Source organism: Schistocerca americana, chromosome 1 (genome assembly GCF_021461395.2).
Source record: "Schistocerca americana isolate TAMUIC-IGC-003095 chromosome 1, iqSchAmer2.1, whole genome shotgun sequence".
Classification (NCBI taxonomy): domain Eukaryota; kingdom Metazoa; phylum Arthropoda; class Insecta; order Orthoptera; family Acrididae; genus Schistocerca; species Schistocerca americana.
The window spans coordinates 240,135,570-240,207,658 of record NC_060119.1 but is presented as its reverse complement, the minus strand read 5'-3'; positions in this window follow the sequence as shown (position 1 = coordinate 240,207,658).

Sequence of the window (72,089 nt, the reverse complement as noted above, 5' to 3'; positions counted from 1 at the left end):
GAAGTGTTTTCTGAAAGTATTCCTACGGGGTGTAGCCATGTATTGAAGTCAAACATGGACGATAAATAGTTTAGACAGAAAGCGAATAGAAGCTTTTGAAATGGAGTCCTACAGATGACTGCTGAAGATTAGATGGGTATGTCACATAACTAATGAGGCGATAGTGAATAAAACTAGAGAGAAAAGAAATTTGTGGCACAACCTGACTAGAAGAAAGGATTGATTGACAGGACACATTCTGAGACATTCAACAGATCACCGATTTAATATTGGTGGGAAGTTTGTGGGGGGTGGGGGTAGGTAGTAAAATCGTAGAGGGAGACCGAGAGATGAATACAGAAAGCAGATTCAGAACGATGTAAGCTGCAGTGGTTATTCGGAGATGAAGCGGCTTGCACAGTACAGAGTAACATTGATAGCTGCATCAAACCAGTCTTCGAACTGAAGACCACAACAACAATTGTCTTTGGTCATGATGGAGAGCGTTCTTTTGAGTACAAAATAACAACAATGTCTGTGAATGTAAACTGTACTTGCAGTAATTGCTTTGGTTCCATGAAAGTGCAGAAGTTACGCGACGAAGTGATTTGATTACTTATAATAGGTAGTTTATACTCTGTAAGGGCAGAGAACACACGATGGAATGCACTGAATGAAGTAGGTTTCTGATTATGTCTAAAACGGACAACCAAGAAACAAATAACAAAGGGAAGTCATCGGTTCACAGTTTCTCTCTCACACATCCATTTATGTTTCTTTCCCTATTTCCCTACCAATTGCAAATTGAATGATAGCGAGCAAGGCCGATTGAATCAACATTTGATTCGTCGGAAAACTTAATAGGCAAATTTATATAAAATTATCAATTTTCTCGGCCTTCTGAACACACTGCTGTCTCACCTAGGGGCAGGACCATCAGATGGTGGGAGAAATTAATTTTAATATTAGCTGAACAACTAATTTTAGAAAGCCACAAGATGGCATAAACTGGCAAAGAACCAACCGCTGTATTGAAATTGGCGACACAGGAACACCACAGCGGAAGGAGACCTTTTTCTGGATGGAGCACCGCTAGGAGCTTGGGACAGAGGCTGGTCAATGAAATGTAATAATACTGTACCAACACTCTTTATTTTGATATCGTTTTATTAGGCAGCCAGCTTCGACGTTCCAATCACGTCAAGTTGAGGCTTGTCGCATGAATGATACCAAGTAGCACTCTTGTATGAATAAGACAGGGCACCAGTTGCGGTCACATGCGTGAGAGCACACATGCTCATGAAATTCAGATATCTGCGGAACCAAATACGATTACTGGTGCCTTGTCTTATACATGCACGAGTGCTACTTGGTGTCATTCATGCGATAGGCCTGTAGGTGACGTGAGTGGCCTAATGAAACATTATCAGAGTAGCGACTACTGGTACAATACTGTTACATTTTACAGTCACGAGATGTCCAGCGTAAGTGACGCTGTGGCCGAAAAGCCGCAGGAACAATCGGTGCCCCGCCCTCGCCACCCCCCCCTCCCCCGCCCTTCCCCCGTGGCCAGACTGGCTACAGAAACTACTTTTTCTCGGAGTACGCACTCCATTGTGCGTCCTCTCAGACAATAAAATTACAGAGAGTTTCTCTCTGAGCATCACCCAGGCGCAGCTTTTTGACTGAGCAGTTCCTACGCAGAATCGTGTGGGGCGTTAGTGTGGTAGTCCTAGCCATCCTTAAGTTACATGAACTGGTTTTGCATTACAGCCGTTTGTAAAATCACATCGGCGGAAATTCGGTCGCACTGCAACATCATGCACGCACCGACCTCGCCTGTCGTAATTATGCGGGCACGCAACTTGGCAGGTTGCGTTGCGAGCTGTCTGCGCAACACACACACACATCGGTGGTGATGGACTGAGAAATGCTGTACTCACTATCCTTTGTATATTCATATCTCGCTTCTCTCACGGCCAACCACCACATCTCGTGCACGTTACTTCTGGGGGTTTCTCACGTTCCAGTACGTAGAACACTCTAGGGGATAAACGATCTTTTATTTCTTCTTCAACTCTTTCTCCTACAGCTATCTGATGAGTAATACAGAATTGTGGATCGATGTCGTTCCATGTTGTATCAACGCTACCCAGCATTCTATTGTTTCCAAAATTTCAATATACAATTATTCCATTAATATACTGATTGTCTGTTACTCATCTGTGCTCTTCCATCTTCCCCTTTATATCACTCATTCTGGCGGAAACGCCCCCCTCGTGATCCGATGCTATCTTGGTCAGGAGAAAGAAGATTTGCAGGTAAGACTTCTTTTATCGTAAAGAACGCTTCATATATGAAGTTCTTATTGCCTCGATCGCATGTAGATACACCGGATACCAATTTCGGCAGTGCTAAGCTGCCATCTTCATATCCTTTGTGTACGGGTTATAAAATCGTGTTGTGCGATAATCCGCTTGTTTGTTTTTCTACCATGGTAAAGGACTCATGATGCAAAAAGAGTAATACAACTGTGTCCTCATGGCAGCAAGGAGTCATAAAGGTGTGGCATATCAAGAAGTGCTGCATGTGTCTCAGTTGATTGGCGGCTACGTACTCAAGATACGTGTGCCACACCTGTATGACTCTGTTGCCATGAAGACATAGTTTTTAATGTATTACTCTTTCTTCATCATGAGTCCGTTACGATGGTAGAGAAACAAACGTGCGGTTTATCGCACAGCAGGATTTCATAGCCTGTACACTGATGATCAGAAGATGGCAGCTTAGCCCTGCCAAAACTATTAATCATGTGTACCTACATGCGATATGGCAGCAAAAAATTCATATCTGAAGCTATCTTTACACTGAATTCATGATCGCTCTCCAGCTGATAATAGGTAGCTATACTTTCTTTTATAGGGGTGTGGTTTCAGACAGCTAATTAAATGTAATTAATCTCCCATTCTTCACCAGTTCTATTTTTCACATGCCATATTCTCTCACGCTGACTTACACACCAGCGACTAATCGTGAAGCTTTTAGTTAAAACCTACCCATATAAAATGAAGCGCCTAGGAAACTGGTATAGGCGTGTGTATTCAAATACAGAGACATGTAAACAGGCAGAAAACGGCGCTGCAGTCGGCAACGCCTATATAAGACAACAAGTATCTGGCGCAGTTGTTAAATCGGTTACTACTGCTACATTGGCAGGTTATCACGATTTAAGTGAGTCTGAACGTGGTGTTATAGCCGGCGCACGAGCGATGGGACGCAGCATCTCCGAGGAAGCGATGAAGTGGGAATTTTCCCGTACGACCATTTCACGAGTGTACCGTGAATATCAGGAATCCGGTAAAACATCAAATATCCGACATCGCTGCCGCCGGAAAAAGATCCTGCAAGAACGGGACCAACGACGACTGAACAGAATCGTTCAACGTGACGCGAGTGCAACCCTTCCACAAATTGCTCATGATATCAGTGCTCGACCATCAACAAGTGTCAACGTACGAACGATTCAACGAAACATCATAGATACGGGCTTTCGGAGCGGAAGGCCCACTCGTGTGCCTTGATGACTGCACGACACAAAGCTTTATGCCTCACCTGGGCCTGTCAACACCGACATAGGACTGTTGATGACTGGAAACATGTTGCCTGGTAGAATCTCGTTTCAAATTGTATCGAGCGGATGGACGAGTACGGGTATGGAGACAACCTCATAAATCCGTGGACCCTGCATGGCAGCAGGGGACTGTCGAAGCTGGTGGAGGCTCTGTAATGGCATGGGGCGTGTGCAGTTGGAGTGATATGGGTCCCCTGATACGTCTAGATACGACTCTGACAGGTGACACGTACGTAAGCATCCTGTCTGATCACCTGCATCCATTCATGTACACTGTGAATTCCGACGGACTTTGGCAATTCCAGTGCGGCAACCCACACGTCCACAATTGCTACAGAGTGGCTCCAGGAACAAGTCTTCTGAGTTTAAACATTTCCGCTGGCCACCAAACTCCCCAGACATGAACATTATTGAGCATATCTGGGATGCCCTGCAACGTGCTGTTCAGAAGAGATCTGTACCGGCTCGTACTCTCACGGATTTATGTACATCCCTGCAGGATTCGTGGTGTCAGCTCTCTCCGACACTACTTCAGACATTAGTCGCGTCCATGCCACGTCGTGTTGCGGCACTTCTGCGTGCTCTCGGGTCCCCTACGCGATATTAGGCAGGTGTACCCGTTTCTTTGGCTCTTCGGTGATTTCCTTCAACCTAGCTTGTTAAACAAGGAAGGAAGATCGAAGGAAGATTAGCGTCTAACGTCTCGTCGAAGACAACAATCGTTAAAGACGGAGCAGAAGCTAGGATCTGTGAAGGAAATCGGCTGTTCCCTCTTAAAGAAGCCATCCGTAAGTCCGTTAGGATCCCACACCAAAGAATTGTTCGGACTAAGGTTTTGTACGCCACCTGTTTCGTGCGTGAATTATAGTTTCGTTTAGTAAGTTTGAGTATTACTTAAAGGGGGGAGGGGGGGGGGGGAGGAGCAGGAGAGGCACCACAGGACATTTTAATTTCCACTATCTATACTTTTACAAATAAATTCATAAAACTTTAACAGCATGACCAGGAAGGATTCAGGATTCATACTCATAGCAGTGGAAGCTCAAAAACGTACCAAAACACTTTTTTTTACGTGTGAAATTTCATCATTTTTTTACTTACTACTGGCTGCATTTGTTGCTATAGGTACGCTTTTCTTCCTAAGTAAGAGAGATTCTTCGATGACTTTTGCACAGCATACAAACCATAGTTACAGGTGTATGAAAGTCTACAAGTTATTTAGTTTATGAAAAAATGAATGAACTGTACATTTTAAACTTCATGTTTAGAAAAAAAACTCAAGTTTTATAGTTAATTATCTCAATTTTTCCCCAGTTTTTTAATAGATTTGGAAAATTCTAGAGTTTCACACACCTGTAACTAGTGTTTGTATGCTGTGAGAAATTCATCGAAGAATCTCTCTTCCTTTGGAAGAAAAGTGTACCTATAGCAACAAATGCAGCCAGTAAGAAGTGAAAAAATGATGTGAAATTTCATCTAAAAAAAGTATTTTGCTACGTTTTTGAACTTCCACTGCGACGAGTGTGCGTCCTCAATCCTTCCTGGTCATGGTGACAAAGTTTTATGAATTTATTTGTAAATGTATAGACAGAGACATTAGAATGTCCTGCGGTGACTCTCCTGCTCCAAGTCGGCCCGTTTGACGCCCTACTCCCCGTAAGTATATGACGTCCTGGCGTACCAGCAAGCCTGTGCGCTACGGGCTGCAGCGGTGTTTTGCATTCCACAGTGCGACATCGCGGCGGACGACGGAGCAGCGGCCTGGCCCGGGACGGCAGCGCAACGTGCGACCGGTTGGCGCCGGCGTCACGGCCGGACTGCCGGCGGGAGCCCCGAGTTCGCGCCTGGGCGGGCGCTCCGCGCATGCGCCGATCCGCCGCCGCCGCCGCCGCCGCCGCCGCTGCCGCTGCCGTTGCCTGGCGACGGCGAGGAGCGCGCCGTCCGTAACGTGACACGGACACGGCGCCCATGCAAATGTTATCTCGCCACGTCTTCACTTATTAGCGCGTAATTAGAAAATAATTAGGCGCGTAAGCGGAGCGCTTCCTAATGAGTCGGTGTGGCGGCGAGGTGAGGGCGCGAGGTGCCGGCCGGCCGCGGACTCCGGGGCTGGCTCTTCGACGAACGTCGGTGCAGGGTTTCCCGGCGACAGGGGACTCCGAGCAAGTCAAAGGTGGGAGCGCGAGGCCGCAAATGTGCTAACTTTGGGACTCGCGTCCTGCCTCGTTTCGCAGCTTAACGGTCGAGAACGTGACAGAACCACGTACCGATGAGACAATACGTTAGAGAGTAAATCGATCGTGAGAAAATTAGAAGCATAAAACATTGCATGATTTAGCAACACATTCTCTTTTACAGTTAACAGACAGTACGTAATCGAGTACAGTAGGCAGCCGAAACAGGCCTCCCCTGGGTTATGATCTCAGAGTTTCTTTCATTTCTTGTTTGTATCTGTTGTGGACTGGCAAAACAGCCAATCCACTAGGAGGAAGCCGAAAGGCACGCGTTTAAGCTCACGCAGGCTGGCGTGAGGTCTGGAACAGTTAAAGGAGTTGAGTCTAGTAAAAAAAGTACGTAGCTTCTGGAATACTTATCTTTAATCCATAATTGGTGAACATCGGTCTGACGGTACATGCATCACAAGATAAATAGCAAATGATAATGGCGCCTTGCTAGGTCGTAGCAAATGACGTAGCTGAAGGCTATGCTAACTCGCGTCTCGGCAAATGAGAGCGTAATTTGTCAGTGAACCATCGCTAGCAAAGTCGGCTGTACAACTGGGGCGAGTGCTAGGACGTCTCTCTAGACCTGCCGTGTGGCGGCGCTCGGTCTGCGATCACTGATAGTGGCGACACGCGGGTCCGACGTATACTAACGGACCGCGGCCGATTTAAAGGCTACCACCTAGCAAGTGTGGTGTCTGGCGGTGACACCACAGTATCACACACAATCTTACTGGCGCCGGGTTTCATCCTCTTACTTTTCTCATCATAAAACAACAAAAACCCGACATTACTTGGTTCAAATGGTTCAAATGTCTCTGAGCACTACGGGACTTAACATCTGAGGTCATCAGTCCCCTAGAACTTAGAACTACTTAAACCTAACTAACCTAAGGACATCACACACATCCACGCCCGAGGCAGGATTCGAACCTGCGACCGCAGCAGTCGCGCGGTTCCAGACTGTGCGCCTAGAACCTCTCGGCCACCGAGACCAGCCTGACATTACTCTACACGTAATTATGAAAGGCTTTGACGAATACAGCTAACATAATTTCTACCGCAAAAATGTGCAATTTGGCTTGAAGGTAAGAAATATTCAGGTGACTCAGGTGATTAAGAAACATCACAGTGATTTGACAACTATACATGGGTAACGAGGAGGAGACTAATGTTTTACGTCCCGTCGACAACGAGGTCATTAGAGACGGAGCACAAGCTCGCATTAGGGAAGAGTGGAGAAGAAACCACCGTGGCATTTGCCTTAAACGATTTAGGGAAATCGCGGAAAACCTAAGTTAGGGAGGCCGGACACGAGTCTGAACCGTCGTCCTCACTAATGCAAGTCTAGTGTGCTAGCTACTGCGCTACCCTGCTCGGTAATACTAGAGGTAGATAGATTTGCGAGAAGCATCGTCCTTACTCTACTGTCACGTTCACTTTTACAGTGAACTTTGGATCCGTTTGACCGTTCAACAGAAGAAGCAGAATTGGTTACACAAACGGAGTCACCACTTAGTTGGAAAAACGTACCAGATATTTCAGTTTTGCACACGTCACAAAAGGTTGTGCATTACAGAGAGATTTGTTGTTGAAATTTCGAGAGAGCACTTTCTAGGACGACTCGGACAACATATTACTGCCCCCCACATACCTCTCGCGCAATGACCACGAGAAATTAGAACCAATACAGGAGTTTACCGACAATCATTCTTCCTACGGGCTATTCGCTAGTGGAACAGGGTTGGAGGCCTCAGTTAGTGGTACAAAAGTACCCTCCACCACACACCATTAGGTGGCTTGCGGAGTATAGTGTAGATGCAGATGTACATTTCAGAGAAATGTATATTGTTCCACTATGAAAGTGGCTGCAGAGCAGAAGAGCAGTTACTGAAGGTTGCACATATATTCCGGGCTCATTGTTCAATAGTAGTTAGCTAGTATTACACTTAATTATTAACGAAGCATTTCGATCCACTGTTGCTCGTAATAATTAGGCATCAGCGGTGTACAGAATTGTAAGCTACTAAGTGCTGTTAAATGAATACATATCGACACAGGCCATCTGTTTCGAAATCGTCTTTGAAGTCACTCCCAATACGCCTCGATACAAAGAAATAGACCTCAAATAGAGGCAGCTTTTCTGCCAATACTGTGTCTTGATGTGTACGTATGCGGTGGCAGTATTTAGGCGTTGACTTTCCGCATGTTTGTTCTCAGACTGCTGTGTTGGTAAACCTTCTAGTAGTAAGGCAGATATGCACTAACCCAGCTGCAAAATACCACCGGAGCGCATTTGCCAATACGATAAATCATTGTTCCCGGGGTATTAACTTGCGATCTCCGTCGACAATCGTCACTCGCCGCCTCTGAAGAGCTAGACACACCTGTTCCGGATGAAGAAGAAAAGAAAACCCGCTGGCGACTTTGGGCAGCCTCTCGTGACGGAAGCGCACACCCGCGACGTTAATTAGGGCCGGCGCTGCTCGTTTCACATTTGTCTCGCCGCGCCGAATTTGCGCCGAGGTACAAAATAAAATTAGACAGGGGCCAGGGGAAGGCTGGCCGCAGCGAAAGCGATACGTCGGCCATCGCGGCGAATCACGGCGCCGCGCCGGTAAGAAACTTGCCCGCTCCCGCGGTAAGACCCGGGCCGGGTTGGGTCGGCCGGGCCGCGAAATGGAGACGAGACGAGATGCCGGTCCATGCAAATGCGGCCGCGCTGTCGCCGTGGTCGTGGTCGTGGTCGTCCCCCGGGCGGCTAGCCTTTCGCTGACCGAGGAGGCCGTATGCTAATCGGCTGCGCCGGACCCAGCTGCCAGCACGCGCCGCAGCCCCATCTCGACACGACGGCTCATCCGGACCTCCAGAGGGCCCGGCACTGCCGAATATCAGATGCGGCACACCTCCATAAATTTTATATCGCTGCGCTATAGTTTCCATAAGAATTCCTTGCACATGTCAGCAAAATCGACAACGGCCGGAAGAGGACTAAACTGACAGTAGCACAAAAGATTTTCTCAAAAAAAAAAAAGATCAGTTTTAGATTATGTTCCTAGACAATCGAGGAAATACGATATTTTCATTGATTCGCTACTTACGTAAACAATCTCAAATCTAAGCACATTACCAGAAGCGCCTCCGCCACCACCACCGCCTCCACCGCCATGCTGGCCGGCCGTTGTGGCCGAGCGGTTCTATGTGCTACAGTCTGGAGCCGCGCGACCGCTACGGTAGCAGGTTTGAATCCTGCCTCGGGCATGGATGTGCGTGATGTCCTTAGTTTAATTAGGTTTAAGTAGTTCTAAGTTCTAGGGGACTGGTGACCTCAGAAGTTAACCCATAGTGCTAAGAGCCATTTGAACCATATAAACATTCCAGAATGAGATTTCCACTCTGCAGCGGAGTGTGCACTGGTATGAAACTTCCTGGCAGATTAAAACTGTATGCCGGACCGAGACTCGAACTCGGGACCTTTGCCTTTTGCGGGCAAGTGCTCTACCAACTCACCTACCCAAGCAGGACTCACGCCCCGTCCTCACAGACAGAAGTAAAGTTGTGAGGATTGGGCGTGAGTCGTGCTTGGGTAGCTCAGTTGGCAGAGCACTTGCCCGCCAAAGGTAAAGGTCCCGAGTTCGAGTCTCGGTCCGGTACACAGTTTTACTTTGCCAGGAAGTTTCATATAAACATTGTTAAAAAAAATGGCTCTGAGCACTACGGGACTTAACGTCTGAGGTCATCAGTCCCCTAGAACTTAGAACTACTTAAACCTAACTAACCTAAGGACATCACACACATCCATGCCCGAGGCAAGACTCGAACCTGCGACCGTAGCGGTCGCGCGGTTCCCGACTGAAGCGCCTAGAACCGCTCGGCCACACCGGTCGGCAAACATTGTTTATTTGTATATATTTCCTACAACATTTCTTTATAAATATAATTTGTAAATACATGTATTATACATATTCTTCTATTGAGTATATTGTATTCTATAACGATGGTAAACGTATGACATGACTTAGAAGACCTAAATATACAACATAAAACAGGTAAAATGATTCTCGCGTCTGTGAGGCCCGCTCCCGTTACCACGAGGAGCGTGACCTCCGCCGGGTTAGTCGCTGCGTCAGATTTTTAAATCCTGGACTAAGTAATCGCCTGGGAACGCCCTGTCGAGGTTAGCGCCGCAGCTGTTGCAGACACGAGACGGCAGGGAGGGGGCGTGCCTGCAGCGACAGCGGAAGGTCCGCTTCAGTGGAGCTGTACAGGCCGCAGACAGACAACAGTGGCGCGTTGAGCAGCCGCCCGCGCCAATTAGGAGCAGGAGGATGCTGCGGCGGTGGCGGCACAGATAGCTGGCGGCCGGAGCGGCCAAGGTAAAATTAGCGGCCGGGCGTCGCGGCGCGTCGCGTCGGGACGCCGGGCGTCTGATTGATCGGGCGCGCGTGCGGGCGCTGGCAGCGCGGCTCGGAATGCGGCGCTTTCATCAGACGCGGGGGCGAGCCCGCCAATTGCCCGCGAGCACCGCCTAACCGCCTAAAAGCGACGCCAGCTCTGCGCCCGTCTGACCGATCCGTCCGGTGAGCCGCGGCGCGTAATTAAACACCGGCTACGGCTAACGTTCAGTCCTCGTCGCTACTAAATACACAGACCGCACAAAATAACGCCGACATGCCGTCGCGAAACGCATTACTTGCCAAACCAACTGGCGACAAATCTGAATCTGGCTACAGCGGTGTATACGCAGCCGTGCCGCAGGGTCCTGTTATTGGTCGTCTGATAGAAATAGATACGGACAATATTTGACAGGATGAGATTTTCACTCTGCAGTGGAGTGTGCGCCAATATGAAACTTCCTGGCAGATTAAAACTGTGTGCCGGACCGAGACTCGAACTCGGGACGAATGCCTTTCGCGGGCAAGTGCTCTACCAACTGAGTTACCCAAGCACGACTCACGCCCCGTCCTGACAGCTTTACTTCTGCCAGTACGTCGTCTCCTACCTTCCAAACTGTGCAGAAGCTCTCCTGCGAACCTTGCACAACTAGCACTCCTGAAAGAAAGGATATTGCGAAGACATGGTCCCGAGTTCGAGTCTCGGTCCGGCACACAGTTTTAATCTGCCAGGAAGTTTCAATATTTGATAGGTTTGTGTTGGTCAGAGCGAAAGCATTTCAAAGATTTTCGACAAATGTCAATAAGATAAGAAAAAGATACTGTTATGTACACCATGAAGGGCCAATTTTAGGTTTTTGAGAAATACTGAGAGGACAATATTATGCTCCAATGGATACAAAAATCTCCATACGTTTGTAAATCAAAGTGTTAAAATGTATGAATCATGTTTTTTTACTCAGACAGTAATTACGATTCGAGAACGAAAAATCTGGCAGGGCTGGTGTGAATTCAGTAGACCACAGCTTTCTCTTCTTGGTCCTCTTGTTTTCTTACGTACGAGGGTTGGAACTTAAATAGTGGCAACCATTTATTCACAACCGATACAAAAGAGTTACATGTTTGCACCTGTTATTGTCCCTCAAAATAATCACCACCGTTGTGTAGAACCCGTTGCCAGCGATGTGGAAAGCGTAATACACCGTTAGCAGAGCCTGTTCTGCTGATGGTGCGAATGCAGCGGTCTACTGCCTGTCGAATCTCTGAAACAGTTCTGAAGCGAGTGCCACGAAGCCAAAATAGAAACGCCAATCCAACGAATGGTGTCATTATGGGTTACCGCGAAAGTCGAAAGTGCGTCAGAGCCCCAATATGGCGAAAGTTATGGTGATTCTCGTGTACGATTGTGATTGTGTTATCCTAACGCATTAAGTTCGTCCACGACAGACCGTCAGTGCACAGTATTAACGTCCGTTTTTGGAGCATCACCTGCGACCAGCTTTGCCAAAGAAGCGACGACACTTCCTGCGCAACCCACCCATCATTTTGCTCGACACTGCGCGGGCGCATAGAGCGCAAGCTGTGGCTGCTCTGTTCGGTCAGTGGGACTGGGAAGTACTGTACCATCCACCATAGTCCCCGGATTTAAGCCCTGGTAACTTTGATTTGATTCCGAAGATGAAGGAACCACTTCGTGGCATTCGCTTCAGGACTGTTCCAGGGATTCGACAGGCAGTAGACCGCTCCATTCGCACCATCAACAGAACAGGCTTTGCCAACGGTATACTACTCGTTCCACATTGCTGGCAACGAGTTCTACACAACGCTGGTGACTACTTTGAAGGACAGTAACAGGTGTAAACATGTAACTCTTCTGTATCGGTTGTGAACAAATAGTTGCCACTATTTAAGTTCCAACCCTTGTATACACACGGTGAGTCAGCTGCCCCTACCTACGGGTTGTATGCAACCTGCAATTCCTTCAAAAACCGTGTGTGATATTTCCATATTCTCTGGCTCATTACGTCTAATCTATTAGTCCTACAGAAAAAATTAACATTATATTTTTGTAGAAAATTTAATGTACTTAAATTTTTGTACCGGGATACGTTTTCGCTGGAGGCCACGGTTTTCCAGTTATTCAAGAAAAACACGTTTGCACGTGACCTGTGTAAGTTTTTCTTGAATCTTTCAGAAACTATAACCTGTAGCGAAAACGTATCCCAGTACTACATTCAATTTCCTTCGAAAGCAGTAACAAGTAGGCAAGGTGTTAGTCTAGCATTTGTGTCTTTCCGATGTGCTGCAGTAAATGCGAGAAACGTGAGTTAGGGTGGCGTTATTAACAAATGCATCCAAAGATGACCAACGTGGAGCTATTCTTTTCTTAGCTATTGAAGGACCAGTAAAAATCCACCAAGGAATGAAGAATATGTGTGGGGTTGCACGACTGTCGAAAACAACTGTTGAGGAATGGTGTGCCTAGTTCTGTGCTGGTCATGGTTCGACAAAAGTCACCGGTCCACATTTGAGGCCATCGTCGTCCATTGCAACTCAAGTGGGAGACACTCTAACACGCTACAGTTCCGATCTCTCACTATGCGATTACCACCCTTTGGACCCTTAAAAAAGGGCCTTGAAGGGTCGATGATTCCTGTAGGACGAGGATGTGTAGCAGGCAGTTACGGACTTCTTCACGCAGCACGACAAGGTGTTTTACCAAATGGGTCTCTTCAATCTGCTTCGTCGGTGGGTGATTGCCTCAATGCTCACGACAATTCTGCCTGATTGGCATACCGAATATGATAAGGCCTTCGAACGGCAGATCTGCAGATGATAGTAGTGCCATAGAGGAAGAATTCAGTGTAAGGTGTAGCAAATAAGGCGGCGAGTAGCATTAGCACATAAGTTATTGAAGACACATAGTCACGAGCACTGCAAAATAACACTTAGGATAAAGTTTCTGCAAAGAGCATTTACAGTAATTACATCCCACAATCACAGTACAGAAAGCTTTCTGTCAAATTTTACGTTCACAGTCTCACAATCTTGTGCGTAAGTAAACTATGTTCCGTTATCTTCATGATCACAATAAGCTCATAACATGAGAAGTAGTTTATTTTTTCAATAACACAACTCTTGCGCCTCCACTGCTTTTTAAGTACAGAGCATGTTTTTTGACTTTGCGACTACTTTCAATATTGGTCTATAACAGTAGTCAAAAATGTGAAATAATATGATTCGCATTTTTACTTCTACAATTCAGACAACCGAGAAAGGACTCAGTACATAAGGAATATACGTTTCTTTGAAATAAAAACTGCATCGAAGGATATTAGCGACAAATCTGGTAGAGCTCTTCAAGATTACATGTGATAGCTTCGCTGTAGAAGCAGCAACTGAATGTAGTTTTTCGTTGTTGGTTAGTGATGCCAATGTAGATAAAATGTCACTGCGAACTCTTACCAAATGCGTACTCTTAACCGATCTTATCCTGCTGGGTTGTACTACACTAATAGCTATAATCATGAACCTGAAAATGATGTAAATACTTATTTAATGTTGTTCAGTACATCGTCTACAATTGAAATATCTGCATTTGTACCCGTTACACCCTATGGATAAAATGCTTACCATCGTGAAGGGGCATGTACTAACTTGTACCCGACACCTTCCGCATTTAAAAGAGGAATTTTTGATGAAAAAGTTGGGGAGGTGGCAGATGGGAGGTGCGGGTCTGGTATTCCCTAATTACACCAGCGTTTGTTGCAGCCTCGGCAGTTGTTTTTTAATTCACCAGGCCGGGTCTCACTTGCGATCAAAGCAGATGTCGCGTCGGAAGTGACTTATTGATAGCGACAGTTACACGGAAAATGGATTGATGCAAAGAGGGCGCTGATGTTGCGCTGACAATCGGCGAGCGCCCCCGCGAGGCACACTGACAGCAGGTGTCGCGGAGAACGCGACAGGTGCGCGCCAACCGCCGGACCGCCGGCCGCCTCCTGCACGCCCACGCACCTCCGCAGCTCTCATCCGTGTAAGTGGCGGGCAGCTGGTCACTCCGCTAATCAACTCTTTGCGACAACTACTCCTGTAACTGTTAGCCGCCAATTACCGATTCCCTCAACAACTTTATTTACTTCCTTCTCCTTTAATTATTTATCAACACAGATTCTGCATTACTCCTAAACACAACACCAAGTTGTCGATAAGGCGGATACGCTATATACCGGGTGATCAAAAAGTCAGTATAAATTTGAAAACTTAATAAACCACGGAATAATGTAGATAGAGAGGTAAAAATTGACACACATGCTTGGAATGACTTGGGGTATTACTACAACAACAAAAAAAAACCAAAGTTCACAAAATGTCCGACAGATGGCGCTGGACAGCAAAACGTCAGTGACTGCGCATGACAATCGTGTATAAAAGGAGCTGTAATGAGAGAGAGAATCAGATGCGCCAGCAGTCGCGGCATGTTGACGTTACCTGAAAAGGCGCCTTTAGTGAAGCTGTATTATCAGAATGGGGAATGTGCTAGTTCAGCGTAACGAGCCTATCGCCATAGGAAGGAGATTCGAATGGGTACAGGTCCGTTGACAAATGCAGCTGTGGCGAGAATGATTTCGAAGTTCGAAGCCACGGGTTGTTCAGACGATAGACCCCGTTACCTGGCGATTTAGTGAAGCGCAGGGCATTTGCGGTGTGGGTGTTTCAAAAGATGGCGGAAGATGACCATTGGTTGAGTAACGTGTTGTGGACCGACGAAGCTCATTTTACGCTCCGAGGGCCGGTCAACGCCCACAGCTGCAGAATCTGGGCTACCGAAAATCCTAGAACTGTCGTGGGAACTCCATTGCACGACAATAAATTAACGGTATGGGTTGGATTTACCACATCAACCGTTATCGGGGCTTTTTTCTTCGAGGAAATGCGTGCTTCTGGTCTTGTAACTGCTACCGTGACGGGTGAGAGGTACGCCGATATGTTACAGAATCGCATCATCCCCAGCCTGGCTGATAAACACTTGCTGGAACGTACGATGTTTATGCAGGATGGCGCTCCACCCCGTATTGCTAGACGAGTGAAAGATCTCTTGCGCGCGTCGTTTGGTGATGATCGTGTGCTCAGCCGCCACTTTCGTCATGCTTGGCCTCCCAGCTCCCCAGACTTCAGTCCGTGCGATTATTAGCTTTGCGGTTACATTTAAGTCGCAAGTGTATCGTGATCAGCCGACATCTCTAGGGATGCTGAAAGACAACATCCGACGCCAATGCCTCACCATAACTCCGGACATGCTTTACAGTGCTGTGCGCAACATTATTCCTGGACTACAGCTACTGTTGAGGAATGATGGTGGACATATTGAGCATTTCCTGTAAAGAACATCATCTTTGCTTTGTCTTACTTTGTTATGCTAATTATTGCTATTCTGATCAGATGAAGCGCCATTGTCGGACATTTTTTGAACTTTTGTATTTTTTTTCTAATAGAACTCCATATCATTCCAAGCACGTGTCTCAATTTGTACCTCTCTATCTACATTATTCCGTGATTTATTCAGTTTTCAATTTATACTGACTTTTTGATCACCCGGTATAAATAAAAGAGAATGTAATTACTTTTACGAAGTGGTGTGTACTATCGGATCAATAGTATCTGGACACCCGTATGCACACCGAGGATACGGGAGTCATGGTATACCTCCTAATATCTTGTCGGACCTCCTTTAGCTCGGCGTAAAACAGCAACTCAACGTGGCAGGGATTCAATAAGTCGTTGGAAGACCCCTGCAGAAATGTCGAATCATGCTTCCTCTGTAGCCATCCATAATTGCGGAAATGCTAGTCCCATAAATGTTCGATGAGATTCATGTCGGGCAATTTAGGTGGCCAAATCATTTGCTCGCACTTCCCAGAAGTTGTTCAAACCAATTCCGAACAACTGTAGCCCAGTGACATGGTGCATTGCCATTTATAAGAATTCCATCGTTGTGCGGGAACACGAAGTCCATGAAGGGATGCAAATAGCCTCCAAGAGGTTCAGTTCGACCAGAGGACCCATTCCATTCCATGTAAACACAGACCATACCATTCTGGAGCCAGCACCAGCGTGCACAGCATCTTGTTGGCAAGTTGGGTCCATGCGTTCGTGGTCTCTGTGACACACTCTGACCTTTAACAACTGAAACTAGAGCTCATCTGACCAGGCCACGGTCTTCCAGTCCTGTACGCGTCAATCAATATGGTCACGAGCCCAGGAGATACGCAACAGGCGATGTCGTGCTGTTATCAAAGGCACTCGCGTCGGTCGTCTGCTCCCATAGTCCAATAACACAAAAATTTCGCCTCGCTGTGCTAACGGGTACGTTGGTCGTACGTTCCATGCTGATTTCTCCGGTTATTTCATACAGAGCTACTTGTCTGTTAGCATTGACAACTCTTTGCAAACGTCGCTGCTGTCGATCGTTAAATGAAGGCTGTCGGCCACTGCTTTGTCCTGTTAAGAGGTAATGCCTGAGGTTTGATATTCTCGGCACACTCTCAACGCTGTGGCTCTCGAAATATGATATTCCCTAATGGTTTCCGAAATTGAATGTCTCGTGCCTCTAGCGCCAATACCATTCTGCGTTCAAAGTCTGTTAATTCTGTCGTGCTCCCATAACCAGGGCGGGAACCTTTTCACATGACTCAGCCGAGTAAAAGCGAAAGCTCCGCCAATGCGCTGCCCTTTTATACCACGTGTACGCGATATTATCATCATCCGTATCGTATGATTTTTGTCACCTCAGTGTAATGTGGAACTGACAACTAGATATAATGGGATGGGTATTCGCCATTATACAAGGATGTGGGAAATACTGTGTTGTCAGTAGAGATGCAGTAACACCAGAATGGGCGCTCAGCAGAGCTCTGTGACTTGGCAAGTGGACTAGTCAGTGAATGTCACCTGAGAAACAATCCGACAGAGACATCTGTACCCTTGTAAAGCTTCCCAAGGCGACTGCTGGGGATGCGACTGTGAGGTGGAAGAGCGAAGGAACAACCACAGGGAGACCAGGCAGGCTTCATGTATTAGCTAATAGGAAATGTCTCACGTTGCGCAGGATGATTACACAAAACTGCTTGAAATCTGTGGAAGGAATCATTCGTGAGTTCCAAAGTACAACCAGTACTCCAGCTACTACGATGACGGTGCGTAGGAAGTTAAAAAGCATGAGATACAGTGGTTGAGCAGCTCCTCATAAGCCACAAATTACTTGATCAAAGCAAAGCGACGCTGGAGGTGGTGTAAGGAGCAACGTCACTGGATGGTGGATGACTGGAAACTAGAGATTTTGAATGAAGAATCATGCACTAGCTTGGGCAGTCCGACTGAAGGGTTTGGCTTTGGGGAATGGTTCGAGAACGTTACCTGCCTTCATGTATACTGCCAGCGGTGAAGTACGGAAGAGGTTATTTTACTGTGTGGGGAATGTTTTTCTTGGTTAGCGTGTCGTTCCCTTGTTGCGCTTAAGAAAACGGTAACTGAGGAAGGATATGAACACATTTCCAACAAATGTGCACTACCTACATGTGAGGAAAAGTTCGAAGTCTATGATAATTTGTATCAATATGATAATCCACCCTGTCATAAGGCACCACCTGTGACGTAACGGTTTGTGGACAACATTCCTTAAGTACACTGGCTTGCCCAGAGTCGCGATATGAAACCAACGGAGAACCTTTGAGACGAGGTAGTTCGTCGACTTTGCTCCAGACTCCAGTGTCCAACATCACAAGCGACCAAAACCTGTATACTACAGTCAGTTGACAGCACATCAAATATCTAAAATACAAGTGATTAACTCTCACTTTATAAGATTCAGTGGACACGCTGAGTATCAAAACAACAGATCACAATAAGTGTTTCCTCTATTGCAGATAATGACAGCTACACACAAATTTAATTAAGAGAAGCTTTGTTTGCATTTTTGTAGCGACGAACACGCTGAAGTCGTTTCTTCTATTTCCTGAGGGTAACAAAATATACTTCAGAATTGTTCGTTGCACCACGAGGGAGGACATCAAACAGAACAGACCCTTAGGAGTCCCAGAAGACCGTCGCCAAGACTTTGGCAGCACTCCATGGATTGCCATTTCGTTTCCGGTTCGAAGTGATGAACCAGTGTTTCACAGCCTGTTATTAATGTGATCAAGAGCAACAGGAATTTAGTGTCCCTTCGTCTAATACAGATAGTTGTAATGGTTAGGACCGGAAACTGGGATCGTGATTAAATGTGTGTCTGTGAAGCCTCGTAACGCACCAGCAATTCCGCATAAATGATCCTTCCTAGCTCTTTATGGTCTTCCGTCAGGCGGCGAGGAACCCGTCTTTGAGTACACCTTTGAGTACTCCAACTGATGGACGAGTGTGTCAGCACTACCCAAAGAGACGTCCAGTTGTGCAGCGTGGTGTTTGACTGTGATCCGTCGATCATCTCGAATGAGAGTGTACGCACGTTCCAGTATTGGAGGAGTCACAGCTCCTTTCGGCCAGCTGGTATGCATGAGTCGGAACAGGTTTGCGCGAACTTGTTGTGATGACAGATGTTGTATATACGCACGAATGACTGATGTGCTTTCAAAGAGCATGAATGTGTGAAAGCTAAATTCTTGTCATCAACAATGGGAACCAGTTGAATTTATTTTTTGTGGGTGTTAACTGTCCACTGAGCCCAGCTTCCTTTGTCAGTTAATAAACTCCGTACGGAAGTTCTTAGCAATCTCTGACTGTTATCTTACGGACCACCCACCCCCGCCCCCTTTCACAGAAACACACTTAATCACCATTCCAGTTTCCGGTCCTAACCATTACAACTATCTGTATTAGGCGAAGGAACACTAAAATCCGTTTGGTCTTGGTCACATTAATAACAACATTACTTCTAAGTAATCTGTTTCCAGTCAACAAATTTAATCATTTATCTGCTTACCGTAATTGGGGGTGTCCTTTTTACGCCCCCCACCCCCGTCCACCCCCTTTCTGGGTTACTTGTCAACTTATACGAAGCCCAAGTAGAAACCTGATCAACTGTCACGCAATAGCTCACGTGTTCCAACAAAAGAAGCAATAGGTTTAATTAACTAAATTATCATTACGTCTACCCCACACGCGATGCTTTATACATAGCTTACCCTGCCAAGATACAATTGTTAATACCGGGGAGTGCGTTTCGTAACCAGTTGACACTCCCAGCAGCCAACAGCAATAGCCACACGACCCGATACTTTATGCCATGTGAGAGGTCGCTACACACGCACTGAAAGTGCCGCCGACCTCCTTGCCTCGGTGCTGGGGAGGTAGCGGGAGGCGAATGCAGTTCGCCGTGAAGGCGGCGGGCAGGCACCTGGCGGCGGAGGCGCTGCTGCTGCTGGCAGTAATGGCGGCGCGTCTTCTCTTCCAATATATTCTCACATCAGCATCCGAATGGCGCAATTACGGCCAAACGGCCGGTCCGGGCGGGCGGCCTTTACTGCCGGCCTGGCGGACAAGGTGAGGAGAGCACACCAGCGCCAGCGGGCAGGGGTGCCCAGCGCGGGGTATCAGCGCCGCCGCTGGCACATCACCACCACACCTGCCCTACATTATCAGCGTATTTCGTCTGAGCAGAAGGAAAACGAACGGAAAGGTTTTTCCATGTACGGCTATAGCAAAGCAACAGCTCTGCACCACAGCATTTCAACGTTACACATCTCTTCGTCACTACTGACTGCTACTTTGCTACAGCGAAACTCAGGCCAGGTGATGTTCCTCAAGGCTCAGTTTCTTCCCCAATATTATTCAATAAGGAACACGAGCAACGCTTTTTTTTTTCTTTTTTTTTTTTTTTGAGTCATCAGTCATGTGATTGATTTGACGTGGCCCGCCACGAATTCCTCCCCTCGACCATTCTCTTCATTTCAGGGTAGCAAGACTTAAGAAAAACTACTATTCGCCGCGAAACGCTCTCTAGCATTAACCTTATTCCGGGAAAATATATAGCGGTCTACTACTGTAAAAGACTCGTCATTTATTCTTCCCCATAAACTGATCTTCCATATTCCTCAGTCCTCCCACTGCTAATAACAAGAAAAAAGCTCTCAAAAGTATACAAACCACATAATTTTCTCTTATACCGCCAAATCACACTTTAAATTGTGCTAAATACCATATTTAATGGAAAACATAACACTATTACTGAACGGCTACACCGCTGAGATCATGACTTGCAGATTACGCCTAAGTTCAAAGTCTGAAATTTGATACTGTATGCTGGCTGGTGTACGTGTATAGACAATCTGTGTGCAGAACTATACAATACAAAACTTATAAAAGAATGGAAATGAGAACACACTTTTTATGCCGCGATCGGAATACAGAAACTTTTATTTTTCCAAGGCGACCGGTTTCAACAGTCTTAAACTGTGATCATCGGATCTTATGGAAATTGTTATAAATCAGCCATCCTTATAACAAGTTCTATAAGATCAGACGATAGCAGCGTAAGAGTGTTGAAACTGCTCATCTTCGAGCAAGGAACGTTTCTATACTGCGAACGCAGTATACGAAGTGTGTTCTTTATTTCCAACCATTCATATTGCCCCACGGCACAACATTTGTGCTTTACACAATAAAAGACTAATCGTCACGAGAGAATCTGCAGCGGCTTTGAACTATGCCACCCGAAGTCCGACTCGTTGCTATCATCGATGATGCCACCTACAATAGCTGAGAAAATAATCATCTACAGGCAGATAAAATAATATATTCAGTAGATACCAATAAACACAAATATTTGAGAAGCTAGTGAAATGTTAAAAGGAGGCGCACGTCTAAAAGTGTGTTCTGTAACTGTGAGCAGTGGCGAAAGTTTTAATTCAAAACAATACACGCATGTTGCGATGAGTACGGAGGGGAAATAGCGTCCCGACAGGATGTAGGATACACGCTATTCGTTGGGAAATAAGTTCGAATCAAAAACAGCCTGGTTATAAGTCATCATAAACTCTGCGGCGCAAGCCCGTGACAATTATATTGGTTTGACAGCAAGTACAGTACAGCCTTCTTTCTCCATGGCAACAGTAGGGAGAGGGTCGAGGACCCACCGAACCAGCTGCATCCCACAGGAAAAATACCCGGTACTTAGTGAACCTGGCACCATCCTGGAGGGACTGAAACGAGGAGGGAAAATCTCCGTCCCGATCCGAGACTGAATCTGGAACCTCCAGGACCAGAGTCTAGTGCTCTACCCGCCAGACCACCACGACCAAACCAACTGTAATACTCACTATGTAATTAATTTTATAGGATTTCAGAGATGCTATGACGTTCTCATTGGTGATTTAGTTATAGCGATAAGGTAAAGGAACAAAGATAAGCATCCCGTACTAGTAAGTTGCACTGATTACGCTATGAGCGCCCAACTTCGACTGACGCATGCCTTTCCTTGACAGCAATCGCTTTACGGAAATCGGATACGTTTCGACCTTTTTTTGGGACAGTTGAAACTAGCTGGGAGGTGTAAGAGAAAGTACAGTGTTCGTGGAACAGAAGGGACGCCAACTTTTACTGTACCTTCTGACCTGTGGCGTCCGGAGTAGAAGTGCATCTGGACACAGAGCCGACAATGTGTTTCTTCTCTTAACGCCGCCACAATATTCTCTGTGGCAGAACCTGCAGGTCACAGGAGCGACGCCGCGAGGGAAACCACAACATCCGGTCGGAGCGGTCGTCTACCGGACAGACACCTGCCCGGCCAGACCTCTCTCTCTCCACCTCACCCCAGCCCGGCCAACTGTGCCACGTGCGAGCTCTTTGGCGTTTCCACATTCCCGTTCATATGGCTACTCGTTTGTGTAATTTTAGTTGATCAGCACTTCAACAACGCTGTTCCGTCATTAAAAACTTCTGATCAGCATATCGAACCACTTCACGACATGTGCGCAGGTTTGAGAGCGCCACGAGTTTATCGGAGTCGACCTTCACGGTTGTCAACGTGTTTGACTTCTCTGTGGAGGGTCGGGGCTCGATTCCTGGTACTGCCAGGGAAGGAGGACTGGAACGCGGCAGCTTGGTGATGCCAGTTGAGGAAAGGCGTGAGAAGTACCGGCTTCAAGGGCTCGGAAGCTGACAATGGTGGGAGGAGTGGTGCGGTGACCCCACGGCCCTCCATACCTGATCCAAATGACCGCGTTGGTAGAGGATGGCACGGCGGGCTATCGGTACAGATGAACCTGTCTGGGCCAGCCGACGGAGCTCTAGCTTCTTACATCTTTATAAGAGGCGAATATTCATATGTGTTTCAATTATGACCCAGAAGGCGATATATCTTTTTAGGAGAGACTGTGGACAACTGTTCACCTGTCACAGTGATGATGATGATGTTGATAATGAGGATGATGGATTTTGGGCGCTCAACAACGTGGTGTTTAGCGCCCTTATTGCATATTAACACACACAGCTCGTGATGTGAATGGCACTGCAGCACTTAAGCTACTGACAAAATACGGCTCTCCAGGAACAGCTATTAGCATTTTTCTCAGACTATGCGGTTCATCATTGACATAATCAGTCTGTTACCTAGTCGTGTTAAATCCCCCAATCGTTTGGAAAAAAGGCCTTATAAAGGTAAAACTGCCTGTTATATGTGGATGGCTAAGTACTACATAAAAAGAAAAAAAGAAATAGGGGCCCGAAAGTTGTATGTGCAGGCATATGAAAGCTTGTAAAATCAGATGGTTCATTTGGAAATCATGTCTTTGTAGTCTTATGCGTAAGTTACAGTTCTCCCCAAGTTCTGTTTTCATGCATATAGAGGATAGGTAAAAATAAAAATGGCCCAGAAAATACAAGATGGTTACAGTTAAACTTTCGCTACTTGAGAGGGCCCTGCATCGAACGAGTGATCATACAACAATGAAACTTTCTGGAAATATTTGTAAGGACAAGTGGAAAAGAAATAATGAATAAACCATTCGAAGAAACACATTTTAATTTCCATATGAGAGGGTTCAAATCTGGTGATCTTGGTGGTTACGCAGTTCGCAGAGATCGGGCAGTGATTCGGTTTGCTCCAAATGATTACGCAGAAACCGAGTGACCTCACGAGGAATGTGAGGTGGAGCTCCACCGTGGATCAAAGCGGTTGAGCCCCCGTAGAAAAGGGATGACTTGTGGGCGAAGCAGATCGTGTCCATCAAGGTCACATGTCGTAAACTCCAACCCTTGCAAGAAACGTTCGTGAGCAATGTGAAGTTTGTACACAATGTGAAGTTTGTATGGATACCATTTCACAGTTGTTCGCAGCACTTTTCGAACGGTGGACCATGAAATCTTCAGCTGTCGTGACACAACTCGTGCGCTGCTTGTAGATGGCGCCTTGCGTCCAGCATTCTCAGTCATGGCATCGTTCCAAACTGCGTAACCGCCAAGATTACCAGATTTGAATCCTCTCTTGTGGAAATTAAAAGATGTTTCTTTCAACGATATTTATTCATTATTTCTCTTCCGCAAGTCCTTACAAATGTTTCCTTAAAGCTTCATGGTCCTACAATCATCTTTTTTCATGTGGGCTCTCTCACGTAGCGAAATTTTAATTATAACAACACTGTATTGCACGCAGATTCAGATAAGCAACCTACTTACATAACTCGCACCTAGAGCAGATGATGTACACTCCTGGAAATTGAAATAAGAACACCGTGAATTCATTGTCCCAGGAAGGGGAAACTTTATTGACACATTCCTGGGGTCAGATACATCACATGATCACACTGACAGAACCACAGGCACATAGACACAGGCAACAGAGCATGTACAATGTCGGCACTAGTACAGTGTATATCCACCTTTCGCAGCAATGCAGGCTGCTATTCTCCCATGCAGACGATCGTAGAGATGCTGGATGTAGTCCTGTGGAACGGCTTGCCATGCCATTTCCACCTGGCGCCTCAGTTGGACCAGCGTTCGTGCTGGACGTGCAGACCGCGTGAGACGACGCTTCATCCAGTCCCAAACATGCTCAATGGGGGACAGATCCGGAGATCTTGCTGGCCAGGGTAGTTGACTTACACCTTCTAGAGCACGTTGGGTGGCACGGGATACATGCGGACGTGCATTGTCCTGTTGGAACAGCAAGTTCCCTTGCCGGTCTAGGAATGGTAGAACGATGGGTTCGATGACGGTTTGGCTGTACCGTGCACTATTCAGTGTCCCCTCGACGATCACCAGTGGTGTACGGCCAGTGTAGGAGATCGCTCCCCACACCATGATGCCGGGTGTTGGCCCTGTGTGCCTCGGTCGTATGCAGTCCTGATTGTGGCGCTCACCTGCACGGCGCCAAACACGCATACGACCATCATTGGCACCAAGGCAGAAGCGAATCTCATCCCTGAAGACGACACGTCTCCATTCGTCCCTCCATTCACGCCGGTCGCGACACCACTGGAGGCGGGCTGCACGATGTTGGGGCGTGAGCGAAAGACGGCCTAACGGTGTGCGGGACCGTAGCCCAGCTTCATGGAGACGGTTGCGAATGGTCCTCGCCGATACCCCAGGAGCAACAGTGTCCCTGATTTGCTGGGAAGTGGCGGTGCGGTCCCCTACGGCACTGCGTAGGATCCTACGGTCTTGGCGTGCATCCGTGCGTCGCTGCGGTCCGGTCCCAGGTCGACGGGCACGTGCACCTTCCGCCGACCACTGGCGACAACATCGATGTACTGTGGAGACCTCACGCCCCACGTGTTGAGCAATTCGGCGGTACGTCCACCCGGCCTCCCGCATGCCCACTATACGCCCTCGCTCAAAGTCCGTCAACTGCACATACGGTTCACGTCCACGCTGTCGCGGCATGCTACCAGTGTTAAAGACTGCGATGGAGTTCCGTATGCCACGGCAAACTGGCTGACACTGACGGCGGCGGTGCACAAATGCTGCGCAGCTAGCGCCATTCGACGGCCAACACCGCGGTTCCTGGTGTGTCCGCTGTGCCGTGCGTGTGATCATTGCTTGTACAGCCCTCTCGCAGTGTCCGGAGCAAGTATGGTGGGTCTGACACACCGGTGTCAATGTGTTCTTTTTTCCATTTCCAGGAGTGTAAGTTGTGTTGCCTATTTCAAGATGTACGAAATATCAGTCGCACCTGTCTCATTTATGCCCAAACTGTATAAGACACAGAGTTTTTTAAGCGTATTAATGTTCTTGAAACAGTCTGTATTACATAGCTCCAGATTCAATACTTAGTGTGTGCTGACATCGAGGCTTGTACTAAACAATTCCATCACTGACGCGTTTTTCACGCGTAGCGAATTCCAGGCTACAGTAGTTACCTGACTCTCATTTCAAGTCATTCCTGTCTGGTCTCTGTCTCACAGTGTGGTAGGATTCTTCTGTGCTTAAGAGAAACTCAGCAGATTTCTCAACACTGAAAGCAATCGCCGAGTTGAGAACCGCCTTACCGCAGCTAAATACTGAGCTAAGGTGAAGAAGCTTGCCCTCTGAGCACGGCTGCCGCCCCTTGGCGGGAGTGCGGTTGTGGTGAGGAGCGAGCGGACAGGCCGTGTCCCCGGCGCCGATGACTCGCGGCCACTTGAGAGCGGCAGAGAGCCGCGTCTATTCCTGGCGTCACGGACACGTGTCCGCAGTGAATCAGTCACGCAGCGCTGTCGCCCGGGGCCCCGCCTGCCCATCGCCGCACGCAAATAGGCGGACCCGCAGTCGCACGCCGCGGCCCAACGCGGCTCTGCCCTACACCACACGCACTCCTCTTCCTGCTGGCGCTATTGCCTTACATCTGCCATTAACACGACCACTAGCGTTAACAGTCTTTCTAAATGCAAGCAAAATAAAAAAGACAAAATGAGAAGTGTTTCCGGCCTCGGAATTAAATTCTGCGAGAAATGTAATTATTTTTCGATGGAATCCTCTTTTGGGTCACCATGCTGAAGACTGATTCTACTACTGACCATTAAAATGGCTACACCACGAAGGAATGTAGATGATAAATGGGTATTCATTGGACAAATATATTATACTAGAAATGACATGTGATTACATTTTCACGCCATTTGGGTGCATAGATCCTGAGAAATCAGTACCCAGAACAACCACCTCTGGCCGTAATAACGGCCTTAATACGCCTAAGCATTGAGTCAAAAAGAGGTTGGATGGTGTGTACTGGTACAGCTGCCCATGCAGCATCAACACGATCCCACAGTTCATCAAGCGTAGTGACTGGCGTATTGTGACGAGCCAGTTGCTCGGCCACTATTGACCAGACGTTTTCAATTTGTGAGAGATCTGGAGAATGTGCTGACCAGGGCAGCAGCCGAACATTTTCTGTATCCAGAAAGGCCCGTACAGGACCTGCAACATGCGGTCGTGCATTGTCCTGCTGAAATGTAGGGTTTCGCAGGGATCTAATGAAGGGTAGAGGCACAGGTCGTAACACATCTGAAATGTAACGTCCACTGTTCAAAGTGCCGTCAATGCGAACAAGAGGTGACCGAGACGTGTAACCAATGGCACCCCATACCTTCACGCCGGGTGACGACGAATACACGCTTCCAATGTGCGTTCACCGCGATGTCACCAAACACGGATGCCACCATCATGATGCTGTAAACAGAACCTCGATTCATCCGAAAATATGACGTTTTGCCATTCGTTCACCCAGGTTCATCGTTGAGTACACCATCGCAGGCTCTCCTGTCTGTGATGCAGCGTCAAGGGTAACCGCAGCCATGGTCTCCATGCTGCTGCAAACGTCGTCGACCGTGCAGATGGTTGTTGTCTTGCAAACGTCCCCATCTGTTGACTCAGGGATCGAGACGTGGCTGCAAGATCCGTTACAACCCTACGGATAAGATGCCTGTCATCTCGACTGCTAGTGATACGAGGCCGTTGGGATCCAGCACGGCGTTCCGTTTTAGCTTCCTGAACCCACCGATTCCATATTCTGCTAATAGTCATTGGATTTCGACCAACGCGAGCAGCAATGTCGCGATACGATAAACCGCAATCGCGATAGGCTGCAATACGACCTTTATCAAAGTCGGAAACGTGATGATGCTCATTTCTCCTCCTAACACGAGGCATCAAAACGACGTTTCACCAGGCAACGCCTGTCAACTGCTGTTTGTGTATGAGAAATCGGTTGGAAACTTTCCTCATGTCAGCACGTTGTAGGTGTCGCCACCGGCGGCAACCTTGTGCGAATGTTCTGAAAAGCTAATCACTTGCATATCACAGCATCTTCTTCCTATCGGTTAAATTTCGCGTCTGTAGCACGTCATCTTCGTGGTGTAGAAATTTTAATGGCCTGTAGTGTATCTTGTCTGCAGGCTACCCTTTTACTGCTGCCATTAATTTTTTCAGTTACCCGTCTTTACTCCTGATGTCACATTTCATAACAGAAACAAGACTTCAGACATCTTTATCGAATCTTTAACGCTAGAAAAAACGTTCGACAACGAAAAATGGCGCTACAATGAAAGATGGGTAATACTACATGTACAAGAACCAAGAGGTAACAATAACAAAGGAAGACAAAGAAGAAAGTGCTAGGATTAAAAAGGATGTGAAACAAATACGCAGTATTTCTCCACTACTATTTAACGTGCACTCCACAAAAGCAATGTCGGAAATGAAAGACAAGTGGAGGGGTCTAATCAATATTAAGTGCGGACGGAAATCAGCGACAAGTTCCGCTGACGACACTGCTATCCTCGCCGAAAGTGGAGTTACGGGAGATGCTGAACGGAATGAAAATTCTGATGCGTATAGAAAATGGACTGAAATTGAATGGAAGATAGACGAAAGTAATGAGAAATAGCAGAAATGAGGCTAGAGCTAAAGTTAAGATAAATATTCGTGACCTCGGAGCAGACGAAGTTAAGCAATTGTGCTAACTTGGAAGAAAATAACAGATAACGGATGAAGCAAGGAGAACATGAGAACTACACTAGTACAGGCAAAGAGGGCATTCCCAGCCCAAAGAAGTCTACCAGTATCAAACATAGACCTGAATTAGAGGAAGAAATTTCTGAGAATGTACGTTTGGAGCACAGCACAGCATGGAAGTGAATCGGAGACGGTGAGAAGAGCCGCGCGACGTAGCCGCGCGGTCTATGGCGTCTTGACACGGCTAAAGGCGCGGCTCACCCTGTCGGATGTTCGAGTCCTCCCTCGGGCATGCGTGTGTGTGTTCTCTTTAGCGTAAGTTCGTTTAAGTTAGATTAAGTAGCGTATAAGCTTAGGGACCGATTACCTCCGCAGTTTGGTCCCATAAGACCTTACCACAAATTTCCAAATTTACGGTGAGAAGAGTGTGAATGAAGAAAACCAGAGCGTTTTAGATGTGCTGTTAGAGAAGAGTGTAGAAATTTGGGTGAACTGATAAAAAATGGGGAGGTTACCCTGTAGAATCGGCGAGGAAAGGAGTGTCAAAAATACTGACAAGAAACAGGGACACGATGGCAGCACACGTGTTACGACAGCAGGGAATAACTTCTATGGTACTAGAGGCAGCTGTAGAGGGTACAAGCTGTAGCGGAAGACACGAATTGGAATAAAAACAATGAATAACTGAGGACGCAGGATGCAAGTGCTCTTCTGAGATGAAGAGGTTTTCACAGGTGACGAATTCGTGGCGGGCTACATCAAACCTGACGGAAATAAAAAGAACGGCTCTGCTTTGGTTGATTCTTCTGTGTAAGAAGCTGCAGACTTAGTATGACAACGAATAATCATGCATTTTGCGATAGCTATGAATTTTTAAGGAAGCTAGGAAACTAATACACTGGCTACAGACTTATGGTGTAGATTACTTACAAAACAAAGGACTAAAGCTGCGGATGACTGGGAACATGGAAATTCACGCACATCTTTTAGCGAAGTGACATCGCTTAAGGTGAGCAGAGAGCACTGTCGAACGTCAAAACAACGAAACGAGTCGCTCTTGACACCAGCGACTACCGCCGTCAGCCGGTGAAAATACGAACCTGTTGATCGAGCTGATACATTGCGGTGTCGCGTCTTGGCGACAGTCGTAAACAGGTTCGCGACTGCAGACCACCCCGAAAGACAGCGATTAGATCCGGGCGCGGCGGCAACCAGGAAGGGCGAACAGCGGAATCCTGAAGCACCTAGCACATCACATTCAATAACATCAACTTCCGATGGTATAAAAAGAGGTCACGGTCACATGTTTCTGACCGACCTGTGGGCCTTCATCTACCTCTGGCGTCATTGGACATACGTGAAGAGTGCATCCTGTTAGCCTACTCTTCTCCCAGCTATTCATGAAACAAACCGTCGGCAGCACGGCGAATCGAACCCGGGTCCTACACATGAGAATCACAAACGCTGACCTTGCACCCACTGTGGCGGACCCCATAGTGCACGGGGAGGTCACACACCACATTCTTCTGCACGTTAGGTGTACGACACTTGCTGCGGAGCTTCCTGGTACGATAGCTCAACCATAATTGGCTGGAAGCTTATCCTTTGCCATGTGGTATAACTGTCGACGTCAGAATGTCCTAAACTGGAAGATTAATTAGTTCTCCAAAACTGGAAGTATTACTAGTAACGGACAATGAGGCCGTTGTTGACTATTATTGTCGAAACCAATAAATTCTTCTTGGTTGCCTCTTTCTGTTGTTTATGGTATTGACCCCATGTGTTTCCGCCAACTGACACGACAAGAAACACTCAATGCCTTCACTGCGCGATAGCAGTGGATATACTATCGAAGACAGTGCTGCCAAGGCAGAGTTACTACACACAACCTTCCAAAATGCCTTCACAAAAGAAGACGAAGTAAATATTCCAGAAATCGAATCAAGAACAGCTGCCAACATGAGTAACGTAGAAGCAAATATCCTCGGAGTAGTGAAGCAACTTAAATCACTTAATAAAAGCAAGTCTTCTGGTCCAGACTATATACCAATTAGGTTCCTTTCAGAGCATGCTGATGCATTAGCTCCATACTTAACAATCATATACAACCGTTCGCTCGACGAAAGATCCGTACCCAAAGACTGGAAAGTTGCACAGGTCACACCAATATTCAAGAAAGGTAGTAGGAGTAATCCACTTAATTACAGGCTCATATCGTTAACGTCGATATACAGCATGATTTTGGAACATACATCGTGTTCGAACATTATGAACTGGCCGGCCGCTGTGGTAGAGCGGTTCTAGGCCCTTCAGTCTGGAACCGCGCTGCTGCTGCGGTCGCAGGTTCGAATCCTGCCTTGGGCATTGATGTGAGTGATGTCCTTAGGTTAGATAGGTTTAAGTGATTCTAAGTCTTTGGGACTGATGACCTCAGATGTTTTGTCCCAAAGTTCTCAGAGCCATTTGAACCATTTGAACATTATTAACTACCTCGAAGAAAATTGTCTATTAACACACGGTCAACAAGGGTATAGAAAACATCGTTCTTGTGAAACACAACTAGCTCTTTATTCACATGAAGTGTTGAGTGCTATTGACAGGGGATTTCAGGTCGATTCCGTATTTATTTTGGCAGTGCACCACACAAGCGGCTTGTAGTGAAATTGCGTGCTTATGGGACATCGCCTCACTTATGCGACTGGATTTGTGATTTCCTGTCAGAGAGGTCACAGCTCGTAGTAATCGACGGAAAGCCATCGAGCAAAACAGAAGTGATTTCTGGCGTTCCCCAAAGTAGTGTTATAGGCCCTTTGCTGTTCCTCATCTATATAAACGATATAAACGATTTAGGAGGCAATCTGAGCAGCCGTCTTCGGTTGTTTGCAGATGATGCAGTCGTTTATCGACTAATAAAGTCATCAGAAGATCAAAACAAATTGCAAACCGATTTAGAAGAGATATCTGAATAGTGCGAAAATTGGCAGTTGACCCCAAATAACGAAAAGCGTGATGTCATCCACATGAGTGCTAAAAGGAATTTGTTAAACTTCGGTTACAAGATAAATCAGTCAAACCTAGAGGCCGTAAATTCAACTAAATACCTAAGAATTACAAATACGAACTACTTAAATTGGAAGGAAACATAGAAAATGTTGTAGGGAAGATTAACCAAAGACTGCGTTTTATTGGCAGGACACTTAGAAAATATAACAGATCTACTAAGGTGACTGCCTACACTACGTTTGTCCATCCTCTTTTAGAATACTGCTGCGTGGTGTGGGATCATTACCAGATGGGACTGACGGAGTACGTGGAAAAAGTTCAAAGAAGGGCAGCACGTTTTGTATTATCACGAAATATGGGAGAGAAATGATATAGGATTTGGGCTGGACATCATTAACAGAAAGGCGTTTTTCGTTGCGACGGAATCTTCTCACGAAATTCCCATCACCAACTTTCTCCTCCGATTGCGAAAATATTTTTTTGACACGGACCTACATAGGGAGAAACGATTATCACGATAAAATAAGGGAAATGAGAGCTCGTACGGAAAGATATAGGCACTTGAATGTGCTTGGCAGAGTATTCACGTAGATGTAGATGTAGACATTGTCGAACGTATATGAGATATCCCATGCAGTCTTCTTGCAACTGGGTTACATTATACACCTGAGTTCCGACCATCCTGTAACAATCGTATGTTTCTCACTTAATGCTATGACAAGTTATTTCCATGTGTCTTAATTGAAGAAATCTTGCAGATGTACATAGCGTCCGACTTTTCGAATGTGCACTCCCATCGAGTTTCAGTGACATGTTAACACCTACAAGAAACAAACTATGAACACAAGAAAGTAGGTAAAAGTGAACACATACAAGAACAGAATTCAGGCGCAGAAGCATGCTGGAGGAAATGATTTAGATCTTATGCTTGGCACAAGCGTTAGCGTGATGGATGGTATTTCTAAAATCAGTGATGGCTCAAAACCATTAAAAACCTACAGCACAGCATCTGATTCAGCCAAATCGTTGAAACCAAACTTTATCATAAAATGAAAGAACTTTGACAGTCAAACCAGTACGATTTCATTCAGAAGCTTACACCCGATCTCCTACCTGCTATTATTCCAGCATAAATAGTCCCCTGTCTGCTATGACCTTAACATAGAGATGTTAAAACCCTCATTCCTTTGTTATGAAATGTGACATCATATTGAAGTGAATGTTGGTTTCTGCCCGCCACGGCGTCCGGTTCACGTCAAATACTTCAGCCACAGGTAAACTTGCATTTTACGATGAAATAAATTTTGATGGATTAAAAAAAAATTACAGGAGAGTCCCCGCGTTACTTGATTTATCTCCTGGCTTCAAACATACAAAAACGTGAACACAACAGAGTCCTTGTGTTTAACAACGGCCAGGGCGTTTTTATGGAAAGCCTTCGCAGAACAACGTGCAGTAAATGTTCCAGCAATAACACTCAAACCAGCTTGAGCCGTTTCGCAACGTTTTACTGATATTCATTACGAAAATCGCTTGACACCTACACTTGCATTCTTCTATGAATCACAACTGAAGACCTTCACGTCATACAAATACACAGTTTTTACGTGTATGAAGTGGATCGATCGCACGGCCTAAGTTGTAAGTAAAACAAACGCTAGGCTTTGATTTACTGGTAGGATGCTGAAAAACTCGAATTTGTATGCGAAAGTAGTTGCATATACTTGTACGGTCCACAGGAGAACACTGCTTAAGTGCATGAAAAATAAGGAATGGAGATGGGGTTAATATTGCAGTGGACGATGAGGTCATTAGAGAACGGAGTATAACTGGGGACTGGGGAAGGAAATCAATCGCGCTCTTTCATAGGAACCAGTCCGACTTACTTTTAAGCAACATAGCGTAAACCCAAATACGGAAGTACATTTTAACCGCCGTCCGCCCGAATACGAGCCAATTGTCTCACCACTGAGCCACCTTGCACGGCCAGGTGTGTGAGAGCTATATCATGCGGTTATAACAACAGAAATTGGGCTTATGTAAAGAAGAGGTGCGTGAAGAGGTACTGGAGTATTTGGCTAACGAAAAATTCTGAAAAAACTGAACTGAGAAACTCTAAGAGAGACAGCTTCATATACTGCTATAAGCCGCAAGCCATGTTACGGTGTAATTCAATGAGCAATTTTGATGCCACTCTGGTGGTGGTGGTGGTGGTGGTGGTGGTGGTGGCGGCGGCAGCGGCGCCGGCGGCGGCTTTGGTGGTAGTCTTCAGTCCGAAGACTGGTTTCATGAAGCTCTCCACGCTAGTATATCCTGCAGTATACTTCCTTTTAAACCTGCTTACTGCATCCATCCGTTGGTCTCCCTCTAAAATGTTTACCCTTTACACTTCCCTTCATTACCAGACTGACGATTCCTTCATGGTTTATGACATCCCATCCCTTAATCTGCGCCGTAAGTTTGTATTTCTTCTGTAATTCGATCCAGTAAATCCTCGTTAATTACTCAATTTGACCACCTAAACTTCATCATTCCTCCCTAATACCAGATTTCTAAAGCTTCTATTCTCTTCCTGTTTGAACCACTTCTACAGCTTCCAATTCCGTAAAAGGTTACACTCCAGAGAAATACTTCCAGAAAAATCCTCCGTATGGTCTCTAATTTCTCTGATTTTCTCGTTGTGGTCATTTTGCGAGGTTTATATAGCAGGAAAAGTTATGTTATCCAGCTCTTCTTGGAACGAACGCTCTCGGAATTTCAGCAGCAAGCCTGTTCGTCATGTACAATGCCTCCCTTATAGCGCTTGACACTGGAATTTGTCGAACACACCTGTAATGCTCTCGCACCGACCAAATGATCCCACGGCGGAACTTGCAGCTCTGTGTTGGATCTTCTTAATCTCTTTATATTAATTCCAACTGTTGAGGCTCCTAAACTGATAAGCAATAGTTAAGAATCTGTCTTGTAGTTACAAGTGTTTTGTACACTATTTCTTTTTTCATGGAGCAATTACATTTCCTTAAGATCTTTCCTGTGAATGTCAGAGTGGCAAGTAAAATTAGTCTCATGAGCCCATTCCACTTCAGGTCACCTGTACGGTTACTTGGAGGTATATTAAGTTGCTTTTTCCAGTGGTTTATAGCCAATAGCATACTCGCGCAGTGCGCAGTACGTTAGAATTCTTCACATTCGGATCATCTACCAGTCTCCTGCGCGAATTAGCGTTCCTCTGCAGATCTTCCTGTATTTCGCTACAGCCATCTGCTGTTCATAGAGACAACAGCATCGTATGGGAATAGCCTCACAGAGCTTTCGATGAAATAGCTATTAAAAATTTACAAGAAACCGTTTTAATATTGGAAGCTATGAATATGCTTCACGTGCTGATAAATTACCTTCCATCCAATCACTGAACAGGAAGAAACACTAATATATGGCACAATGAGAATTTCTCTCCGCGAAGCAGTTTCCCGTGACTCGCCATCTACAGACGTAAAGGTGTGTCCGAAATGTATCCATGTCGCAGAGCTATTCGCGGAACACTATTTCCCAGCAGAGACATCCCTCCCTGTCGCTTAAGGCGGTCGAAACGATTCAGAGGGCCAGCATGGTATGAGTGTGAGTGTGGGTGTGGGTGGATCAACTGCAGGAGGGCGAGGCGGGTTCGTCGCCTTGGCAGTGGCGCGGATGGCAGCTCGCACTCTTCATTAGCAGCGGTCAGCCGCCGGCCCACGTTCCCCTCGCGATTCAGCCTGGGGCCTCCCACGCTCTCCTTGTTCCCAATGACCAGCCACTCCCGTTTAATCCACTTCCGCAGCTCTGAATTATAGGGCAAACGCTTTCACGGAACGAACGTTGAGATCTGGGAGCTGAGAGGAGGTTTCTCCGGAGTAAAAGCTGCCAAGGTAGCAGCCTTACGCTCTTAGAAATTCGATTACTTCTGTTAGCCAGTACGCCGAGAGGCGATTCAACTAAAGCTACTTTCGTCGACTAAATCCACGTGCAAAAAACTCGACAATGGTTGGAAAGAGAAAATTTCTTATCTGTAATAATTATTATAATAATAGTTACACATGCCACTATTTGTTTGCATGGCCTTCTGGACACGAGCAAGTTGTAAACTCATCGTAAGATCTCAACAGAAACACAAGAGGAACTAATGCAAACAATGAAAGATAATTCCTGTTGCGTTCACCGTGAATACTTGGTGTAACATAATTATATACAAAAAATTATCCAGATGCGAGTAGGACTCGCGAACTGAAGGTTCCGTACACAGAGAGTTCATCCATTCCGATAATAATCTCGATGACTTTTGCTTGTTATCGACATCGATTCTGCCAATATAGTGCTCCCGGGGATTACAAGACTTTCAAAAAAAAAAAAAAAAAAAAAAATGGTTCAAACGGCTCTGAGTACTATGGGACTTAACAGCTATGGTCATCAGTCCCCTAGAACTTAGAACTACTCAAACCTAACTAACCTAGGGGCATCACACAACACCCAGTCATCACGAGGCAGAGAAAATCCCTGACCCCGCCGGGAATCGAACCCGGGAACCCGTGCGCGGGAAGCGAGAGCGCTACCGTACGACCACGAGTTGCGGACTACAAAACTTTCGAGAATATTTTCGCTTCAAGTTTGAAATCGGATAAGAATGACAAACGAAATTTTTTTCGTGCCATGTTCTTACAAATTGACAATCCTCTGACTTTTTTCTTTGACTGTAGCGTGAAACCTTGCTTCTTGCTAAATTTCAAGATTCAAGGTCAACAGAAAGTATCCTATAGAATTTTGGTAAATGAGTCTGCGGGTATCAAAATATGTGACATAAATGACCGTATCTTTTCATTGCATTGACTCAGAAGCTTAAACTGCTTATACCACCAAGGCATCGTAGACCTTCGTGCGTGTATTTTCAACTTGACACGTCCCTAAGAAAAAGCACTCTTTACAGTCGGACTGATAGAAAGACAAACAGACGGACGGACGTACGAACAGACAACAAATGATCTTATTAGGGTTCCGTTTTCACCGTCTGAGGTATGAAACCCCAAAAACACGCTGTTTCACTAATTACTTATTTATGCGAGGTGGATTTCGGATTATTAGTCCACTGTGAAAAAACCAAAAAGTATGTTTTTCCTCAAATAACTGATAATTTTACACTGAGTTGACAAAGTCATGGGATACAGAAATGCACATATGCAGATGGTAGCAGTATCGCGTATACAAGATGCAGAAGGGCAGTGCAATGGCGGAGCTGTCATCTGTATCTAGATGACTCATATGCAAGCCGGCCGGAGTGGCCGAGCAGTTCTAGGTGCTACAGTCCCGAACCGCGCGACCGCTCCAGTCGCAGGTTCGAATTCTGTCTCGGGCATGGATGTGTGTGCTGTCCTTAGGTTAGTTATGTTTAAGTAGTTCTAAGTTCTAGGGGACTGATGACCTCAGCAGTTAAGTCCCATAGTGCTCAGAGCCATTTGACCCATTTTGAACTCATATGCAAAGGTTTCTGATGTGGGGTAGCAGCGTTGTCTTAGGCGTCTTGTCACGGTCCGCGCGGCTCCCCCCGTCGGAGGTTCGAGTCCTCCGTCGGGCATGGGTGTGTGTGTTGTCCATAGCATAAGTTAGTTTAAATTAGATTACAATTTTTTTTCTTTATGATGTGGTTATGGGCGCACGAAGTGAATGAACAAACATTGAATGCGGAATGGTAGTTGGAGCTGGGCACATGGGGCATTCCATTTCAGCAATTGTTAGAAAACTCAATATTACGAGAGCCACAGTGTCAAGAGTGTGCAGAGAATACCAAATTCCAGGCATTACCTCTCACTACGGATAACGCAGTGGCCCAAGGACAAAAGGAGGACCAACACGATATTAGGAGGCACCCCACGATTTTCCCACGCAAATCACAACATATTACGCCTTAGCCTGCAAGTATTATTTTTGTATTTTGCAGTATTGGCAGTTTCGACTATTACTCCCTTTTGAGACGATAGCTGGACTGGAACAGCACAAGCCAGGAAGCTACTCAGCCACCAACATATCTCAAGTTCCATTTTATGTAATTAAATTTGAAGTGGTTTACTTCCATTCAGGTTTATATGTAGTTCACATAGATGGCGCCATATAACCAACCGATGTGTTCTCCACACAGCCCGCCGTCCGCAAAAATTAGTATTCAATGAACTGTGTACAAAGCCAGACAAACAGGCATTACATGCATTGACCAAGAAAAGGATTGTGGTATGTAATATATAAACCACATGAGTTATGCCATTAACTGCAACTTTTTAATGACATCATCTAACTATGTGCCTGTTGTATTCTTAGCATTGAAAATGGCATAGTTTCTAGCTGAAATCTAGATCTGCCAGCAAAAATTCCAAAGGACGACTGATACCTGAAATCTATTATTTACATACCTCAAGCTTTTACGTCTGAATGTCATATGCTGGTGGCTGGATACCTTCGTAGATTGTGATCTTGCGCATCAACTAAAACTTCAAATGGTATAACAGTCGGAACTGCCCAATAGTGGAAAATAAAAGAATAATTCTTGCAGCGGAAGGCGTAAAAGGTCATTTAATAGGATTTGCACAACTATGGTTCCTTCCTGAAGAGAAACAAGTGCTCAAGAACCTCTTTTATCTAGCCTCAGTAATCTTCACTTTATCTTGATTCATCTTTCGCTCCTTTCTCTTAACGCGAAAATGTGCGGTATACACTTCGTACAGTACAATATACGTATATGTGTTAGGCCGGCACCATAGGTAGCATATAGATCGCCGGTCCCACTCTTCCAGCTACAGTTTCTACGGTCAGTGTGGATCTGTTCCTTACAGACGTAAAGAAGCTGTACCGGTATTGTCCTTTTGTTCCATTTTTTTAGTGTGTGTGAGTGAAATTGTTTATATACTCTTCACTGCTAGTGCTGCCACATGCCGTCGGTGTGATTATTACACATCTACTGCGAACATAGGGATGATCACACTAAGGTGACTGGACCGTTTGTTTAACGGGCGTTGGCATTTAATTATTGGCCCATTAACCGAAGTTTTTAGTTCCATCTTGTATGACACTTCTCACCATGGCGTCATAAAACTCTGCGCAAACGTTTCACTATGAGAACACACAGAATGAGCTTTCACATACAGAAGAGTGATGGCATAAGAAAACGAGTCCTCTCTTTATGTCCTGTTGCAATATTAACAACATGGCCTCGTACTGCGACGGGCATTAACTTAATTAGAATACAAATCACACTTGAAGGTTCCGATATCTTCTTCAAATTATATTCACAAAATGATGAAAAAACTGCAGCAAATTATCTCGTCTGTCGGATTTTCCGAAGGCTGGAGCGACTGCCGACGAAGCGTGCGAGACTGTTCATTGTTCTCATCAAACTGATAGCGAACAAAATGGTGGGTCTGAATACAGTCCGACGTCGAAAACCATTCCGTATAATCGTTGTCGTCGGTGTTAGCCAGACGTGTGCAGGTTTTCCCGCCTGACGCTGTACGCTCCGGTGTTCGCGTTTTTCTTTTGCGGAAAGGGAGGTTTAATGGCCGCAATTTACAAGCGCCGCTCGATGGCCGGGTGGACGGTCAGCTGTTAATATCTCGTATTGATTCGTGCAAAGCCAACCGGGGTAGTTTATGCTGCCGTTTCTTCAATTAGTCTGAGGGCATCTAACACCAGCTACCGGTGATTTAGCTCGCAGCGTTACTATAAATTCCGTGTTTATGCTAAGTCCGCCAATATTAGTGTCGTCATTAGTGCATTCCATGACAGGGGCTTAACGTAACGTATGTCTGGCCGAATAATTATAACTCTATGGATGCTGGTGCGAGTACAGGGGGCGCCGGAGCCGTTTCAGTCCCTACGATAGCGCGCATATGCTACCCGGCTGCCCCGGACTGACAAATAATGGCGACCCGCCAGCACCGGCGCTGTGTCTGTTAACACGAATGCTGCACAACGCACGAGGCAACGTTTTCGCCCAACCCTGAAAGAAATGTGTTTAAAGTATAGCTTAGCTGAACAGTAACACTCATACGGAAAGAAGCATTTTAAATCAATAATATGTTGTATGCTATCAGATCAAAAGAAACCAGATACCTATTAGTGGACTTTAATACGGGGTGCGTCCACCCTCTGCCTTGATGACAGCTTGAACTCTGTTGGAGACACTTTCACCGTGGTGTTCGAATGTCTGTGGAGGAATAGCAGACAATTTTTCCACCGGAGGCGGAACCAGGAAAGGTCGCTGGGGTCCGGAGTGGAGTCATAGATCTAACTCATCCCAAAGGTGTCCCACTGCGTGCAGATCGGGACTCTTGGCAAGTCAATCCGCCTAAAGAATGTTGTTGTCCACAAACCACCGTCTCGCAGATGCTGATTTATGACAGAGTGCGTTGTCAAGATGGCACAAACAGTCATAGTCTCCGAACTGCTCCTCCACTGTACGCAGAACGCGTTGATGTAAAATGTACTCATATCCTCCCGCATTTAGCGTTTTCTTAACCCTTCAAGACCCAACGATATGAGAAAAGATCTGATTTAATTTTTTTTTCTCAAAAGAAATCTTTATTACCATAGCAAGCAACGAATATACGAAGAATTTGGCATAAAGTGAACGATCAGTTATTTAGCGAGGTGGTTTCACTGTGGAATCACTGTGGCTTTCTGTTTTCAGCCACCAATCATTTCATGTGATATATTACAAAGCAAATCCTCATTTTTCCTAGACAAAATCCCACATTTCGAAACTTCCATAAACTCTTATGGCTAAAACAGATTATAGTACTGAATAAGAAGCAAAAATAGGTCTAAAATTTAATGAATTTTGTATCAAAATTATTTACTCCCCGAGCGGTTTCATTTCTAAACCACTCATAAGAGCAGTAGCAGCAAATCACAATAACTTCAGATACACAGAACTTATTCTCACTGTCACTGATCTCATCAACATGGACTTTATAGAAACAACGGCACGTCACAATGTCCAACAGTCACGTGTTATAATCTCTGCGCCAACTGTTACTTTGAACGCTATAAGTAACTGCTACAAGGCAATGCATTCGTAGAAATACCTCAGTGTTTCACCAGATGTGACTGTCTTACAACAGCATAAGCTTTTTTACGCTGAAGACAGTGGCACATAAAAAAAAATTAATGATGCTTTCAGGCAGAAACTACTGGGACTCAAAGAGTTCAGCGCAGTAAGGGGACCACATCCTAACAACGAAAACAATCCCATACCGCAACACCAACTCCACTTCACTCTTGTCACTACAAATGAATGCAGGTAAAGTTCTCCAAGCACTCACCAAACCTATCCCTTCTATCGAATTGCCACAGAGTATAGCATGGTTCGCCGCTCCAAATCACTCATTTCCAGTCACACACTGTCTAGTGTCCTCGCTCTTTTTCGTGAATAATTCGAAAACCCGGTCTTTAGTGAAAACGTATCTCAGTATAAAATTTAACTACAGTAAATTGCCTACAGAAATGTCTTGTTCATTTTTTTCTGCAAGACTAACAGCTCGCTCGTTGCGAGCAAGAAAATATACCAACCTCGACCGTGGTTTTCTGAAGGCCAGAGATAACATTGCGGGTTGCATAAAACGACATCGGTAGGGGAAGTTGAATCACCCCGAGTTTTGCATATTTTCACTCATCAATGTCTTATAGTATATTTTTTCAGATGACTCTTTTTTTCAGTTAGGAGGAAAGTACCGAATGCACAATAGCGGGCAATGAGATCTACATTGTGGTATAAACGTGAATTTTCTTGCTGATGCCTCTTCATACAGCTCAGGATTCTCACTGCATGTTCACAATATATGATGTGTTTCAAGTGTTTGCATTCTACTCCGTGTGAAACGGGTTAGCCGTGCAAATTTAACGTTCCTGAATCGCTTCTAAAATACTTTTCTATGCTATAGACCCTCGTTCTTAATGTTTTCGTGTTGAAAATAACTCTTATCAGTTTAATGGTGTAGGTAGTATGCAGATGCAGGGCACCTGGTTAATAGACCCTGCTAGTTCCTTGAAATTTTGTCGTCCCAGAGCCGACGAGTTCCATAAAAAGGCGCCTAACGTCGCTGGGGAGAGTCAACGAATATTTTTGCCTAAAAAAAAAGTTGTTCCTGATGACGTGATGTATCATCCCGACACGTTTCATGCAAATACTTTGGAACACCCTGTATGTAATTGGTCCTGAAATTCATCATAATTAATCTATCCTGACAGAGGAGAACAGTAATGTGCTCAGCAACAAGACTAGAAGAAGAAGTTACCTTCGTTACTCTCTGTAAAAGTACTCAGTGGTCCAGAATAATGCTCGATATACATTCACAAAAACTTTTGCTATTTGCAAAGCAGCGTGAGATGTCTTAAAACCAGATGATCAATATGCGTGCAGTCTCTCTCTGAACTGGTTTTTCCCTTGAAGGTCCTGAAGCGCCACACAAGCGGGAGAGTACCGTAATCGTATGTAGCCGAGGGATACACAGCGCCAGACAGAGAAGTTGAGTTCCCGGAGTCCCGGGAGCGCGGTATGAGCTTCGTCTGCGCTGGTCGCTGCCCTCTCCGGGCACAACTTGGCCCATTCTTCCTAAGTTACTGCGTAGTTAGGTGCTGCGCTCATTTCGCCAACAAGACGGACTCCACGAGCGCTCAGAAGTTTTCTTTCCACTTCTAAGTGACGTGTGATTTGGCTGCGCACAAGTTTACACAAGTTACCGCAGACTTAGCCCGGGGACAGAAGCAGAAATGACGCCAAATTCTTAAGTTACATCACATCGGAATTTTAAAGTTGATATCTACGACTATGTCGACACGTATATGTCGATTTATTAATAAAATAGTGACGGAAGAACACTATCGAAGAATTTTCTCTTAGCAGCATACTGACTACCAAAGCTGAGTCATCTAATTTATCTTATTTTCTCTAGTTCTGGTACCGAGACAGTTGAGTTAGTAGTACGGTAACAACTTATTTTGCTATGAAGATCAGAACACCTAATACAATGAATCTGCCTATACTTTCGTATTTTCCAAGTAAATTTGAATTTTAGGTTACGACGTGGTAGAAATCAAAGACCTCGTTGAGGCTGGACTTCTTGTGGCTCTGAGCACTATGGGACTTAACATCTGTGGTCATCAGTCCCCTAGAACTTAAAACTACTTAAACCTAACTAACCTAAGGACAGCACACAACACCCAGTCATCACGAGGCAGGGACTTCTTCGAATGTACTTTAGTAACTGCTACCGTCGATATGACATACAATAAAAACACGTGATCAGTAGTTCGTACACCCATAATGTATTATCAGTTTTACTACTTTACTACTCTTAATTCGTGGAATCGGTGGAAACGAAATTTCCTACACATGGCATTTACTGGTAGAATGTTGTGCGCTCGCAGAATAACGGAATACTTAGTAGCGTAACGTACAGCAATGTAACTTACGTGTATACGTTTAGTCTCTCTCGTGTAGTTGAAGATTAAATATTTGCAGTTTCCTAAGGCTGAAGCAAAATGAACACAGGAGCAGTTGTTGTCATGTACGTGAGAAATTATGAGAGAATCAAAAAATTATACACAGGTAGTTTTTGCGTACAATAACTCGTCGAAGAACGTACATGTGGAATCATACTGCCAAACTGCACAATTACTTACAGTTATTATACTTTACATATCTTAACCGGAAAATTTTTAGAAGTACTCCAGAAAAAATTGAAACGCTGTTATGTCATCTGACAAGTAGAGGTACTGTAATAAGCATGGGTAAAATGAAAATGAAATAAGATTAATGTTTAGGCAACGGCACACCATCGGACCCTGCCACAGGCAAGAAACATTGAAGCAAATAAAAAGTAAGAAATCTACATAAACGGAAAATAAACGAGCCCGATCGCATTTCTAAGGAATTAACAGTAATCATTTATTTGTGCTTGACCTTGCTACAACTTTAATAGCAGTTCCAAGACCATTACAAGACATGAAAAAAATTAAGAAAAGTTTTTAAGAAAAGTGTGCAAAATGTGGGACTGTAGAAGGCAGCGGATGATGTTCACTGCTTACATAAAATGTCAGAACTAATGACAGAACAGCGTTTGCTAAACGTCATCATAATGTTACCAGTTCGTAGATAAATGGCGGAATAATAAAACAATTCTATAAGACATAATATCAAGCAGAACGCGCAGATAAATTTTAGTTATGTTAAGTTCCAAATCAACCACGATCTCGGAGTATGTTTCATTCGCTGTAATTAATACTGTGCTACAATGGCCCAATCTACTCATCACCTTGAAAATAACGATTTTTTCCAAAAAGAAAAACAGTACCCCTCGCACCAGTGAATAACATCTTACTGCAAACGGAAGTTGTTCGCTTTTTTTGCGTAGTAATATCCCTCCAAATACCATCCAATACATATAGTTCCAGCCTCTCCGGGCACAACTTGGCCCATTCTTCCTAAGTTACTGCGTAGTTAGGTGCTGCGCTCATTTCGCCAACAAGACGGACTCCACGAGCGCTCAGAAGTTTTCTTTCCACTTCTAAGTGACGTGTGATTTGGCTGCGCACAAGTTTACACAAGTTACCGCAGACTTAGCCCGGGGACAGAAGCAGAAATGACGCCAAATTCTTAAGTTACATCACATCGGAATTTTAAAGTTGATATCTACGACTATGTCGACACGTATATGTCGATTTATTAATAAAATAGTGACGGAAGAACACTATCGAAGAATTTTCTCTTAGCAGCATACTGACTACCAAAGCTGAGTCATCTAATTTATCTTATTTTCTCTAGTTCTGGTACCGAGACAGTTGAGTTAGTAGTACGGTAACAACTTATTTTGCTATGAAGATCAGAACACCTAATACAATGAATCTGCCTATACTTTCGTATTTTCCAAGTAAATTTGAATTTTAGGTTACGACGTGGTAGAAATCAAAGACCTCGTTGAGGCTGGACTTCTTGTGGCTCTGAGCACTATGGGACTTAACATCTGTGGTCATCAGTCCCCTAGAACTTAAAACTACTTAAACCTAACTAACCTAAGGACAGCACACAACACCCAGTCATCACGAGGCAGGGACTTCTTCGAATGTACTTTAGTAACTGCTACCGTCGATATGACATACAATAAAAACACGTGATCAGTAGTTCGTACACCCATAATGTATTATCAGTTTTACTACTTTACTACTCTTAATTCGTGGAATCGGTGGAAACGAAATTTCCTACACATGGCATTTACTGGTAGAATGTTGTGCGCTCGCAGAATAACGGAATACTTAGTAGCGTAACGTACAGCAATGTAACTTACGTGTATACGTTTAGTCTCTCTCGTGTAGTTGAAGATTAAATATTTGCAGTTTCCTAAGGCTGAAGCAAAATGAACACAGGAGCAGTTGTTGTCATGTACGTGAGAAATTATGAGAGAATCAAAAAATTATACACAGGTAGTTTTTGCGTACAATAACTCGTCGAAGAACGTACATGTGGAATCATACTGCCAAACTGCACAATTACTTACAGTTATTATACTTTACATATCTTAACCGGAAAATTTTTAGAAGTACTCCAGAAAAAATTGAAACGCTGTTATGTCATCTGACAAGTAGAGGTACTGTAATAAGCATGGGTAAAATGAAAATGAAATAAGATTAATGTTTAGGCAACGGCACACCATCGGACCCTGCCACAGGCAAGAAACATTGAAGCAAATAAAAAGTAAGAAATCTACATAAACGGAAAATAAACGAGCCCGATCGCATTTCTAAGGAATTAACAGTAATCATTTATTTGTGCTTGACCTTGCTACAACTTTAATAGCAGTTCCAAGACCATTACAAGACATGAAAAAAATTAAGAAAAGTTTTTAAGAAAAGTGTGCAAAATGTGGGACTGTAGAAGGCAGCGGATGATGTTCACTGCTTACATAAAATGTCAGAACTAATGACAGAACAGCGTTTGCTAAACGTCATCATAATGTTACCAGTTCGTAGATAAATGGCGGAATAATAAAACAATTCTATAAGACATAATATCAAGCAGAACGCGCAGATAAATTTTAGTTATGTTAAGTTCCAAATCAACCACGATCTCGGAGTATGTTTCATTCGCTGTAATTAATACTGTGCTACAATGGCCCAATCTACTCATCACCTTGAAAATAACGATTTTTTCCAAAAAGAAAAAACAGTACCCCTCGCACCAGTGAATAACATCTTACTGCAAACGGAAGTTGTTCGCTTTTTTTGCGTAGTAATATCCCTCCAAATACCATCCAATACATATAGTTCCAGCAAGAGGCACCGCATCTGCAGCGGTTCCAATCTAATTTGTGCATTATCCGGAAGCAGCTCACAATGCAACCAATTTACGGAAAATACAGAAATATTTAGAAATTTCTTAATTCTGTGAGCTTCACGGTTCAGCCTCACTCACAGCTGGTTGATTATGAAGAGCATAACTTCACTCGCTATCGAAGTTGTCCACACAGTGGACGTCGTGCTACACATCTAGTGGGCTGCATATCGTCTACGTTAGAATTTGCTGACGAATCGCGTTCTGATCATCCAGCCATTCTGCTATGTCAGTAATGTAAAAGAAAACGCAGACCACGCAATGACAGTAGCACCATCAAACTCATGCAGGGATGAAAATATAGTACTTTTGCCTCGCAAAAGAAGTTCATTATACACTAAGTTTCGGAATTATTTGCAACAACTGAAGTTCTGACGCAAATCAGTTTGCAGAAGACACTGAAGAATCTTGATGGCTCCTTTTTTACTGAATATCGCCCTTTTTGTTTGATGGTATTGCTTTTAAAGTGATGTACTCTCATATCTCCTAGAAATACGGAAATTTGAACAGAATATTCTCTTCGCTGTAGCGCAGCATTCATATGGTGTTTCGCAGAATTACATTGAAGGGTACAAAAACTTGAACTTGGCACTGTTTGTTTTGTTACCAGCTGTACGGTAAAGCTTTCCGTTGGATAAACTTACATCTATATCTAGGTCTATATTCCCTTAGCCACTTTACATTGTGCGGCGGAGGTTAGTTTTGTACCAAAGTCTCTCCTTTCTCTGTTCCACTAGTGTACGGTTAGCTGGAACTACTATTGACGGTAAGCGTCCGTGTGGCGACGAATCTTTCTAACTTTATCTTCGCGGTCCTTTCGCGAGTTATACGTATGAGGAAGCAAAATAATGATTGACTTTACTAGGAATGTACGCTCTCGGAAATTTAACAGTAGATACCGTGATTCAGAGCGCCTGCCTTACAGCGTCTTCCACTGGAGTTCACTGACGATCTACGTGACGCTTTCGCGAGTTCTATAGAACATGTAACGAAACATGCTGCTCTTCTTTGAAATTTCTCTATTTTCTCTTTGAATCCTATTCGGTACGGATCCCAGACTGACAGCAATCTTTAAGTATTGGTCAAACGAGTGTTTTATAAGCTACTTCCTCTGTTGACGTACTACATTTCCTGAGGATTGTGCCAATGAATCTGCCATGTGCTTTTCCTGGGATTAATTTTATGGGATTGTTCCACTTAAGATCGCACCGCACCTATACTCCTAGCTATTTTCCAGAAGTAACCTCTTCCAGTGATTGTTCTGCAATCGTGTAATCGTACACTAAATTGTCTTTCTGTCTACGTATTCGCAGTGCGTTACATTCATTAATGTTGAGGATCAATTACTATTCCCTGCACCAAGCGTCGATCTTCAAAAGGTCTTCCTGCATTTTGCTGCAATTTCCCACCATCGCGACTTCTCTGTATGAAACAGCTTCATCCGCAAAAAGCCCCATGGAACTTCAGACGTTATCTATGAACCACAATTAACAGTGCTTGATTTGTAGTTCCAGTACTGTGATCTTCCGGGGTCGGCGGGGGGTGGGGGGTGAAATTTAGACTTCTTAGCACTATGGGACTTAACAGCTGAGGTCATCAGTCCCCTAGAACTTAGAACTATTTAAACGTAACTAACCTAAGGACATCACGCACATCCATGCCCGAGGCAGGATTCGAACCTGCAACCGTAGCGGTCGCGCGGTTCCAGACTGTAGCGCCTAGAACCGCTCGGCCACACCGGCTGGCACTTCTTAGAACTTTATTTTAACAATTTTCTGGTCATTTTAAAATTGCGAATATAACATTTGTCCTAGTCAAAAATAAACTTCTGTAGTACCATATCTCTGATTGCTTTTCGTCACAGATCTCGATAACGTCACAAATAGAGAGAGATAGAGAGAGAGAGACAGAGAGAGATAGAGAGAGAGAGAGAAGTAACGGTGCAACGGTGCTATTATAGTCTACTATATATATATATATATATATATATATATATATATATGTGTGTGTGTGTGTGTGTGTGTTGAAAAGTAACGGTGCTGTAATACTCCACTTGGGCATGCCCGAAGTTACCTTTTCGTCTGAAGATTTCTCGCAGTTCAGAATGACGTGCTGTGTACTGCCCGATAGAAAAACTTCAGTCCAATCACACAGTCGATCTGATATTCCGTACGCTCGTATTTTTGTCATTATGTGACACTGTGGAATTCGGTTACGTCGGTGCACGAGATTACTTAAAACCACTTACTAAACGACAACGACACCGATTTCGACAAAGCGCGCGCGCGCGCGCGCGCGCGCGCGTGCGTGTGTGTGTGTGTGTGTGTGTGTGTGTGTGTGTGTGTGTGTGTGTGATTTCATTTTCTTCTTTTGAATTTGCAAACAGGCAGACGCTGTTCGAACGTACATTCGGGCCAACTTTAACACTCCAGGAAAGTGGAACCCAACTAATACGAATCTTTAACTCATTAAACACACTCTAAGGGCTGTGCATTTTTGCCCAGAAATTGCGCGCGGTTGGAAATACGAGGAAGACGGTGTCCCGCGAACGAGGGATATTCGGGGCCACCGCCTGGTCGTAGTGGCAGCACTGGCGGAGAGGGCGAGGTCGTGACGTCAGAAAGAGCTGTGGCGGCGCCGGCGTCGGCGTCGGCGTCAGCGTCGCGTCAATCCGTCAGCCGTCCGTCACGCCACGTCACTCGGCCTGATCAATAACGACGGCTGGCTGGCTGGCCGCCCCGCTCCTTGCGACGCACGCGCGCCCAAGTCGCCGGCAAGCAAGCGGCGGCGCAGGCCAACAGACTCACTACTCGAGGAACTAACGCGAGGGTGAGCTGCTCTGCGGTAATGCTAAACAGGTAATGGGCTGGCTTCTAATAGTCCGAAGGTAGTGGAGAGGAGGTGGAGTACGCCAAAGTCCTATTCCAGGAACAATATGCCTCTTTAAGACCACCGGAGAACGTAACAATGATCAAACATGAGACCAAAATAGACATACGAGGGACGGTCAGTAAGTAATGCACAAAATTTTTTTTCTCGGCAATATTCCCGCTTCAGACCCTATAGTTTCGTGAACTTCCGATAGCCTTCAAAATGGCGTCTGTAAGGGAGGTGCGTCCAAGCAGAGAGCTGTCACTGAGTGTCTTTTGGTGGAAAACCAGAGCATCGCTGTCATTCATTGGTGCTTGCAGAATGTCTACGGGGACCTTGTAGTGAACAAAAGCACGACGAGTCTTTGGGCGAGGAGTCTGTCATCATCACAACAACGTCGCGCAAACCTGTCCAATCTCGTATGTGCCAGCCGGCCGCACACAGCTGCGACTCCTAAAATCCTGGAACGTGCGGACACTCTCATTCTAGGTGATCGACGGATCGCAATCAAACACCACGCTGCACAACTGGACGTCTCTGTCGGTAGTACTGACACACTCGTCTACCAGTTGGGGTAGGTGTGTGACAATTGGGTTCCATCCTATCGCCCGGCCCGGATCTCGCACCTTCCGACTTCCATCTCTTTGGCCCTATGAAGGATGCAAGTCATGGGAAACAGAACGTGGATGATGGGGAGGTTACTGATGCAGCAAGATGTTGGCTCCGACATCGACCAGTAGACTGGCACCAACCGGGCATACAGGCCCTCCCACTAAGGTGGCGTAAGGGCGTCGCATTGAACGGAGATTATGTTGAAAAATAGAGTTTTGTAGCCAAAACAGTGGGGAATCATATATTGTGTTGGAATCCTGTATAACACTAATCTGCTTTCAGAAAATGTGTTACATTACTTATTGAACGGCCTCCGAACTTTCCATGGACTCCTGAAGGGAACTTATAGCAAATATATTAATCTTAATGTTTGATCGGTACGCTTTAAATATACTTAGATAAATTTATGTAGAAGTCACCCGTTTATGATGTATCTGCCCAAATAAAAGTGTGTGTTAAACCGGTTGACGCTTTCGGGACGGCGAGGTGCGCCGACCCCGGATCAAATACGCCTGGGAAGGGGGGGGGGGGGGTGGCGGGGGGTAACGACGACGGTTGGTGGTCGGCCAGCTGGATGTGGTTTTTAGGCGGTTTCTCACACCCTATTAGCTGAATACCGGGCTAGTTCTCAATTATACGATTCGCAAACATTTAGAATGCTTTTCCTCACTTTCACATGGAAACATTACATGCAGATAATTGGGGTGCACATATCCTGTCCTTGGGGGCGGTGGTGGTGGGGGGGTGTAACGGAGTGACGACAGGTAGAGCATCTAAATAAACCGACCGTGCCAAATCCGTTAATAACCATGCCAAACTGCTAAACCTGGGGCAATGTGGGGAAAATCCACACTCAACAGAAGAAGAAGTAGGCTGTTTATGATGTCAGTCGTAAGTTAATTGAATCTGAATTCTCACATTGAGCAAATAACAAATACGCTGCTTGCCCCCGTCCCCTCCTCTTTTCTGGTACTGTAATACCCTGAACTAACTATGTAACATTAAAGAGGATATACTGTTCTGCATATCTATATCTAACTTGCAGTATGTAGTCTAATGGCCTTATCATGTTTTGTCAAAACTCCACTGTCAAAAATAAAACAACTTTTTTTGCATCCCTTGGATAGCAAGTTCAGTCTTATGGAGTAAGTATTCTTTCTGCTATTAACTTGTTGCTTCACATAATGTAGTTCAGATATTTGGGAAATGAATGATATCTTTGCTTATCAGACAAATTTTGCGTTGTAAACAACAACGATTCATGTAAAGCAAATGTCTGATGGTGCACTGATACGAGGAATATTGTGAAATCTCGGTGTACCACAGATGTTTGGCTAGTGCATGCGTGCTGCTTGAGCTTAAACATTTTGTGTGTCCTTCCAGAAAGACGTAAGAATCGAAACGCTGTTCATTGGAAAAGATACGTATAACTTTCTCACTTAACATGTAATCAATTGCAGGTAAATAATATATTTTTCCGAATCATTCAAGTCATCCAAAGGGCGTACAAATTAGCACTAAATTCTCAAATATTCTTTTTCGGATTTGTGCGGACGAGTATAACAGCGCAGTTAAAGAAGCCACCTGAAGAGGAACATGATGGCCCGAAACCGATCGTGGCAGTAAAGCGTTTTTGCAAGTATTTGCAGCTATCTGCACTCTCGACAAACCACTCGTAACTGAAAGATAGCTATGGAGTGGAGCAAGATCCAACACGAACAAAACAACAAATCACCTTCATTTCTGTCTTCTGTACAGAAGAAGGAGCCTCACACCCTCTGAAAATAGAACAGTTAGGCGTAACACCGACGATAACACGCATACGTACGTAAAAATTCTTACAGCTGGTTGTAGGTGAAGAATTTAGCACTAATTCGTTCTTTTTTAGTGACTCGCTAATTTTTCTGAGATACATATGCGGAATGGAAGGAAAGGTCTTAAGGTCACGTCGACGACCAGATATTTAGAGTTAGAGCAAAAATGGTTCAAATGGCTCTGAGCACTATAGGACTCAACTGCTGAGGTCATTAGTCCCCTAGAACTTAGAACTAGTTAAACCTAACTAACCTAAGGACATCACAAACATCCATGCCCGAGGCAGGATTCGAACCTGCGACCGTAGCGGTCTTGCGGTTCCAGACTGCAGCGCCTTTAACCGCACGGCCACTTCGGCCGGCAGTTAGAGCACTAGTTTACATACTAAAGAAGTAGGAATAAGTCAACTGAGATCTTACCAAAGCCATTCCAGCATTTACCTTTAGTAACATAGAAAAGTTATTGAAACTTCAAGTTAGGATGCTCCAAACCTGATTTATAACATGAGACAGAGCGGCAACCAGCGCGCTATCTCTCTCTCTCTCTTTCCATGTACAAATGGGCGACTTTTACTATGTATATGGTGGAACTACTTGGCAATTTAAGATAATTTGCTTGAATTACCTATTATTGACCAGTGTTCGCAGTCATGAATAAACTTTATCTTTATAGAGAACATGTTGTCCTTCATTTCCATTCTAACGTGCGAGTAAATTTCACTTACATTTCTACGTCAAGTACTACTCAAACTCAAGTATGCAGAGAAAAAGCGAACTACAACTTATAATTGGCCTTGTAACTGAATGTATTAAGAAATAAGATAGGGGAGTAAACCTAAGACGAGACTTGAAGAAAGAATGATGGCATTTAGCATGAGGATTACTTAGTACTCAGAAAACAGGCACAAAATAAACCTAAATACCTTCTTGAATATCGAAAGATAACAGTTACTACCGATGATTAAATCTGTCGAATGGCTTCCAGACTGGAGGAAGCCTTTTCTTTTTTTTTTTTCCAAAGACTTCTCATTTTGACTAACGAGGCTCTGTGGACCTCATTCCAGACCTTTCCACTCCAGAAAAAAATCGAAGCTGCTTTCCGAGAATCAAAATCAAAACCTTCATGTATAGAGCCACCAACGCTAAGCTTTAGATCGTTGAGGTGATCACTTCTGGTAATCAGAAGATAGTTTGCCAATTGAAGCTATGATACTTGTCATAAAATAAGAATTTATTCGATTGCAGGAAAGTGCACTGGGTATAATAGGTATGGCGATTGGCTGTCTAGATAGCAAACGTGATAGAAATTGGCGACGGGTAGTCGCTAGGAGTCTTATTTTCAAAATCATAAGCTTAGGGAACACAAATGAGTTTTCCTTGGCAGATGGATGATGCCATGAAGATGCCGTGGTACACTCTGCTAGTTGCGCCCAGGGACTGGGTAATAAAAGTTGATGCGCTGCTGACTCTTGAATCAGCAGGCGAAAAACCTGCTCACCTAGGCAATCAGCTCAGAGTCGTGAGCACTAAGTAGCGGTGATGGTTCTTGGCGGAACGAGAACGTGCTTCTATCTGCAACATCTCTACGACTACGTTCCACTGTTTATTGTGTCTAGTGGATTGCCGATCCTATGACCGCTTTCTGGAGTAAACAAACCCTTTCCACCAAAGGTGGACGTCTCGCTTTTTTTTTTTTTTCCTTTCCTCGTGGCAGTTCTACATTTTACGTCCGCATCTAGATCAGTGAACTCATGGCACCCTTCTGTAGTGAAACGTGAGACCAGCGAATGAGCAAATCTATGCATCTTACGTGACGAGTTTGACCACATGCATTCATCGTCAAAATCACATCGGTATCCAAGGAAGATGCAGTTTTTATTGCGGAATCAAGTATTTTCACGAGCTATGAGCATTTTTCTTTTTGCAGAGCTAAGTTTTTTTTTTGTTCTGGAAGATCATGTTCTCTTTTTCTCTCTTCCTTTCGGTTTTACTTCTCTTTCTTAACTTTCCATTTCACTCCTCTTCCTTCTATCAACCGACGACAATTAAGACAGAGGATAAATGCCAGAAATGGCCGTGCGCTCTTGTACGTTTGCAACACTGAATTCTAATACTCCCGTAGAAGTTCCGAAGTTCCTAGCTGTGTTTTCTTCGCTGGAGCACTATCTCCAGTTGTTTCATTATACTCGATGATCTCTAGTTTCGTCTCTTGCTGTTACAGGAGAAGGAGCAAAATTTTCTTCCTAAGAACTTCTAAGATTGTTTGAGCATAATCCAATTACCTCAAATGCTGTTGGTACCTTTTCTACTGTTGCTGTCTTGCTTCTGCATAAAACGACGTAGTGGTGAGTAAGTACCCTTACCCGATTATCATTAGATCCCATCACTTGACAAATAGACCTCACAGCCTATGCAAGAAATTAAACTGCAGTGACTGGTGGGTTAAAACTGCTTAAATTATGAGGTGGGTATGTTACTTTTAATGCTAGCAAAAACGCTTTCTAGTTTGAATATTAAGAAAAAATAAAGGAACTACAACAAACGTCTGGACTTTATGTCACTATGAATTGCTTCTACATGTGCATCCACATCCACTACCCACCATAAGGTCTATGGTGGAGGATACCTTGTACCATTGTTAGTCATTGCCTTTCGTGTTCCACTCGTAAACGGAGAAGGGGAAAACTGTTTATATGCTCTCGTATGAACTCTGATTTCTCATATCTTGTCTTCGAGGTCCTTACGCAAGATATGTGGTGGTGGCAGCAAGATCATTCTGTTGTCTGTCGGATAACCCGATTCTCTAAACTTTCTGAATAGTGTTTTGCGAAAAGACCGTCGTGTTCCGTCCAGACATTCCGATTTCAATTCACGGGGATTTGCTGAATACTTGCGTGTTGATCTAATCTGCGGTAATGAATCTAGCAGGACGCCTCTGAAATGATACTTCTTTTAACCCGACTTGTAGAGGGTCGAGAACATTCGAGCAGTACTCAGAAATGTGTCGGACGAGTGTCCTGTACCGATCTCCTTTATAGACGACCTACGCTTCCCTACATTTCTTCCACTGAACCGAAGTCGAACATTTGCCTTCCTAAAACCTACAGTACGTGATTTTCACAACTGACATCATCTTCAAACTTAGGATTAGATATTTGGTCAACGCGCGCAGTGGACGCGCGGTTTGAGGCGCCATGTCACGGATTGCGTGGCCCCTTCCGCCAGAGGTTCGAGTCCTCTCTCGCGCATGGGTGTGTGTGTTGTTCTTAGCTTAAGTTAGCTTAAGTAGTGTGTAAGTCTAGGGACCGATGGCCTCAGCAGTTAGGTCCCTTAGGAATTCACACACATTTGAACATTTAGATATTTAGTCGATGTGACTGTCAAGCAGCGCACCACAAATTTTGTACTCGAACATCGCAGCATTCTTGTTTCTTCTCGTCTACGTTACATCCACACCAAATATAAATTCCATCGGCGTTATTTTGTATCCTCCTACAGCTACTCAAAGAGAATACTTTCCTGTGCAGTACAGCGTCATCATAAGACTGTCGCAGACTGCAGCTCCCACTATCCGTCACATCATTTTTTGGTTACAGGGAGCAAGAGCGATTCTTCCACACTTCGCTGGGGCGCTCCTGGCAGCAGCCTTTGTTCCGACGAACACGCCGTCCAGAACAACGTAATTGGTTCTATTTTCTAAAAAGTCTTCGTGCCACTCACGTACCTGAGAACCTATTTCGTACGTTCGGATTTTCGTTAAGAATCTGCACCGTAGTTCGGTGTCAGACGCTTACCACATACCTAGGAATACGGAATCTGCCTGTTATTCTTCACACACGGTTTCCCGCCATGTGCAGCACCACTTTCAGACTGTGGGTACCGTTTTCTATTTTATTTTTTTTCTAGGAGAACTGTCACTGGTCGTGATCCCCGCTCCTAGATCACAGGTAAATGTTTGAAGGTGCACATGATTCTCTATTCAGATGGTGAGGACTTCGGGCCAGATTAGCAGTCCGCCAGACTCACCCCGGAAGTATAGGTCATTTATTTGTTCACTTGTGTGTGGACTTTCGATCCCTATTGCGGTAGGGCCTTGGTACTTTAAACCGGCGCCACTGTTCTACATCAGTGATGCATACATCGCGGGTGTGCCTAAATGTGTGGCACAGTTGGTCCAGTTTCGTGTGTAACTTTCAGAACGTCGTTTGACGAGGTCGACTAACGTCTGAACATTCGCTTCTTCATGCAGTGTAGTAATACGCGTATGTTGTGAGGCGCGAAGTATCCACCTAAAGACTCTCTTCTAGATCACGTGTAGAAGTGCTGTTAGATATTCCTGGCGATGCCTCAGGACGTGCTGTCGTAGAGAATTTTTGCAAGGACAGTAGCTTTGTTGAGCCTCACCTTCGTCGAGATGGCCATTTCCCCACTAATAAAGAACGGCATCGGCTCCTTGGCCACGCCATAACCGAAGATCCTGTACATGTCGACGAAGGAACAATATGGCGTCCCTATTCACCCCCTCCTCCTTCTCCCCCAACCCCCCCACCACCACAGTTCAGTACTGGACCCCATGATATGTTCTTCCCGAAGATGGAAAATGACTCTGGTACTTGCGGTCGTCTTTTGCTAAAGTATATTGCTTTGGTGATGGGTGGGTCGATTTTGAGCTTCTTTCTCTTGGATTATATTACGGTGGCACCAAGTTTTACTGCTTCCTCCGAATATTTGTGTGGTGACGACGGCTGCTCGTGAAGAACGAGGTATCGCCCACAAACTGAGCCAAGTTACGTAAGCTACAGTTGGGGTGTCATTAACCTAGATGGTTAAACAACAAGGGTGAGAGTACGGAATCCTGCAGTATTTCTACCATGGCTGGTTTCATGTCCGACCGTACCTCTCCCACCTTCACCAAGAAGTTTTTTATCAAGTTGACATGGATCGTGATGTCTTCTCGAAACTAGCGCATAATATTTGCCCTCCAGATTTTGTTACAGGCGCTTGCAATATCGAGGAAGACGGCGGCAGTCGACATCGTAGTACTGAAACGTTTGGTAACAGGGTGCTCTCCACCGAACTATCCTTATATTAAACTACCTGGCAGATTAAAACTGCGTGCCGGACCGAGACTCGAACTCGGGACCTTGCATGGGTAGCTTAGTTGGTAGAGCACTTGCCCGCGAAAGGCAAAGGTCCCGAGTTCGAGTCGCGGTCCGGCACACAGTTTTAATCTGCCAGTAAGTTTCATATCAGCGCACACTCCGCTGCAGAGTGAAAATCTCATTCTGGTATCCTTATATTGTCACGAAGTGCCTGTTAGCTCGGCACGAGCGATCGGATGGAAAGAGAAGTGTATACCCCTCTAAATACGCGGCCACGTCGTCTCAAGAGAGGGGGGGCTCTATTCCGAGAGTCACCGGTGCGGCATAGCTTGGCGAGAAACTCCACCAGAGTCCGGCGTGGCGCGACGCGGCGCGGCGCGGGCCGCTCTCATCATATCGAGATTTGTCGAGTCATTAATACGGGCGCGCCGGGCCGCGTGATTGATGGCTCGCCTGCCGGCGTTCGATGACGGCGCACATTATGGCCGGTCCGGTCCCAGCCGCCAGGGGTGTCCAGCGCAAACGCGCCGCTCCGTGGCGCCGCGTCGCCGCGGCAATTAAACGCGCGGCGGCGGCTCTGTGCGCCGAGCAACAGGCTGTTCCTGCGCCCGGCTGCGATGCACCTGCAGGCGCCGCGCCGCCGCAGGGGCCGCTCTGCTCTGATCGCCGCCCGCGCTACAGCCGTGATCGCTGCCAAGCCAACGCCCTGTGGGTACCGAAGAAGAGTCTGCTAATCGAGCCTTTGCCTGGCCAGGGAAAATCGTCATATCAGGTGGTGTAGCTGAGTCTTACCATTACGCCAACTGACTATCGTCTCAGAAAAATGGAAAGGCCGTGTGGCTAGGGCCTCCCGTTGGGTAGACCGTTCGCCTGGTGCAAGTCTTTCGAGTTGACGCCACTTCGGCAACTTGCGTGTCGATGGGGAACGCACACAACACCCAGTCCCTGAGCGGAGAAAATCTCCGACCCAGCCGGGAATCGAACTCGGGCCATTAGGCATGACATTCCGTCACGCTGACCACTCAGCTACCAGGGCCGGAAATCGTCTCAGTGAGGCCTGATATTATAAAGGGCACTCAGTAAGTAATGCAACATATTTTGTTATCGGCCAGTTTTGGTTGAAAAAATGCAGAATGTGTTGGAGGACATAGTGGGACATTCCAGTTTCAGTCCCCGTAGTTTCATGAAATTCCGATGGTTGGCTCCGCTACATGGGCCCTCAAAATGGTGTCTGTAACGGAGGTGCGATCCAAACAGAGAGTTGTCACAGATTTTCTTTTGGCGGAAAACCAGAGCACCAGAGATATTCGTAGGGGGCTTACAAAATGTCTATGGTGACCTGGCAGCGAACAAAAGCACAGTGAGTCGTTGGGCGAGGCGTTTGTCATCATCGTAACAAGGTCGCGCAACTCTGTCCTATCTCCCGCGTGCCGGCCGGTCGCACTCCTGCAACGCTGGAACGCACAGACACTCTCATTCGAGGTGATCGACGGATCACAATCGAACACCTCGCTGCTCAGTTGGACTTGGTCACCTTCGATACTGTGTAACAAATCTCTCCTACTGGAAAATCTTTGCTTTCCATGTTTTGGGAGGAGGTAGTATGGGCAAAACCAACCCAACAGGGTAGCCGAGAGGGCTAACGCGCTGCTTGCTGGACTCGGGTAGGCTCGCCGGCCCCGGATCGAGTTCACCCGGTGGATTAACGACGAGGGCCTGTGTGCCGGCCAGCCTGGATGTGGTTTTTAGGCCGTTTTCCACATCCCGCTAGGTGAATACCGGACTGGTCCCCACGTCCCGCCTCATTTACACGACTCGCGGACATTTGAAACACATTTACACTATTTCACGATTTACACTAGACGCAGACAGCTGGGGTACACTACTTCAGTCCCAGAGGGTATGGGGTGGTGGCAGGAAGGGCATCCGGCCACCCCTTAAAATTAACCATGCCAATTCCGTGCTTAACCCTGCCGGCCCTGCGCACAATGCGGGATAGAGGCAGTAGCAAAAGAAGAAGAAGAAGTATGGGCCAAACCAAGAAAAAATTGTCGAGTGAGCATGGGCTAAACAGCGTTTACATTAAGAGTTCAGAAAACTTCTTCGTCTTCGTTACTATGAAAGAGTTTTTTTCTACTGAAGAAGTTTTCGTAGCTCTTAAGGTATGTAACTTAGAGCCCATGTTTTCGAATGATCATTCTTCCTATGTGGGTAAATATTGAATACTCGTCTTGGGACTGCTGTATATTGCTATAGGACTCGTCGTCGAATTTACCGAAAAGGAAGAGAGATGCAGCAGCAACAGCTGTTACAGTAGTGGCATTTAACGACATGTGTCTAAAACGTTGTAAAGAACTGCACAGGGCGAAAACGGTCATTTCCAACCCCTTCGGGATTGGGCGTTCCAGAAGGTTGGAAAAGCGCAGTGAGTTAGCAGAAGCACGCGAGCGGACGTGGAAGAGCTCCGAGGCAGCACCTGGCACATAAAACGGGCCGTTCTCGGCGGGGCGCAGAGTTCCTGCAGTGTCACGGAGCATCATTAGAGGGGAGCGGAGGCAGCGGCGGCGGCGCAGCTAGAGGCCGAAGCCGGGGCGCGCCCGATTTGATTTCCGTGGCCGTCCCATTGTGGCGCTGACGGACGGCGCGGAGCGGCTCTGGGGAGCCAGCCGTCAGTCCCGGGGTCCGCCCTCCGCGGGAGGCAACGGCGCCGGCGGCGCTCTGCCGCATCCGCAGGGCCGGAGCAGCCGGGGGCGACCGCCGGCGACGGCGTCCACATCTCTGGAACGTTACTTAATTATGCTCAACAAGAGCAAATACTTGTTGTTGTTGTTGTTGTTGTGGTCTTCAGTCCTGAGACTGATTTGGTGCAGCTCTCCACGCTACTCAATCCTGTGCAAGCTTCTTCATTTCCCAGTACCTAATGCAGCCTACATCCTTCTGAATTTGCTTAGTGTATTCATCTCTTGGTCTTCCTCTACGATTTTTACCCTCCACGCTGCCCTCCAATACTAAATTGGTGATCCCTTGATGTCTCAGAACGTGTCCTACTAACCGATCCCTTCTTCTAGTCAAGTTGTGCCACAAACTTCTCTTCTCCCCAATCCTACTCAATACCTCCTCATTAGTTATGTGATCTACCGATCTAATCTTCAGCATTCTTCTGTAGCACCAAGTTTCGAAAGCTTCTATTCCTTTCTTGTCCAAACTATTTATCGTCCATGTTTCACTTCCATACATGGCTACACTCCATACAAATACTTTCAGAAACGACTTCCTGACAATTAAATCTATACTCGATGTTAAAAAGACTTCTCTCCTTCAGAAACGCTTTCCTTGCCATTGCCAGTCTACATTTTATATCCTCTCTGCTTCGACCATCATCATTTATTTTGCTCCCCAAATAGCAAAACTCCTTTACTATTTTAAGTGTCTCATTTCCTAATCTGATTCCCTCAGCATCGCCCGACTTCATTTGACTACATTCCATTATCCTCGTTTTGCTTTTGTTAATGTTCATCTTATACCCTCCTTTCAAGACACTGTCCATTCCGTTCAACTGCTCTTCCAAGTCCTTTGCTGTCTCTGACAGAATTACAATGTCATCGGCGAACCTCAAAGTTTTTATTTCCTCTCCATGGATTTGAATACCTACTCCGAATTTTTCTTTTGTTTCCTTCACTGCTTGCTCAATATACAGACTGAATAACATCGGGGAGAGGCTACAACCCTGTCTCACTCCCTTCCCAACCACTGCTTCCCTTTCGTGTCCCCCGACTCTTATAACTGCCATATGGTTTCTGTACAAATTGTAAATAGCCTTTCGTTCCCTGTATTTTACCCCTGCGACCTTCAGAATTTGAAAGAGAGTATTCCAGTCAACACTGTCAAAAGCTGTCTCTAAGTCTACAAATGCTAGAAACGTAGGTTTGCCTTTCCTTAATCTATCTTCTAAGATAAGTCGTAGGGTCAGTATTGCCTCACGTGTTTCAATATTTCTACGGAGGCTAATAGGAAAATGGGCTAGAATAGGGAGCAATCAGGCTCTGGCAGAAACAGAGGGAAACTAGCATTGGAGCTAAGTTAAGGTATTATCGCACATTTATCAAAATAACCCCACCGGACATAAAGGTATAGTGCGCACGTATCATCACGCTAATACCGTGTAACAGTGCCTCTAGGTTTGTCTCAGTTTGGAAAGGAAGAGACTCCACAACTTCCTTAACATATACCATATCCAGATCAAGCCATTCATTGACTGTTAGACCTCACAGACTCTACGGTATTAAGGTACTAAATTGCTAGAGTATTCATTGCTGCTTTGAAAGGGCACGTCAGACTTCAAACGTTTGCTAGTAAAAAAAAGTCATTAATCAGAAGGTTCAAATGGTTCAAATGGCTCTGAGCACTATGGGACTTAACATCTATGGTTATCAGTCCCCTAGAACTTAGAACTACTTAAACCTAACTAACCTAAGGACATCACACAACACCCAGTCATCACGTAATCAGAAGGTTTCAGTCCAAAAATGATGTTCAGTTATCATCTTGCTGCAGGTGGTATGCCCCTGCACACCTGTAAACTATGACACAGCTAAAACCTTAACCGAAAAATAAACCCTTGCTCCAACCAGGACTCAAAACCTAAGACAAAAAAGAAAGGAATTACCCGAATGAGGAGATCGGTAAATGCGAGGCACATGTACAGTGTGTCCGGGAGTCGGACGCTTTTTAATGAAATAATACTCAGCCAACTTTAAAATTAATGCATGTTTATTTACACAAAATCAAAGCTCATTATTTGCCATTTTTGTTAACGAAGTTATTTGCGAAAAATAATGTCGTCAAGGTGATGTATATCATTTCGAATGCAGGACTCAAGTCTCTTCTCAAAATCCTCCATCACACGGACTAAAATCTCTGCAGGGATAGCAGCAATTTCTTGAATGATTGCATTTTTCAGCTCGTCCAACTTTCGTGGTTTGTGGTTATAGACACAGTTCTTAAGGTACCCCCACAGAAAAAGTCACATACTGACAAGTCGGGAGACCTGGGAGGCCAAGGAACATTGCCAAAACCGGCCAGGAAACATGCGTCTAAGAAATGTCATTGAAGTGTTTGCGGTGTGCGATGTTGCCCCCATCGTGTTGGAACCAAACGCGATTGAAAGGGATTCGTCGTCTTCTTAGTTCTGGTTTCAAGAATGTTTCGAGCATACGAATGTAATGAACCGAATTAACAGTGTCTGTGACCACGTTCTCTTCAAAAAAATAAGGTCGAAGAACACACCAGACTGTTACTTTTTCTGAGTGTAGAGGACGCTGGTGGATAAGGTGTGGATGCGCTGGAGCCCAGTAACGTATGTTTTGCTTGTTCACGGTCCCGTTTAAACGAAAATGAACTTCATCGCTCATGAATAAAATTTTATTTTCATTCGATCCCAAAATCACTTGCATTCTGTAAGCGAAGTCTTCTCGTACAGAACAATCAGTTTCCTTAAGTTGTTGAACAATGAGCATTTTGTAGGGATGGAATTTTATTTCTTTATGCATAAAGAGGGCTTCTGACTGCCGCTTGCCTTACCCTTACCCATTAATCCCTTTCTCCGTCGTCCTCCACCTAACAGAAGACGGTAAAGAGCAATGAAGACCATCTGTGCGGAATTGCTTGCGCGTTACTGTACTAATCATGACAGTTTTTTGTCGAACATGGCGACAAGCGAAGAAACATGGGTTCGGTACTTCGAACCGGCAACAAAGCGGCCGTCCCCGAAGAAAACCGAACCCTCAGCCGCTAAAGTCTTGCCTACGGTATTCTGGGACTCTGAAGGGTTTATTCTGTTTGATGTCCACCCTCATATTGCTGCGGTAAACTCTGAAGTGTACTGTGCTCCCCTCAGAGAAATGAAGAAACGACTTCGGCGTGATCGTCGCCATAGAAATGGAAATGCCGTGTGGCTAGGGCCTCCCGTCGGGTAGACCGTTCGCCGGGTGCAAGTATTGACGCCACTTCGGCGACTTGCGCGTCGATGGGGATGAAATGATGATGATTTGGACAACACAAGACCCAGTCCGTGAGCAGAGAAAATCTCCGACCCAGCCGGGAATCGAACCCGGGCCCTTAGGATTGACATTCTGTCGCGCTGACCACTCAGCTATCGGGGGCGGACGCCTTAGAAATGGAAACGAACTTATTCTGAACCGCAACGCAAGGCCTCATACTAGTGTGTGCACCCGAGAGGAGCTTACATACTTCATTGGTCTGCTCTTCCTCATCCACCCTGCAGCCCGTATTTCGCACCTCCCGACTTCGATCTGTTTGGCCCAATGAAGGATGCATTCCGTGGGCAGCAGTAAGTGGATAATCAAACAGATTGTTGATTCTACAAGACGTTGGATTTGACGTCGACCAGTACAGTGGTACCATGCATGCAACCAAGGCCCTCCCCTAAGGCCGCCGAACTGAACCGAGATTATGTTGAAAAATGGGGTTTTGCAGAAAGTGTACGTAATAATATGGTGTACTGTAAACCTGAATAAAACCAACAGCCTTCAGAAAACAAATTGTTGCATTACTTATCGAATGGCCCCCGTAGTTGGGATACTGCTAGTTCGGTCTAAATAATTGCCCGTGAGTGTTCAATTGGCCTCCGTTTTTATGGAATGTGAAACCGCAAAGTAAGGAAAGACGTCATCCTTCGGCGTGCGCTGCAGGGCTCGGTGTTTACAGCGGAGGCGCACGGCAGCAGTGTAGGCCCGAGTGCCTCTGGGGCGGCGCGCTCAGGTACGCGGCCGCCCTGCCGCCGAACAAAGGCATCGATCGTGCTGCGTCACGAAACAAATGTTGGCGGCGCGACGGACAGCCATCATCGGCTGACGGGCCGCATGTCGTTCATTCTTAATTATATTGAGATACGCCGGCCGGCGGCCGGGCACAAAGCGGCCCGCCTATCGCGGCCATTGTCTACCGCGGGACAATGCCGTCGCGGGGCAGCGTCTTCAAACGGCAACAATCGGCCGGCGAGCACTCAGGTAATTAGATCGCGCGCCTCATCGCCGCACCGACGACTGCCGATACGGCTCCGCCTCGCGGCCCATCTGGGAGCCGATAGCGCCCGTTCTGCCGCGCGCGATACCACTCACTCTGTTATACAAGGACACTGGAAAGCCGGGCTGTAATGCCTCTTGTACTCTCACGAAACGGCTGTGTGCCACTATTCAGAAAGCAAAGCGAATCTCTTCCACGTTTTCCTGTTTCTCTCTCTCCCTGCAGAGGCACCTTCAGACACGCCACGCCTCGCAATAACACTGTAGAGGATGTCCCACAAGTACTATGTCAAACATCGAAGGCCTGCAGAACGTGTCTTGAGGAACAAATCGAGGATAGGAAGCTGTGTCCGGAAACGTTATCCAACGACACAACATAGTTTTTAAAGGCGCCGACACTGCCACTAAGCTACCCCTTCGACAGAAGACGTGACTTTGTACGCTGACCGTAGGCGGAGTGATGTTTGTTACTCAGTTATCGCGACTGATCGCCAGGGGAGAAGGTGGATATAGCTGCAGCGTAGAAAGGCGTGTCAGGGTGATGCTCTGTTGCCTCGGTGGACGACGGTTTCGGGCAAGAATTTCCATCCAAAGTTTATTTTTCTCCTGGAACCCTGTAAAAATTTAGAGTTTTTCGGTATAAACTGCAGATGGAAACCGTGTCCAAAACTGTCATCCACAGGGACAACAGAAGACCGCATTGATAGGGGATAAGGCATTTCTACCAAGTACCTATCTCCATCTTCTCCATTAGATGTCGGTCACGATCACTTAATAACAAACAATACGGAGAGACGTTCCGTTTAGGTCCGCCTACGACTTAGTATTGGAGGGCAGGGTGGAGGGTAAAAATCGTAGAGGGAGACCAAGAGATGAATACACTAAGCAGTTTCAGAAGGATGTAGGCTGCAGTAGGTACTGGGAGATGAGGAAGCTTGCACAGGATAGAGAGCACGGAGAGCTGCATCAAACCAGTCTCAGGACTGAAGACCACAACAACAACAACGAACGAAGTCACGTTTGAGGTCGTAGCGATGGTGACAGCCACCGACGCCTATAACTTCGACGATTTTTACCGGCGTTAAATGATGTTTTCGTACAAGAATTCCTATCCTCGATTTGTTCCCCGAGCACCCTCTATAACCCCTCGAACTTTGTCGCAGCTTTTCTGCAACACCCTGTTTAGAGCATTACCAGAGTAGGTTCACGCGGAGTCATGACCTCCTCCAAAGAACAGTTTAATAAAACCATTTATATTTTTACACATACATAGGGACTTCAGAAACTAAGTTACACGTGTCGTCCCACGGCCAGACACGGCTGATATCGGAATAAGTGTATCATGGGACAGAAAAGTAACTGAAATCGGTCAACAGAGATAAGACCACTCGACGGGACGACAAAAAAATACCGTTCTGTACAAAGTATGCAGCATTGTAAGGTAGGTCTGTGGAGGAGCGGAGTGTTCTTGATGACTGGAAAAAAGAACAGATCATTCCCATTTACAAGAATTGTCGTCGAACAGACGCACAAAACTATATCTCTAACGTCGATCCGCTGAAAAATTGGAACATGTCCTGGGCTCACATATTATGACGTTCCGTGCCGTCTGTGGGGCCTTGTCACGGTTCGCGCGGCTCCCATGTCGGAGGTTCGAGTCCTCCCTCGGGCATGGGTGTGTGTGTTGTCCTTAGCGTAAGTTACTTTAAGTTAGATTAAGTAGTTTGTAAGCTTAGAGACCGACGACCTCAGCAGTTTGGACCCATAGAACTTACCACAAATTAAAAAAAATGATTATGAATTAAACTACTTATAGCATTCATTCCACACGCAGAAACTTATTATTATGGTATTTGTATTGTACAATAAGGAAACTCTGACGTGGTACGAAGAAATGAAACTTAAAAAACATAAATAAATAAGAACGCAAACAGCTAATAGAATTACAAGCTACCCTGACTAATATAGTGTGGAAAACTTATTGTCTAGCAAATAATCGATACTACTCTGATTGCCATTAACGCCTTTAGAACGAGGTTAAAATTCCAATACTTTTATATTATTATTTAAAGAAATGCCTTTCCGAATAAGACGCGGATTAACGATTTTGGGATAGAAGAGACGCGGATTAACGATTTTTGAATAGAAGAGACGCGGATTAACGATATTTGAATAGAAGAAACATTTGTTCTATCTTATGCTCCTCCACCAACAAATCAGATGGCAACACTGTCTTATGCAGAGCTACAGTTTACGCGTCATTTCTACGTGGTGTATACACCTCTTATTGTTCTCCTCCGCACCTGCCTCTCAAGGTTCCAAACCGCAGTAGCAGAGGCTGTCCTAACATTTCTTACACAGTTGTACGCACTGAATATGCAAGTAGTTTATTGAATGTAGTGCTTGGTAAAACGTTTTGGGGTAGAGCGAACTTTGTACTTCTAGAAATGCATCTGCCTAACACACAAAACAAAAATCACGACCACTTAGTCAGTTTCATTACTTTCATAATAATCTGTTGATTTTCATTATTTTTTCATAACTTTCATGACTTTTACGACGAGTAGAAACCCTGCTAGGATGTTCGCGTTAAGAAAGCTTCTCACGAACTTGATCAGAGCAGGAATTCCCGAACATAAGTCTGTGACAGACCTCTTTCTGCAGTTGTCCATGCGGACTATGTCACTTCAAATGTCTCTAAGCACTATGGGACTTAACATCTGAGGTCAACAGTCCCCTAGACTTAGAACTACTTAAACCTAACTAAACTAAGGACATCACACACATCCATGCCCGTGGCAGGATTCGAATCTGCGACCGTAGCAGCCGCGTGGTTCCGGACTGAAGCGCCTAGAACCTCTCGGCCAACGCGGCCGGCGGACTATGTAACGCTTGGTTTCTGCAAGAAGCTTACATACAGACATAAATCACACGCGAAGTTAGAGGAAATTTCACCACGTAGGGGTACCACGTAGGGGTACAGGCCGTCTGATGAATTCCTTCCCCGTCAGTTAGAATGCAGAACCAAAAGATGCACGTGGGCTTGGTTGAGTGACTGTGGTCAGCAGGAGGCATATCAGAGAGGTGGTCTTTATGTCTCGGTGTAGTTTTCAAGGGAATTCGTATGTCATAAACATCCCTGCATTAGTTACTGAAATCAGCATTCACATACAGGTAACAAAGTCGGCGGGCAACAATAATATGGTGTAACATATAGACGATAAGAAATAGTGCCAAACATTTAAAATGACGTGAACAATTTTCAGTTTTCTTAAACGCCTTGCTTTCTATAGCTAGTGTGCATTTCATTTCCAGTCTAACTCGGCAGCTCTACTTTTTTGAAAGATATAGATTGAGACGAACAATCTTTATTCAGTAATACGCATCTCAGTTATATGCACCATTCTTCGAACTACTTGCGAGTCAATCCTCGGTCAACCGGCGCCGTTGTAACGAGAGGAACCCGGAGTTACCAGTGGCTTCTTATCTGGTCGCCGGGCCTGATTTGTCGCCGTGCGGTGTGGGGCCGGAAGGGGTACACACTGGTGCGGTTCCGGGAAGCTGGCCGCGGGACAAAGAGGTCTTTTAGGAGGACGTGGCTGCGCTACGAGGTATCGGCGACGGCCGCAGCGCCGCCGCTTCTCGGAAGAGCAGAGCCGCGCCACGCCGCTGTTCCGCTACAGCGACCCCGCCCCGCAGCCTGGCCGAGTGTTGACAAAGGCAACAGGTACAGCGCATGCCCACAACTCTTACCACAGCTGTGATTATCAGAGCCTTGCATTCGTTTCCCAGTGCTCTCCAACGCTGAACGTCAGAATCTGCAAGCATATCAGTTAGCACTAGAAGCTCGATATAGTGTTTTGTCCATTAGATAGGCGAAATTAAGAAAAGGATTGCCGCTCCATTATTTGCTAAGTTTCTGGACTTCCCGTTACAGTCAATACAAGCCTTAACGCTTACCGCCTCACCCAGCCACACCTGTAACGGTCCAGCTACATACGTTTTTTTACTGTGCGCTAAAATATTAATTTCAAACTAAGGCGGGAAAAATGAAAATCAAACTGTTGCTTAGTAATGAGACTAGGGCGAAAAGTAGGAAAAAATATCTTTTTAATAATAATTTTGGAAAAAATTTCCTTTCATGTTTACTACTAACGACTTTCTAACCGCAAACTAGCTTCGTGTTCCGGGAAATGCTGCAAGCGGGAGACTAATGCAAATGAGATAAGGTGCGGAACAGTGGTCTGCGAGTCACAACATCCACAACCCACCGTGGAAAACAGAAAGAAGATCTTTAGATTTTAACAGTCACTATATTGTATTCACTCTGGTCTGGTCTATTTATAATTGCGCCATGGCTATTGCTGTTATAATTGCTAATGTTCGACGACTTCTAGGAAATTGTTACTTTGAGGAGCAGTAGCCGTAATTGTATTAGAATAACACAAGCATACGGGGCGACCAGAACTCCATAGACAAAATTTAAGAGGTGGTAGTATGGACGAAACCAAGAAAAAAATGTTTAGTAAGGATAGGCTCTAATACATAAGAGCTGTGAATACTTCTTCAAATAATTTACCAGAATCCAGCCGGGTGATGTCTTCGAAAAACGTCGGTATTTCGTCAGGTGCACATCCTGTCGTTTTCAAGACGCAAATGCTGCAACGAAACTCTGTGCAAGGGAGTTTAAAACCTCTGTATGCAGAACAGAAAGATCACACACACACCCATGCACCCACACCCACATTCACCCACACTCATGCGCGAGCGCGCACGCACGCACGCACGCACGCACGCACGCACATACACACACACACACACACACACACACACACAATGAGGACCCTACGGCCACCACACAAGCAAAGACGACCGATATCAAAAGTTATCGAAAGTGAAAGTTCGTAACCAACGTAGCATTAATTCTGATCCTCTAGTGACTGTTGTCGAAGACGTTACCCGGCTGCATTCCCGTAAGTTATTTGAAGATTGTATACACCGGGAGAAACTCAGGTTTCCTATGAGTACCTGTTGATCTTCGCTATTGGGAGACACATATCTTCTACTGATCAAGTGCTTAAGATAAGCATTTTACAGCCCTTGTTTACTAGATACCGTTTTCTTGTTTTCTATCACCTCTTAAATCTTGTCGGTGGTATTCTGGTTCACCCTGTATTTGTTTGGACTGACTCCAGCCACAAATTGAAAAAACAAAACTGCAAATATCTGCCAAAACGTCAGAAAAAATGCACCTGACGACTCTTACGAGTGACAGTATATATTCTTCCAGTACCATTACAGGCACTGCGCCTCGTAGTAATAACTACGAGTTATAGTGTTTTCAGGTCAGTGACTAACGGTGTATTTTACTGAGTGAATATATATGACAGCTGGTATACTCAGTTTCCAGTAGTTTTATGCAATGTGCAGTTTTTAAATCGCAGCGTGAAGCTGCTAAGAAATATTTACTCTTTGTTTTATCATTTGATATTCCGTGGTTGGCAGTATGCGAGACTTCTGCACCTACATGCAAACTCTGAAAACCTTTGTGAAGTGCATGGCAGAGGGCACTTCCCACCGCACTACTTACCAGAGCTTATTTCTGGACGTGCTGGAGCGCGGGAAGAATGATTGCTTAAATACCTCTGAGCGAGCTTTAATTTGCAATGTCCTCATTGGCTCTGCGGGATCGATATGAAAGGGCCTGTAGTAACTTCCTAGGTTTCTAACTCAACATTTGTTCTTCAGACTTTGAAGTAAGCTATCGCGGGATGATTGATTTTTGTTTTCAAGCGTTGTCAGTTCAGATTATCTAACAATTCCGTGACGTTCACTCGTTGGTGAAATAAATCTGTCACCATATGTTGTGACAACCTTTGTGTATGTTCAGCATCGCTGTTAGGTCTATTTGCTACGGTCAACACACTGGGGAAATATTCTACGATGGGCCACACGAATGTTTTGTAGGCATAATCCTTTGTAGACTGAGTCCCCCCTCCCCCAATGAATCTAAAACTGACAGATATTTTACATACGACTGAGTTTGTGTGATAATTCCGTTTCACAGTCCTACAAATTGTGCAATACAGGTCTGAGGGCTGAAGACTACAGCAACAACAAAACGCTTGTTGCCTACGTACAACAATACGTATTGGCTAGTTCTCAAGCACGACAACTGCAAGACGCTACACGTAGTTCGCGGGACCGGGCTATGGGTTCTCGGTGTACAGGCGCCTGGTAAGTATGCTGCCCGGTGGGCACTGGCGAGCCGTGAGTCACGGATGGCTGCGCTGAATAAGCGCCGGGCACTCAGAATAGCGCCGCCCGCCCTGTGGAATCCAGCGTGTTCCTCACCCGTCACTCATCTGGACCACGGCTGAGGCATTGTCCTCCACCGTGCACAACGGTCGATCTTCTCATCCCCACTAGAGGACCTGCACGACTCTGGGCGGTAGGGCAGCAGCCAGGTAATACAACACGTAATTCGTGGTATATTTAATGTTCTTGACCTTCTTGTGTCGCGTTAATTCTTTACGAAAACCCGAGCTTTCCACAATATCCACCATTATCTTTCCCTGTAAAATCACGACTGTCGAAGTAACGAAATAACTCTGATGTTACCGACGTCAATAATGAGGCTAGCAGATGTGTCCTGCAGCGGAAGCGTTCCTCACAACTACCGTCCATTATCTTCGACATTCATCTGCTGTAGAATTTTAGGACACGTTCTCAGGTCATCTCGAACAGAATGATTTCCTCCACGCAACCAGCATGGATTTCGAAAATGTCGATCATGCCATGGGTCAAGGTTGTCAGCTAAAGACAGTACTTTTTGAATGTTTGAAATTCAGTAGGATCTTGATAAAAATTCCAAAGTTGGCAAAAATTGGCAGCTCGCTATAAATGCTCATAAATATAAAACTGTGCACTTCACAAAATGTAGAAGGGTAGTATCCTAAAGCTACAACATCACTGAGTCGCAATTGGAATCGGTCAGGTCGTACAAATATCACGGTGTAACAACTTATAGTGATATAAAATGGAATAATTACATGGGCCCCGTCCTAGGTAAAGCCGGTGGCAGGCGTCGGTTCACTGACAGGAAAAATGATTACTCTATGAAGCAGGTTCTTTACAGAATACTTTGCGACCCATCCTACAGTACTGATCAACTGAGTGGAACACATACCAAATAGACCAAACAGAGGATACTGATACAGAAAAGGAAGGGCAGCACAAATGATTGCATGGTTGTTTGAACCATGGAAAAGCGTCAAGGAACTGCTGGAAAACCTGAACTAGCAGATGCTTGAAGATTGCTGACAATTATCCCACGATAGCGTACTTACAAAGTTCTGTGCCGTGTCCAACAGCATGGTCCATTTCGCCGCCCCCAGAGATTACTGTCAATAGTGGGTCGCGCTCGTGCCGCTAGAGGGCAGAAGGATCTGAGGATCTGGTCGTGTGATAGACGAGAGTGCCGCCGTAGCCGAGTTCGGGACAGTCACGGACGGCGATAATCAGTTAGCTGTATCCATTGGAACGAACAACATCTCCCAGAACACAGAGCAGTGTCTGTGGTCGGTGCCTCCAACGCATCGTCTGAATCAGCACAAGGCGCACGGGGCTGTGGCAGTGGCCGATGCCGGAGGCTCGAGATGTGCTTGAAGATGGGGAGGGGTTCAGCTGTATCTTTTGGAACAACCCGCATCTCCCGGAGACAGCGCCGAGTCAGTGGTTAGTGCCTACGGTGCATCGTCGGCAGCCAGCGCAGGGCTGTGGCGGTAGCCGAGGTTGGAGGCTTAGACTGTGGAAAGGGGCGCCGATGATCGTCATGGTTCCTGATACAGCACGATCAAAGCTACTACAGTCAAAGCGAGGAAATCGCTTTCTTCCTCTTTTCCCCTACTCCTCTTTTTTCTCTCTTTTCCCCTCCTCCTCTTTCTTCCCCCTTTTCTCTTTTCCCCTCCTCCTCTTTCTCCCCTCTTTTCTCTTTCCCCCTCCTCCTCTTTCTCCCCTCTTTTCTCTTTCCACCTCCTCCTCCATCTACCCTCTTTTTCTCTTTCCACCTCCTCCTCTTTCTCGTCTTTTTTCCTTCCTCTTCCTCCTCTTTTCTCTTTCTTCCTCCTCCTCTTCTTTTCTCCTCTTTTCCCTTTCCTCCTCCTCCTCTTCTCTCTTTTCGCCTCCTCCTCCTTTTTCCTCTCCTCTTTTCCTTTTCTTCCTCTTCCTATTTTTCTTCCTTCCTCCTATTCTTTTCTCTTTCTTTTTCCTCATCTCTTCTCTGTCGTCCTCTTCCTCCTCCTCTTTTTTCTTCTTTTCTCTTTCCTCCTCCTCATCTTTTTTCTTCCTTTACCTTTCCTCCTCCTCATCTTTTTTCTTCCTTTATCTTTCCTTTTCCTTCTCCTCTTCTTCCTCTTTTCTCCATTTCTCTCTTTCCTCCAACTCCTCTGTCCTCTTTCCTTCCTTCTCCTCCTCCTCCTTCTCATCTTTTTCTTCGTTTTCTCTACTTTTCTCTCATTCCCTTCTTCTCTTTGTTCCTCATGTTACAAGGAATTAATGAAGTCTGTGGCATTGGCCGAACTAAGCGCGCTCGCCTCGTCAGCGAAGAGAGCAGCAAGTACCCAACGCGTCGCCCGTAGACACGGCTGCGTAGTGCTAACCTCAAAGTAGATGCACACAGACCGTTACGGCGTGACACTGAGCGAGTGGCCGCCATCATTTACAATTCTGCGGGAGCGAGCAGGCATTAATCGCGGCGACTTGGTCGCGATTCGCCGTGACGGCTTCGCCAAACGCCAGGTGCGCGTCAGGCCCCATCTGTTGCTACCTGTGGCCACCTATCGACACGCTAAATATAGGCGCCGCTCCCCCGCCGCCACAAAAGAAGCCAAAGAAGGCGGCCAGTCCGGTCCGTCCCGGCGCTATAATTAAGACGAATGGAGAACAATCCGTTTCATGCGCGGCGTAAAATATTTCAGGGCTAATTAAAGCCGGCTGACAGCGCGCGGTCGTCCTTGCGCCGTCCGCCAGTGACGAACTAATGCGCTGTAATCAATCCCATTGTCAGCCATTAAGAACCTGTCACAGCTGCTTTG